Source organism: Alosa alosa, chromosome 20 (assembly GCF_017589495.1).
Source record: "Alosa alosa isolate M-15738 ecotype Scorff River chromosome 20, AALO_Geno_1.1, whole genome shotgun sequence".
Lineage (NCBI taxonomy): Eukaryota > Metazoa > Chordata > Actinopteri > Clupeiformes > Clupeidae > Alosa > Alosa alosa.
In genome coordinates, this window is record NC_063208.1 from 18,929,243 (window position 1) to 19,001,331 (window position 72,089).

General features: G+C 41.0%; 3 protein-coding genes, 1 long non-coding RNA gene and 1 pseudogene across 4 annotated transcripts in view; 3 read left to right on the forward strand and 2 right to left on the reverse strand.

The window, feature by feature from the left end:
• LOC125285683 (semaphorin-6D-like) overlaps positions 1–279 on the forward strand; it is a 90,999-nt gene extending 90,720 nt beyond the window's left edge. Inside the window, exon 21 of the mRNA XM_048230224.1 lies at positions 1–279. This exon is cut by the window's left edge and continues 1,989 nt beyond it. The gene's annotated coding sequence lies outside the window, so the exon portion shown is untranslated.
• Positions 280–3,821: 3,542 nt separating this feature from the next.
• LOC125284860 (extracellular matrix protein 1-like) lies at positions 3,822–6,929 on the reverse strand. Its single transcript, XM_048229000.1, has 4 exons — positions 6,741–6,929; positions 6,270–6,517; positions 4,637–4,876; positions 3,822–4,086 (listed from the first exon to the last, which is right to left on the reverse strand). Exons 1-3 carry the CDS (start codon positions 6,787–6,789, stop codon positions 4,673–4,675), a joined length of 501 nt encoding a protein of 166 aa, XP_048084957.1. The 5' UTR covers positions 6,790–6,929; the 3' UTR covers positions 3,822–4,086; positions 4,637–4,672.
• Positions 6,930–20,367: 13,438 nt separating this feature from the next.
• Positions 20,368–21,421, forward strand: LOC125284868. Its single transcript, XR_007191952.1, has 4 exons — positions 20,368–20,448; positions 20,629–20,802; positions 20,932–21,105; positions 21,275–21,421. It is a non-coding gene; the product is annotated as an uncharacterized LOC125284868 (long non-coding RNA).
• Positions 21,422–21,440: 19 nt separating this feature from the next.
• LOC125285684 (IgGFc-binding protein-like) lies at positions 21,441–22,226 on the forward strand. Its single transcript, XM_048230225.1, has 4 exons — positions 21,441–21,456; positions 21,492–21,658; positions 21,790–22,058; positions 22,160–22,226. The coding sequence occupies exons 1-4, from the start codon at positions 21,441–21,443 to the stop codon at positions 22,167–22,169; spliced, it is 462 nt and encodes a 153-aa protein (XP_048086182.1). The 3' UTR covers positions 22,170–22,226.
• A 31,667-nt stretch (positions 22,227–53,893) lies between these two features.
• Positions 53,894–66,648, reverse strand: LOC125285685 (annotated as a pseudogene).
• Positions 66,649–72,089: the final 5,441 nt, after the last annotated feature.

Genomic DNA, 72,089 nt, shown 5'->3' on the forward strand with positions numbered 1-72,089 from the left:
CAATGTAGGGGTATGATGTGAGCATTCAGGGCAGTGTTGGTCTGAGTCGGAATGCATGAGTTCAAGTATTGAGGTGTTCAACGAAGTGAAACCACAGTTCATTTTAAAGTTTCATTCTATACAGTGTTGTCCCCTTGTCTTATTCCCATTTAGTATTTTATGTTTATATTGTTTGTAAAAAAAATCCACTTAGTCACAAAGGAAACCAATAGCATGCACAGGGGTGTAGTCCACACTGGTATTGAAAAATGGTCATAAAGTCGTCATATTAAAAGAAAACCTTGTGTGTGTTCTCTTTAATGTTCTGTCATGTCTGGGGTTTTCAATTGAAAATGCTGTTCTGAATTGAACTGAAGGGCAACATCAGGGGTTGTGAAGCAAAAGAAAAAAATATTCCTACCGTGAAACATTATTGGATGCAAGGGCAGGGGACATCTGCAATACCATCACTGACCACCAGTGGGCCACAGTGAAAACCCCTGTTTTATGTTGACGTGTGGGAGTGCGGATTTCATTCTTGAGGTGAGACAAATGTGATTTAACCAAACAGCTGCAGTGTTGGCAGAAGAACTGTAGGTTGTTCTGGGACCACTGAATGTTGAATCTGGGGAAGCCAACATTGACTAAACTAATTCCATTAGATTTCTGGAAAAGGCAGATGTATGAAATGGCTGTCTGTGAGTGTGTTGTAAACTCAGAAAGATCAGAAAGCACTATTGATATTGATATATATTGATTCCATATACAGTAGTGCTTTCTGAACTTTCTGAGTTTACAACACACTCACAGACAGCCATTTCATACATGTATCTGCATTTTCCGGAAATCTAATGGAATTAGTTTAGTCAATGTTATATGTCAATAAAAAGTTTAGTGACTAGTTTAGTCAATGTTATATATACATGCCAATAAAAGAAACTCACACACACACAGTCAATTAGAGACTCAATATGCAGCATGGGTCAGTGGAAAATCACAAGTAGTTTTCCACAAGCTGATGTCATATTGTGTGTCACATAGATAACCGCAGACACCTCCACACTTCCTCTCGTCAGGAGACTTGGATGAGGATTTGTCATGCATGCTCCTGCTTTTCCCAAACATGCCGAGTCCGCATCCATGAGGCTCAGCCAGAGCTGTGTACCAGTGATGCCACACATAGGGAGTGGGAGTGTGTAGTCGTGTGGGACGAGAGGAACACGCTACTGGGAAAATCGAATAGTTTAATACACCGTTCCACCGAATACCATTTTAATGTTCTGTTTTAGTACAATTAGTCTTACTATGAAATATCTATTAATATTAGATGCATTCCGATACTGATCTTTATCTGGTTAATAGACCTATTAGTCAAGGAAATGTGTATAAAAACGTGCAGTTGGTTTAGTTAGTCAAATAGTCGAACAATGTTCCACCGGATATCATTTTAATGTTTTCTTTTTTTAGTGCAATTAGTCTTGCTATGAAATATATATTAATATTAAACATATTCTGATACTGTTTTTAATCTGGTTAATAGACCTATTACAGTAGTCAAGGAAATCTGTATGGAAACATGCAGTTGGTTTATTTAGTTTGGCTGATACCAATTGTTAAGAACATTGTATAAGTTGGCAATCAGACTCTGGTGAGTTTAAAGCATCACACAGCATTTTAAGAATTTACAATTGAAATGGGAAAAGTAACTGAGCAGCATAGCTTACAGAATTACACTTTAATTTGGAGTTAGCCCATTATGTTGATATTCTGTTGATGGTGATACCCCAAACATTCAGCAACTGACACAAAAATGCCCTTGTCTTTTTAGGAACATCTTTTATAATAAACATCACCATGTCATTAATGAATATAAAGACTTTAAATCAAAGTGATTGTGTGTGATCTACAGGAGGCTGACTGTCACACTTCAAACCTTCAGTAGCAACCTGGAGAATTTTATGGGCCTGAATATAGTCCTGCATCTGTGTCCCGTTCTCAAGTTCTCATGCTGTGACATTGATGCATTTCAAAATAGCCCTCTAGCCTATACAGTATACCATGAACCTGTATAAAAGCGCATTGGGTTCCTAAAGTTAAATGCCATCCAGCATCTGTGCATCAGTATAGTGTTCAGAATAATACAGTATAAGCAAACGGTCCAGCTCTGAGTTTGGGAGCTCTGGCTACTTATCTAAAGCCAGCTGTTAGAAATTTGGGGGTTACTTTTGATTGTAACATGAAATTTGACAAGCAAATCAGTAATGTGGTAAAAACAAGTTTTTTCCAGCTTCGTCTCCTGGCTAAAGTTAAGCACTTCCTTAACAAGCATGATGATTTAGAAAAGGCGGTTCATGCTTTTATTAGTTCAAGATTGGATTACTGTAACACCTTGTATGTTGGCTTGAGTCAAACGTCCATCTCACGTCTGCAACTTGTGCAAAATGCTGCTGCCCGCTTTTTAACAAACACACCTAGACGCGAACATGTTACTCCTGTTCTTTACACACACCATTGGCTCCCTGTGCGTTTTAAAATAGAGTTTAAAATTGTATTGTTTGCTTTTAAGGCCCTTAATGGCCTGGCCCCGGAATACTTATCCGAGATGTTGACCCTGCGTGAGCACAATCGGTCTTTGCGGTCTTCTAACCAATTGGTGTTAGAGGTCCCAAGGTCCAGGTATAAACGGTGGGGTGAGCAGGCTTTTGCGGTTGCTGCCCCGAAACGTTTAATTACGAACGTTGGTCTTTTCAAGTCTAAACTACAGACTCACTTGTTTATAATGGCTTTTAATACACAGTAGTGGTGTGACAATTCTATTTATTTTATTTAAGTCTACATGTCAATTTTTTTACTGCTTGATATGCTGTTTTTATCCTTAGCTTCTGATGTGAAGCACTTTGGACGCCTACTGGTTGTTGTAAAGTGCTATACAAATACATTTTGATTGATTGATTGATTGATTGATTGATAAGATTAAAGAAAAGCTGTGCAACACCCACAAATGTAATAACTTCCCAAAATGTCATAAACCACAATAGTAATAACACATTTTTACTTTTCACCTACATGTAGACACAACAATTATTACATTTGTAGGATGTTGTTTCTGGGCAGGCAAAAAGTCATTAGGCTACATTAACATCCCAAAAATAAATCTTTAATTTAGTGAAATTTGATCTATTTTATCAGTTGTAAGAGTAGTCTATGTCCTCTAAACAAATTTTGACTTTATGATCCCATCCCTCAGATTCATTAATTAGGAGCCAAACAGTAAAGCTTTGAAGACCCCCACTGTGTTTCTACCTTCACTTAATATCTATTAGTGGCCAAGCAGCAAAGTTGCATAAGCACCCATTATGTTTCTTTTTTACAATTGTATGATTATTATGTCTCACAATTGCATATTTAAGTTATTGTTTAGTTATTATATTATATTTAGTTGAAGTTATTGTATTTTCGGGAATTCAATGTTTGTGGGTGTTACAGAGCATAATAGTCTGCATAGTCTGCAAACAAAGGTTAATGTACAGTACATGATCTTGTGTGTATGAGACATTTATACTGGTGCAAAACAAAAAGAACCCAACACAAATTGCACTGATATGATTCACTGAGCTATTTGTGGTGTGCAGAGGAGGCTCATAATGGCTTTATAATTGTCCTTGTTATCTCATTGAGTGCAGAGATGGTCCTGCTTTTTCCCACGCAATGTATAATGCACTACATATAGAGATTTATTTGCAAATATTTGCATGTGTGTCTGTGCAGAAGTCAGAAAATGAAAGGGTAGTTAGTTTCAAAAGAAAACAGGTAATCCTCCAAATTCAGCACTATTCAACACATTGATTTACTGTAGATATTTATTTAGAATGGATGATAATGCCACAATTATTACTGAAATAGGTTTACAGCTTGATAGAGATGGAGGAATTTCTCTCAAAATCATTCAACCTATTTAAAAATGTGGAACAAATATAAATGGCAATACATAATCAGGTATATTATTTATTGGAAGTATGAATAAGTAGAGATTCTTGATTATAATTTGGATTATAATTTTTCTTATAGATGGACCCAGCCCAAGATAAGGTTCTGCTTTCTCAACTCCTGTGGAACAGAAATGACAGTTTCAGAGTCACATAAGAAACAAACCCTAACAGGTGTTTAGGTTTAATATTCTACATTTAGGGAGGTTTGACAGGGTTAATTACTTCCTCAAATTTAGTTATGATCTTACATTAGTCTCAAATCTAATGGTCTACTTGATTGTAACCCCTCACCTACAATCTGATCCAGGTGAAAGTGTAAAAACATGTGTCCACTTATCACAACTTAACAGCAAATTAAACTTGCCATTCTGACACACAAAGTCTATCAGGTTCAGCATTATATTTCTCCCATCTAATCTGCAATTGTGATATTTCTCAGGTCTTATCCATGCCATGGATCATGATATGTCAAGAAAAGATGGAATTAAGATGTCACGCAAAGTCATAATGGTGCTCGCTGATCAACTCCCCCATAGACCCAGGAATGTAAAACCACCACCATAGGCTCATGACAGCTAAGGTGAGGCTAAGGTACAGATTTAATCTACCAAGTGTAACAAGTTCAATGGAATATATGAAATTAAAATGACTGTGAATTGTAACTTTACCTATTTTTAAAGCTGCCACTGGGAACACTCTCACCCCTAGCAGGTACTGGGGTCCCAGGTGAATCTGAGGTTCACTGCAATGCTGGGGGCTGTGTAGCCAGGTGTGGGCAGGTAAGCAGGATTGGGGGCCTCACTCTGGAAACAGGTCAGTCTGCTCTCTTCCCACTGCTCACAGCACTTATGGGGCATGTCCTTCACCCCATACTCATCATTGCAGAACACGTTGAGTGCATACTCCCACTGTGCACAAATGAGACACAACTATTACAATTTGTAACATCATTACAAAAAACATAATTGCATAACTTTTACAATTGGTAACATTATAACAAATAACATAATTGCAACATAATTGTAACATTTCACATGCAATAATTTCTCTATTCTTCATTATTTTTGTTTCCTTTCATAACTCATAACATATTGTAGACATTGATCAAATGTAGAGCTACAGGTAATATAGGTAAAGTGCAAGTTTTGCTGGTCTAAATCATTTTTGTTTTGTTTCGAATTCAAATCTAATTGGGGACTGAGATAGAGGATCAGGCAAATACATTGTTGTATTTCCTTGTGCTCATAGTCTCTGTTCCATATGGAAAAGTTCAGCTTCAATGGCAAGTATACAAGTTCTATTTGGATGAACAACCATACCCATTTTGGTGAGGACACACATATATAAACATGGACTGTCTTACAAGCATCCACATACACAAATATGCCCTTTTTCATCCCACAAACACACACACACACACATAAGTAAATCCCGTGAGGGATTTGGTCTCTGCATTTATCCCAATCCGTGAACACACTCAGCACACAGTGAACACACAGTGGGGTGAAGCACACACTAATCCCAGCGCAGTGAGCTGCCTGCAACAACAGCGGCGCACGGGGAGCAGTGAGGTGTTAGGGCACTTCAGCCGTGTCCGTGTCGGGGTTCGAACCGGCAACCCTCCGGTTACAAGTCCGAAGCGCTAACCAGTAGGGCAGTAGGCTGCCCCAACATACACATGTTACACAACCCACAGTGGGGTGAAGCACACACTAATCCCAGCGCAGTGAGCTGCCTGCAACAACAGCGGCGCACGGGGAGCAGTGAGGTGTTAGGTGCCTTGCTCAAGGGCACTTCAGCCATGTCCGTGTCGGGGTTCGAACCGGCAACCCTCCGGTTACAAGTCCGAAGCGCTAACCAGTAGGCCACGGCTGCCCCAACATACACATGTTACACAACCATGTGCATATTCAAACAACCATTAGCCGTCTCCCTGCCTCTCTCTGTCTCTCTCTCTCTCTTTCATGCTCTCTCACACACACAGAGAAAGAGAATGAAACACAACTTATTTGTTATATACATGTACTGTATGTGTGTACATGTATATATGTGTACACAGACCTACACACGTACAAACACACACACACACACACACACACACACACTCAAATGCTATTATTTATTCTATGTTCACATGTTATACCCGCATTGTTGTATGTCTATTTTCTTTCTTTTGTTATTCTACTGTGTTATCTGTAACACTGGCTTTGGCAACACTGTATCCAAACAGTCATGCTAATAAAGCTCCTTTGAATTTGAATTTGAAAGAGAGAGAGAGAGAGAGAGAGAGAGACTGCTCACCGCCTGCGTGGCACAGCACAATGCCTGCTCTTGGGCTTGCCCCGGTGCACAGCACCTGCTGTACCAGGCCTCCACACGGTTCACTGCGGAGCCACGGCGACGTTGGTGGCCCGGTACCGACTTCGCGAAGACACTGCTTGTGTAGCGGGGGCGACCGCTCCCCTGTGTGCAGAGAGCATGCAGGTTGGCCAGAGAGGGCCTGGCTGGGGGAAAGGAGACATCAGGCTCCGAAATGTGACCAACAGAGCCTGCAAGAGAGCCAGACATGGAGAGAAACTCATGTAGTCTTTTATATGAAATAGCTGGATTAGAAATCTAAATAGTTAGATTTCAAATACTAAAAACGTCACATATCAACATAAAACACTAAATAATCTGAATGAATAAGAATTGAGTATTACTTTACAATTTAGGTTCAACAGTCTGAAGTGATCTCAGCATTGTAAATGCAGTAGACAACACCATGCTTACCTCTTATCTCCACTAAAGTCAACATCACCATCACACCGAGGGTAAACATATTTGCACAGATGTTTTGTCTCTCTACCACTCTTGTACTCTCTTGCCTTATCCTTCAACACATCCACTGCACAAGTGTAAAGCTGCAAATGCAATGAACCTGGAGCTCTGGTTTGATTTTTTTGTCTGATGGCTGCAGGCTGGGACGCTCTTTTTAAATCTCAGGGGTGATGGGACACAAGCTGTGGGAGTGTGTGGGGGTATGCCAGTGCGGTGCACCAAAAGATATCAGAAAAGGAAAAAAAACAGCTGACATTTTCCAACTGACTCAGTCAAAACAGGATTACTCAAAAAAAATAAGACCACAATACAAATGGTCTCCCACTGCATGTGGCAATACGTACAATCTAACTCCCTAATGGCTGAACTTGGTGTGTGGGGGTGACAGAAATGTTTCGGTTGAATAGAGTGATTTAATAATTCCAGTGTACAGGTGGATCAAGGCAATACTAGCTAGAAGATACATCACTAAGGAGATTTGAGAGCAGATGCAATGTGTCGATTTATTGTATTTATTTAACTATTATACTGGCAAAATGGGAATGACCCATAGAAAAAACATTGAAATACCATCTTCTGCTGAGAACATATAGGTCTATTAAGTGTTTATATTTAATTTGTTTGTTTTTAGGTATGTGTAAAGTGAATTTTGTAGACCTATTGTGATACTTCAAAGCATTATTTTATGGTGGTTCACAAACCTGTGTTACACCCCTTCACACCAATATTATTTGTGTGGTTAAAAAACACAGATTGCTGTCAAACTGACTCATTGCTTCTTCATGTGCTTTTTTTGGCTGGGAGACATACCAGATTGTGTTTCATCTAAGAATCGTTTCCAACAACAACTTTATCCTTATCTCTGTACACTTCCAGAATGTTCTGAAATGTCCACAAATAATTTGCGTCATTGAGTGGGAGCTGGCGGGCCTATAAGCTTCACTAGTCAAGGACAAGACAAGTGAAAATAGTATGTTGCCGGCAAACTAATGCAGGCAGTTATGATTATTACAAACAAACCAGATTGGTTTTAGCTATAATTTTACTATTTACTTGAATTTGCAAATTGAATTACTCATAGACACTTTCTGTTTTGTCATTCAGACAGCCTAATTTCTTAAATAGGCGGCATAAAGGAGCATTTTTCAAGTGAAAAGACTGACGGAATGGATCAAAGACAGGGCTTCATCCAAAGCTAGATGTTCCCACTGAATAGCCAAAAAGATGACATGAATTTGTGTCATGCTGAAAGAAGGGGAAATAGTGGGCACCCAGATGACTTTCCTGTGAACATGTTTTTTTCAGAGGGCACAGCGACCTACTCACCACAGCACAGCATGATCTGGTGCAAACAGCTGGTGAAAACAGGCTCCCTTTGGAGCCGGCTTTGTGGCACTCCATGATGTTCTAACCTACCCTGCTCAGTGTAAGGAACAAGCCCAGTAGTGCTCTAATACAAGTAAAGTGTTATAGTGACATTAAATGCTTGGTAAAGTACAACAGCCTTTCCTGCATGAAATTACTGGAAAATGTTAAATATACAGCGCCCTCCACATTCATTGGCACCCTTGGTAAAGATGAGTAAAAAAGAATAATAATGAAACCAAAAAACATTGTAATACTTCCTATGAACCCAGTTTTCATAAAGCATTATAAATACATTCATAAAGGGTTAAGCTAGTTTAGGCTTTTTTGACCTAAACTAAGACAAAATACCCTTTTAGCCTACTCATCTTTACCAGGGGTGCCAATACATGTGGAGGGTGCTGTAATAGCCTGTGTATTCACAAGAAGGAATTCAAATGTCCTGGTAATATGTGTGACATAAAAATAAGTATTACATTTGGTGTTTATGGTGTCTTGTTGTAGCTGCCTGCACAGTCCAACGGACATGTAATCTTTCAGCATCATTATGTGCAGAATTACATGGGGTAGCCCTCAAGAGAACAATACACAATGTCTCAGCGTCATTTCTGTCATCTCACTTTCCTATTAGTTATTGTTTGGTGTCAACCTGGTTGCATTAACACTGCTCTCTGTCATGTCCTTATAATAAATGCTTTACAAGTTGATTTCTTCCGACAGAGCTGTTGTGGTTGTGTTGATATTAAGGGTGGTGTCTGGCTATGTGAGAGAGCCATTCTAGTGGACACTAGCTTTCTATGATTCCAGTTGGCAGCTTTCATTCGGCATGTTGCTCTTATCAATAGCCAGCTTATCATATAAAAGGGCTTTGAATCACAGGGAACCTTTTAATAAACACTGTGTTACATAGTGCACTAGTGGTTGGTAGAAAATGATTTGCTGTTCTTTTGGAAAGTCAGATTGGAGTTGGCTTGTTTCCTGTCACGCTATTTCCTAGCTTTAATACAATGTTAGTAAATATACTGCCCCTCAAAAGATTAAGACTAACTGAGTTCAGCTGTTTGTGATGATTGGCTCATGGCTTCACTTAAGCATTCTTAAAAAAAATCTAGTTGCTTATTAAAAACCCAACAATGAATCATGTGTTTATGATGCTGAATTATAGTCATTGCAATGCAAAAGATTTTAGGCAAAATAAATATTAGGCTACTAAACACTATTCTGACAATAAGGCAGCTCTTCCCATGTCCACCAAATTCTGGGAAACTGAGAAGCTCTTCTGTTTTAATATGGCTTCTTGTTGCTTAAAATTATGCTTGTCTGAATTCTTCCTGGGTTTAAGGTTCCCCTTAAAATGGTCTATACTTGACGTTCCCTAAGTGTACCCTTCCATACATTGCACTACATGTGAGAAAACATAAAGAAGTGCCAACATAGGTGCTCCTGTAATGGATAAAATGTGATGCAGTGAAGTAAAGAGTGTCCCTGGGCAATTCCATGGAAAATTATGTTTTTTGTAACATCCATAATGCCAATAAAATGTGATGGTATGGTATGATGTGAATGATTACATGAAATTTGAGCATTTGCTATTTTTGGCTGAAGAATGTACATGAGAAAAAATGCACAAAAAATGAATGTTATCATTCACATCATACAAATGCCAAGGCATTTCACTGGCGTTATGGATGTGACAAAAAGTCAATTACCATGGAATTGCCCCCCTACATCCTAATGGATGCCTGTCCAGTTGAAAACATGTGATAGATCCCCTTACAATGGTGATGGAAGGAAACAAAGTCATGAAGTGCCCTCTTTTAGATAGCACTGCAGCACTGTACCATTCTGGTTATTGTCATGGAAACATGGGCATGAGTCACTCTTTGTCATGCTCATCAAGATCCATTTCACAGGGATCCATATTTTAGACCTACACTTTGAAGGAGGCAGTCTGTGAATGAGTGACTGCACAAGAGGCCCCTGGTCCATTCAGTTCTGCCATCTGATCTGACACAGAGATATATGGGTTTTGCTGTTGATAGTACCCACAAAATACTAAGATAATTTTTTATTTTATTTTACTAAATGCATACAGCGGGGAAAATAAGTATACTTCCAATGAGGCTATTCAAATGAAATTTTCACTGGACATTAGTATTAACTTAGGTAATCCACACATATATGAAAATCCAAACATTAATGTCTAAAAGTAGAGTTATGAGTAAAAAAGTGGAACGGCAGAGGGAAAAAGCAATGAACACGCTAACAAAAAGCTGTACACAAAGGCAAGGAATGGCAAGGAACAAACTGGAATCTATAAGTAGTTAGAGAAATTATCCCTCCTATCTGTGCAAATTGATATAAGCTGGGTTAGTACATACTGGTGGGCTATAAAAAGTGTTTTTGTCACCAAGGTGTCACACAAGAAACATTTTGTGATGGGTAAAAGCAAAGAGCTCTCCCAAGACCTTTGCAACCTTATTGTTGCAAAACATATCAATGGAACTGGTTACAGATGCACTTCAAAACTTCAGAATCATCCAGCAAGCAGTATTGGAGCCATTATCTGCATCATCAACTGGCCATGCACAGAATCTCCTTGCAAGATTTTTGACCAGGAAGTCAGAAGGATAGTCAGAAGAGTAGCCCAAGACAGTTGAAGGAATGATGAATGGAGTCATTTTGATCCGGGAGAATCTTTACATCCACCAGGAAGATGAGGATGAGACATGGCTAGACCTTACAGCAGGACAATGATCCAAACCATTCAGCAAAAGAAACTCTCAATTTGTTTCAGAGAAAGGATATCAAGGCCCTGACTTCAACCCAATTGAACAGTTTTGGAAGTTAACTATTGACATAAGAGTGACATGACACTGTCATGAACATATGACACTGTCATAACACATGAACCCTAACCCTAACTCTAACCCTAATTTGTTATGACAAAAACCGAATGTCACTTAATAACAGAAGTGTTATGTCATAAACATTTATGACTTGTTTATGACACATTCATGATAGTGTCATGTCACTCTTATGTCAATACTGTCAAGTAAAGTGTAACCAATACTTTTTCCCTGTCATTCCACTTTATTACACATAACTCTACCTATGGACTCTAATGTATGGATAAAGCATTCATGACTGTTTCATGAGACATGACTCAACATTCATACTAAACCTTTCATGAATGTAGAAGACAGAACGATGACAACTTGTCAAAATAAAAGTCCAACAATCGCAAAGCAGCATTGCCGTTCTTCTCTCCAGCCTTAATTGGAAATTGTAAATATTTCATGAATATCTTATGGAGTCTACATCGAATGTCACTTTACTATACAAGTTGGGAAGTATTCGTAATCATGGAGTTTAACACTGGGAGGTAAACTAGCCTATATTCAGCCGTATTTGTGTAACCAGTGGCAAAAGATGAGAAATCATCTGCAAAGGTTACATCATAAAACAAATACATTTTTATGAAACAAGAATTATTTGCTTGACCATGTTCTGTCTTTTTGGCACTGGAGCCCAGGAGCCCACTGACTCAGATGGGACGTGATCAGGTAAGAGGTTTGGAACAAAAACGGCAATGCCGCTTTGCGATTGTTGGACTTTTATTTTGACAAGTTGTCGTTGTTCTGTCTTCCACATTCATGAAAGGTTTGGTATGAATGTTGAGTCATGTCTCATGAAACAGTCATGAATGCCTTATGTGCAGTTTATGACAGGTGCTATGAATGTGTTATGAACTCACCCGTCAAGTAAAGTGTTACCATTAATACTAATGTCTGGTGAAAATTTCATGCAAATAGCCTCATTGAAAGTATACTTACTGAAAAAAATGTTGACGTGTTCAAAACTTATTTTCCCCGCTGTATATGCCTTTGATATATCAATTACTGAGTCGCACCGATTGGAACACCAGAAATCACGGCAGCGTCATCCTCACACAATTGGCATGTACAAGATAAGACCCAGGATGCCCATGCATGCCAGTGCCCTACCAATATCAATATTAGATCTGTAAACATGCCCTCAGGAGACATGCGTATGTGCCCCACCGCCAAGTTGACAAATTACTGCTGATTGGCTACCACAGCATCTCTCCCAGAGGATATAAGCCTGGCACACCAAGGCACCAATAAGCTGTTGAGCCTCTGGGACTATCACTCAGGTAAGGGGCAAATACACACCATGGAAAGTATATATATATATATATATATATATATACAGCACACACACACACATAATTATTTCACTTAAGTTTGTGAAAAATAATCATGTAATTCCAGTAATGATGTTTAGCATTGTAAATTGTGTGACAACTTTCTTACTAGAGATTTTACTTTATTAGATTTGCTTTCAACAGCCATGATGATGATGAGGAAACTATCATGCCTGGCAATTTTGCTGTTTTGTGGTAAGGCTTCCACTACAGAATCCTACACATCCTATGTAAAAGCATTGCCCATTGGTCTGTGGTTTATACATCTTTCACATTTCACACTTTTAGATCTGGTCAAGAATGACAAATATAAAACTTACATTTGTCAGGTGAAAGTCTCCACTCTGAGCTGCAACTACCTAACACAGTATATTTTTTAATGCTCTAAAAAAAATCACAAACAGGCCTGATATTGAACTGGGCTAGAACAGTTCAAATAGACCACGGTGAATTATCATAAATCGGCTCCTCATACATAACCACCTATGTTTGTGTTTCAAAATATTAACTTATTTCTGTTTTACTTTTTCCTTAAGCATTATCTGGGTCTCACAGTTGTGTTTCTTTCTCCCAGGGGTCTGTGCTGCTGAGGGAGAGCAGAAGAAGCTGACTTGGCTCCAAGAGAACATCTACAGCAATATGGGCATCTGCTGGATCATGGGCAACCCCCACTACCGCACCTTTGACAACCACTATTACAGCTTCATGGGTAACTGCACCTATGTCATGGCTTCCAGTAAATGCAGTGACAGCGGTAACACTCCTTTCTTTGAAGTGGAGGTCAAAAATGAGAACAGCCCAAAGTCAGAGATCCCTGATGTAGAAAAGGTTGTTGTCAAAGTCTATGACTACACCTTCACTATTTACCGGACAGAATATGGAATAGTGAGAGTAAGTGGAACATTTTTTGTGATCATGATTACTCTGCTTTATGTAACTTTTTATGTAAACTCTTCACTAAATTCAGACAATTGCAATGTTTATTGCTTTATATAAATAAAGTTTGTTTTTGGTTTAGAAAAAATCTAAAATGGCCATGTCTTTTTTATTGGTTTATTTCAGCTCAACGATAACCTGTGGAACCTCCCAATGTACCTTGATGATAGAGTGGCCGTGCTTCCCAGTGGCATGTCTGTCCTGCTGAAGACCGACTTCGGCCTATCGGTGCAGTATGACTGGCAGCAGTACCTGGTGGTCATGGTGCCTGATAGCTTTAAAGGCATGACCTGTGGCCTCTGTGGAAACTTCAACGACAAAGATAGCGATGACATGCTTCTGCCCAATGGCAGCCCCGCAGGCAGCACTGCGGCACTGGGCAAGGGCTGGAGAGTGCCAGGAGTGGTCGACGATGCCACCTGTCGGGATGAGTGTGACAACCAGTGCGAGAAGTGCGAGCACGGCTCCTTCCTCGAGCATGTGACTGGGAAGGTCTTCTGCAGTCTCATGACACAGGTGATGAACGGGCCACTGAGTGGGTGCAGTGCCGTCATCCCAAGGAACGTCTACAACGACTACTGCCAGTATGATGTGTGCATGGGAAAGAGCATGAAGAAATTCCTCTGTGACACCCTGCATGTGTACACTGACGCCTGCCAAAGAGCTGGAGTCAAGGTCCTCAACTGGAGAGGATTGGTTGGTTGCCGTAAGTAATAATATAAGCTACAAGTGAAAATAAAAAAGCATTATATCAGTAAATGAACGACATCTTACTGATGAATGATCTTCCATGAAAATGGTATGTTAAAGAGAACATAAGAGGACATTAAATATGTTTTAAGCATACTACCAATTTCCTGTTTTAGAATTTCTTCCAGTAAGCTTGCGCAAAAGTATGTCTGCAAAACTAATTACAACTCCACAACAATGTCCTGTCTTGAAGGACATTTGAAGGACATTTGAAGTAAAACTGTACTGCTACACCCACATGGCTTCGGTTTATAGAAAATCCTGGTAGCTTGTTTCATGACGGCAAACTAATGGGGATGTTGTTCTGCTCTTTACCATATCAGATGATCCCCAATGCCCTAAGAACAGCCACTATGAGCATTGTGGCAGTGCCTGCCCAGCCACATGTGACAACCCAAGGGCTCCATCAGAGTGTGGTGGGCGATGTGTTGAGGGTTGTATGTGCGATGACGGCTTTGTGCTCAGGGGCAACGAATGTATCCCCCAGTCCCATTGTGGATGCCTCTATGCAAAAACAGGAAGTTATGTGAAACCTGGAAAGTCCTTCTGGACAGACAACTGCCAGAAATTCTGTACCTGTGAGCCCAGTAATGGTCAATTGGTTTGCCAATCAGAGGGGTGTTCAGACGGACAACAGTGCAAAGTGGTGAAGGGAATCATAGGCTGCTATGCCTCATCTAACGGCATTTGCACCATCTCAGGAGACCCCCATTATAAAACATTCGACAACCACCTCTACTCTTTCCAAGGCAATTGCACATACACTGCTGCCAAGGCCACCCACATTGAGGGCACACACCTCCATCCCTTTACAGTGGTGGTAGAGAATGAGAAGTGGCAGAATACAGAGCTTACTGCTGCCAAAGCTGTTGCTGTGGAGGTTTATGGGCAAACATTGGTACTGAGGAAAAACCAAATTGGAGTAGTCATGGTAAGGTGGAAAGTTACTTTGGTTGTTTTCGAATGCTACAAGAAATTCAATTCTAAGGCAAACTGCAAGACATACTGTAGAAAAAGACATGCTACAAAATAGCATGTTGCAAAAAGTGTATTGCTGTTGTCTCTTCTTTATTATTCAATTTCCATGTTTATTCATGGTTTCATTTTTAGGTGGATGGTGTTCTTATGAATTTGCCAGTGAATCTAAATAATGGCCAAGTAGAAGTTTATCAAGATGGCAGCTATGATGTCATCAAAACCGATTTTGGCCTGATAGTGACATACGACCTGGTATACCGCGTCACTGTAACTGTTCCTGGCTCATATCATGGTAAGACCAGTGGCCTGTGTGGCAACTTCAACGGTAACAAGAATGACGAGTACCTGCTGCCTGACGGCAAGGAGACAAAAAGCATCAAGGACTTTGGTGCAGCCTGGAAGGAATCTGTGCAAGGTGTGGTGTGTGATGATGGCTGCACCGGTGATTTCTGCCCCAAGTGTGCTGAGGATAAGAAACGCATCTTTGAGGCTGACTGCAGCATCATCAAAAACGCCAATGGCCCCTTTGCTGCCTGTCTCAGCGTCATCGATCCAGAGTCATACTTTAGGGACTGTGTCTATGATGTCTGCATGGGCAATGGAGACCGCAACATGCTCTGCCACAGCATTGCTGCATATGTGTCTGACTGCCAGGACTTTGGTGTTGCCATAAAGGACTGGAGAACCCCAACCTTCTGTCGTAAGTGTCTCTTTTAGATTAGATGTATTTGATTAGTTCATAGTTACAATTATTTCTGTAACTGTCTTTACCATAAAAATAATAATCTTCACTCAACTCCGCCTCCTCTTTTCCAGCCCTGTCCTGCCCTGCCAACAGTCACTACCAGATCTGTGCGAGACCTGCAACTCACCCTGTCCTGGCCTCGCAAATATTGTCAGCTGCCCCAAAACCTGTGCAGAGGGCTGTGCCTGTGACTCTGAGTACTCTTTCAATGGGGTCAGCTGTGTTAAATCAGATGAGTGCAGCTGCTACTATGATGGACACACATACAAGGTGAGATTGAAAACAGATCGTTCTTAATCAATTGTGAACTTCAGCTGATGCAGATCCTGTAATCTGTCTAATCAGAAGAAGCAGAGGATAGAACTCAAGAAACTCTAAGGGCTCTAATTAGTTATGACACTCAATGCGAACCGCGCTACACAGCGCACAGACAAGGAAGTTCTTAGTACATTATTTAATTTAATAGTGACAGTTTCCTAGCCTAGAAATTTAGACGCACCCTAGTGGCAGCAAATGTAATTTGCAGCCAGGGTAGTCTAGCAACTCTCCGTTGGCTTGCGAGCTGGAAAAACCAAACTTCGGTCAGGCCAATCACATTGTGTATAGAGTCGGTGGACGGGCTTAACATAATGACGAGTTGCGATGATTCTGCGTGAATTCCCTGCTACTTGAAAACAAAGAAAATGGATGCTGCTGCTGGCGAACAGTGGTCTTTGAATGGCAACTCGAGTTAAGCTTTTTTTTTTTTTAAGTTGGCAAAAGTTTGAACAACTAGCCAATTAACTCCACTGGTGGGAAAACGCATGGGATTCCTGAGTTGTAGTGCTATCCTATTGCATGCAGAGGGAATTTGAAAGGAACTGTTTATCCCGCCCCTTGGATTGAGCACTGCCAATGGTGAGTTCCCAGACCCTACATCTTAGTGTGTGTCTGGCTCATCAGGCTAACAGTTTTCATGAAAGGTCTGAAAATCAAAGAAGACAAACTCTAATTTAAACTCAACCTCTATCATATACTCTAGATGTTGAATAAAACATGACAATTGACTCAACTGACTTCTGCCACACTGATTTACGAAAAGTGAATACATTTGAAAATATTGGTTTGACCGCCTGTTACCATTGCGTGGTTTCTGCTACTTGGTAGTGGTAGGGACAGTGCTCTGCGAGTTCAAATTAATGTCTTAAGTATTAATGGTATTCACCATACATACTCTACTACTTCTACAAAATCCTGATCATTACAGCCTGTAAGAGATTGCTGAATGGCTCTCTCACTTTTAGATTGGTGAGACTGCTATCAGCGACGACTGCACTGAGCGCATTACCTGCCAGTCTGCTGGTGTTGTGAAGCGAGAAAGCATCCACTGCAAGAGCGACGAAATCTGCAAAGTGAAGAATGGTGTCCGTGGTTGCTTTAACCCCAGCTGCGTCTATAATGGACACACATACAAGGTGAGATGATAATGTGCTTGTTGCAAAGTGTTGATCATCTTGTTGTTGCAAAGGTGACGCAAAAGTGTTGATCATCTTGTTGATCACCTTAAAACTGTTGACCATCTTGTTGGTGCAAAGGTGTTTCTTCATATTGTAGATCACCTAAACACTGGACAAAGCGTACACATTCTCAGCTGTTTTTTGTCTCTCTCCCTCAGAGTGGTGAGTCTGTGGTCAACGAGGACTGTACTGAGCGCATTACCTGTCAGGCCTCTGGTATACAGCACGAACGCATCCACTGCAAGAGTGGCGAAATCTGCATGATCAAATACGGCGCCCGTGGTTGCTTTTCCCCCATCAGCTGCGTCTATAATGGACACACATATAAGGTGAGATGATAATGTGCTTGTTACAAAGTGTTGATCGTCTTGTTGATGCAAAGGTGACAAAAGTGTTGATCATCTTGTTGATCACCTCAAAACTGTACGAGGCAAACACATTCTCAGCTGTTTCCTGTCTATCTCCCTCAGAGTGGTGAGTCTGTGGTCAACGAGGACTGTACCGAGCGCATTACCTGTCAGTCATCTGGCATTGTGCAGCACGAACGCATCCACTGCAATAGCGACGAAGTCTGCAAGGTGAAGGACGGTGTCCGCGGTTGCTTTACCCCCACCAGCTGCGTCTATAATGGACGCACATACAAGGTGAGATGATAATGTGCTTGTTGCAAAGTATTGATCATCTTGTTGTTGCAAAGGTGCCGCAAAAGCGTTGATCATCTTGTTCATCACCTCAAAACTGGACCAGGCAAACACATTCTCAGCTGTTTCCTGTCTCTCTCCTTCAGAGTGGTGAGTCTGTGGTCAACGAGGACTGTACCGAGCGCATTACCTGTCAGTCATCTGGCATTGTGCAGCACGAACGCATCCACTGCAATAGCGACGAAGTCTGCAAGGTGAAGGACGGTGTCCGCGGTTGCTTTACCCCCACCAGCTGCGTCTATGATGGACGCACATATAAGGTGAGATGATAATGTGCTTTTTGCAAAGTGTTGATCATCTTGTTGCTGTACAGGTGCTGCAATGGTGTTGATTATCTTGTTCATCACCTCAAAACTGGACCAGGTAAACACATTCTCAGCTGTTTCTTGTCTCTCTCCCTCAGAGTGGTGAGTCTGTGGTCAACGAGGACTGTACCGAGCGCATTACCTGTCAGCCATCTGGCATTTTGCAGCACAAACCCATCCACTGCAAGAGTGACGAAATCTGCATGATCAAATACGGTGTCCGCGGTTGCTTTTTGCTCCCCATCTGCATCTATAATGGACGCACATACACTGTAAGATGATAATGTATTTGTTGCAAAGTATTGATTATTTTGTTGCTGCAAAGGTGCCACAAAGGTGTTGATCATTTTGTTAATCACCTCAAAAAATGGACAAGGCAAACACATTCTCAGCTGTTTCCTGTCTCTCTCCCTCAGGTTGGTGAGTCTGTGGTCAATGAGGACTGTACCGAGCGCATTACCTGTCTGCCATCTGGCATTGTTCAGCACGAACCCATCTACTGCAATAGCGATGAAGTCTGCAAGGTGATGAATGGTGTCCGCGGTTGCTTTAGCCCCGCCCAGTGCTACTATAATGGACGCACATACAAGGTGAGATGAAATGTGCTTTTAGCAAAGTGTTGATCTTATTGTTGCTGCAAAGGTGCCGCAAAGGTGTTGATCATTGTGTTGATCTCTTCAAAACTGGACAAGGCAAACACATTCTCAGCTGTTTTCTGTCTCTGTTTCAGATGGGTGAGTCTGTGATAGAAGAGGACTGTACCGAGCGCATTACCTGTCAGTCCTCTGGAATTGTGCAGCGCGAACCCATCCACTGCAATAGCGACGAAGTCTGCAAGGTGAATGACGGTGTCCGCGGTTGCTTTAGCCCCAACAGCTGCTACTATGATGGACACAGATATAAGGTGAGATGAAATGTGCTTTTAGCAAAGTGTTGATCATATTCTTGCTGCAAAGGTGCCTCAACGTTGTTGATCATCTTGTTGATCATCTCAAAACTGGACCAGGCAAACACATTCTCAACTGTTTTCTGTCTCTCTTTCAGATGGGTGAGTCTGTGGTAAACGAGGACTGTACCGAGCGCATTACCTGTCAGTCCTCTGGAATTGTGCAGCACGAACCCATCCACTGCAATAGCGACGAAGTCTGCAAGGTGAATGACGGTGTCCGCGGTTGCTTTAGCCCCAACAGCTGCTACTATGATGGACACAGATATAAGGTGAGATGAAATGTGCTTTTAGCAAAGTGTTGATCATATTCTTGCTGCAAAGGTGCCTCAACGTTGTTGATCATCTTGTTGATCACCTCAAAACTGGACCAGGCAAACACATTCTCAGCTGAGTTCTGTTTCTCTCCCTCAGATTGGTGAGTCTGTGGTCAACAAGGACTGTACCGAGCGCATTACCTGTCAACCATCCGGCATTTTGCAGCCCGAAACCATGCACTGCAAGAATGACGAAATTTGCATGATCAAATATGGTGTCCGTGGTTGCTTTTCCCTCCCCATCTGCGTCTATAATGGACACGCATACAAGGTGAGATGATAATGTGCTTGTTGCAAACTGTTGATCATTATGTTGCTGCAAAAGTGTTGATCATCTTGTTGATCACCTCAAAACCGGACCCGGCAAACACATTATCAGCTCTTTCCGTCTCTCTCCCTCAGATTGGTGAGTCTGTGGTCAACGAGGACTGTACCGAGCGCATTACCTGTCAGCCATCTGGCATTGTGCAGCACGAACCCATCTACTGCAATAGCGACGAAGTCTGCAAGGTGAAGGACGGTGTCCGCGGTTGCTTTAGCCCCACCAGTTGCGTCTATGATGGACGCACATACAAGGTGAGATGATAATGTGTTTTTTGCAAAGTGTTGATCATCTTGTTGCTGTAAAGGTGCTGCAATGGTGTTGATCATTTTGTTGATCGCCTCAAAACTGGACCAGGCAAACACATTCTCAGCTGTTTCCTGTCTCTCTCCCTCAGAGTGGTGAGTCTGTGGTCAACGAGGACTGTACCGAGCGCATTACCTGTCAGCCATCTGGCATTATGCAGCACAAACACATCCACTGCAATAGCGACGAAGTCTGCACGATCAAATACGGTGTCCGTGATTGTTTTTCCCTCCCCAGCTGCCACTATGATGGACACACATACAAGGTGAGATGATAATGTGCTTGTGGTAAAGTGTTGTTCATCTTATTGTTGCAAAGGTGCCGCAAAAGTGTTGATCATCTTGTTGCTGCAAAGGTGCCGCAAAGGTGTTGAGCATTTTGTTGATCACCTCAAAACTGGACCAGGCAAACACATTCTCAGCTGCTTCCTGTCTCTCTTCCTCAGATTGGTGAGTCTGTGGTAAACGAGGACTGTACCGAGCGCATTACCTGTCAGTCATCTGGCATTTTGCAGCACGAACCCATCTACTGCAATAGCGACGAAGTCTGCAAGGTGAAGGACGGTGTCCGCGGTTGTTTTACCCCCACCAGTTGCGTCTATGATGGACGCACATACAAGGTGAGATGATAATTTGCTTGTTGCAAAGTTGTTGCAAAGGTGTCGCAAAAGTGTTGATCATCTTGTTGATTACCTCAAAACTGGACCAGGCAAACACATTCTCAGCTGCTTCCTGTCTCTCTTCCTCAGATTGGTGAGTCTGTGGTAAACGAGGACTGTACCGAGCGCATTACCTGTCAGCCATCTGGCAGTGTGCAGCACGAACGCATCCACTGCAATAGCGATGAAGTCTGCACGATCAAATACGGTGTCCGTGATTGTTTTTCCCTCCCCAGCTGCGACTATGATGGACACACATACAAGGTGAGATGATAATGTGCTTGTGGCAAAGTGTTGTTCATCTTATTGTTGCAAAGGTGCCGCAAAAGTGTTGATCATCTTGTTGCTGCAAAGGTGTTGAGCATTTTGTTGATCACCTCTGAACTGGACAAGGCAAACACTTTCTCAGTTGTCTCCTGTCTCTCCGCCTCAGATTGGTGAGTCTGTGGTCAACGAGGACTGTACCGAGCGCATTACCTGTCAGCCATCGGGCATTGTGCAGCACGAACGTATCCACTGCAATAGCGACGAAGTCTGCAAGGTGAAGGACGGTGTCCGCAACTGCTACCACCAAGTCCATCAATGCACAATAGCAACCAATGCAGCTCTCACCACGTTCAGTGGGAGTGGCGGCGACATTGATGTCTCAGGGGCCTTTGACATTGTGAAAGTGTGTGACGGGTCTGTGGTAAAGGAGTGGTTCCGTGTGGTCGTGAAGCTCCAGGAATGTGGACGTGCTGGCCTGAGGCGTGTTGAGGCTGTCTATGTCTTCTTTGATGCTCTGGCCATTACTGTTAATGCCAAGCACCAGACTTGGGTGGGTCATGTTTTTTTTGTGTTTACTGTGGACCTTTAGCCACACAAATACCAGTATATCCCAAATATATCACCAGGAGATTTCACTACTCATATTGTCTTGTCATAAACAAGTTTTATTTTATCTTATAGGTTAATGGCAGGAGAGTCAACCTGCCTAGTCTGCTTAAGAACGAGATCTCAGTGAAAATCTCCGAGAAGACAGTGGTCATTGAGAAGATTTCAGCCCTGCGTGTGACCTACAGCATGACACAGGATATCAGCGTGACTGTCAGTGACCACTTTGCTGACAAGGTGTGCGGAGCTTGTGGGAAAATGACTGGAGATGTCAGCATCACAGTTGACAGCAAGTCTGTCAAAAAGTGGATGGACTCCTGGAGAGCACCTGACTTCCCAACCTGGTGAGTTTGCTGGATGTTGAAGATGCCTTCTTCACTGAATTAAACTGAATATTGAAATGACTCTGTGGTAATTCTTGTCTCTCTCTTTCTCTCTTTTTTAGTGAGCAGTAAATCAATGGGATCCAGTCCGGTAGTCATCGACAGTACTGACATTTTCATCCACTTTTTCGCCCATCGACAATGAATTGAATCAGTTCACTTCTATTGTAAATGTAATTGTAGTAGTTACCTCCTCTTTAAAAGCTATTTCACTGTAAAATATGTGCCACTGTCTCAACTGCTTTCATCTCAGCCACTTGTAGTTTAAACATGTAAAATATGATATAATAAAATATACCAGCAAATAATACTTTGTTCTGCAAGTGTTTCTTTATAACAAATACATGAACTCTTCTTCATAACTCAATATACATAACTCAAATACATTTTGATAACTCAAATACATGAACTATTCTTCCACAAAATAATATCACAGTAAACTGTAATGTAGCCTAGTCTAACATATTTTAGATCAACCAAACATTATGTAAATCACATCCAAACTTTCAACCACTCAAAATACCACACCATTAACCAGCAAAAAAATTAATAATAATAGTGCTGTCAGTTAAACGCGATTAACGGTGTTAATGTAAACCTATTTTAACGGCGTCAATTTCTTTTTATCGCGAGATTAACGTTCTTTTTGGTGTAAAAAACTTTGTAGATTTTTCACATGCTGTTGCAACAACTAGTAACGTTAGAACAACTACAACACCACACCGGATCTAGCTAAACCGGAAACTAAACAATACACACTGATGAATGGAATGGAACGTTGTATGTGCTGCACGTACACGCCCCATTTAAGGGGAAAGATGACTGATATAATGGAACCCTACGCTGCATCGAAGTGGGGAGCGAAAAGGGCTTATACTTACTAAATCTTGAAACAAATGTGAATAAAAGGCACAAAATAAGGTTGGTGTAAGAGTTATCTGTGTGTTTATGGGATTAATGCAGTGGTTCTCAAACCTTTTCTTTCATTCCCCACTTTGATCAAGGGGGCATTCTCGAGCCCCACCTGTCCCTCATCGCTCTAAGAAAGTGGTAGGTCAAGCTTAAAATTGTCAAATTTATTGAAATAATGACAAGTTCTAAATATATCCTCTTCAACAGAGTTAAGATCAGCTGGTGCTGCAGATATAATAATAAATAAATACATAACACACATATTTCTGTTTTCCAGCAACATATTAGGAAGCATAGGCCATTTTACAGCATTGTACAATATTATTCAATGAAATACTGTACCAACATGCTGCATTAAATGGATCCAGTCATACTGAGCACTGCTGGTTGGGAAATATTTTTTAAATAAACTTTGCAGGCATGTGATGTAGGCCTACTGTTTAATAAATGGGATCACAAGACTGGCTCCCAATCAGACGTTTCAGCGATTTCGCTCAGAAATCTCAAACGCATCGAGGCGCCTGTCCCATACTCAAGTTTTTTTGGTGAATGCAGTAATCTTATTTGCTAAGTGAGGTAGGTGCTTGTCTTTGCCTTGTAACTGGACATTTAACTGAAATGTATCGCTAAGATATATCAAATATATCGATATGCCAGCTTCGTCAAGAAATATTCATTAGTGAACTGCAGATTCAAACATGCGCTCTTCCTCCAGAAGAGGAGACTCGGAGCTCAAACACACGCGACAGCACTTTACATCGGGAAAGCCACCTTGCCTCGCTGTGAAACAGTACAGCCTTTTGGTCAGCTACCATCTCTTCGCCAAAGTCACGGAGAATAGACGCTTTTAAGGGCGGGTTTTGATGAAATTCACCACTCTCACAACAACGTTCAAAATCTCATGTAGGTCGGGACTAACTAAGCTGCCTTGACACGAGCGCTTCCCTGTGAATAACGGTACCGATCCACTTGCACGACACTTCATTTTGTCGTGTCGCATTCCACTCTAGTCCTATGGGTGACGTCAAGCGACTTTAACGCGCCCGCAAAGCATTCCGGGAAGGCAGCGCTGCATTTGAAAATATGTTGTGCGTCAAAAAGCTGGGCGAAGCCCATCTTTATGCAAATGAATCCGTTGAACGCGAGGCGACTCTCCGAAAGGACGAGGTTGTAGGTCCTTTGTTGTACCACAACGGTGCCTGTGAAACTTTGGTTCCGCTTACAAGACAAATAATGTTTTAACGATCTCTTCCACAACCACCTAGTAGTCCATAAAACAAACGAAACTAGGATTTGGATGAATATATTGACTGTTGGTATTTCTGGTGAGGATTTGAGATTGCATTGAGTAGTTTAAATAAAACAAGATTTCCAAATGGTTTGTTTAGGCTATTAATGTGTTGTATAGGCTACTGTTAAGTACATGCCTAAAATTGTGGTCCATTTGTGGAAAAAACTAAAGATACGTTAAAACGAACTGAGTATGAGCTGGTAACTGACATTTTAAACAAAACGTCCACACACGACTGAAAGTGGTGAGGCAGCGCGACATCTATGTGACACGACAAAATGAAGTGTTGTGCAAGTGGATCGGTACCGTAACACAGTACGTCCATTGCGCATTGGGTGCTACCTGGGCCCAGGCTACAGAAAAATTCCTGTTTTTCACGTCAGTTCGCGCCCCACCTGGCATGTCTCCGCGACCCAGTAGTGGGTCGCGACCCACGGTTTGAGAAACGCTGGATTAATGAGACCATATGTTTTTTTTGCTCTTTCCAGTTTACTAACAGGAGTGTCACGAATAGGCACAGTCAAACTGCCCGTGGCTGACTATAGCTAAGTTCGGCAAGCTAAACTTTACATGTCATAACATCAACATAAGTCACACATTCATTCTATCACTTGTAATAGGAACATAGCCTATTTCCTACAACTAGGTAAGATAATTGGCTATGTTATACTGAAGTTCCACAGTTAGCTAGCTAGCAAGCTAACCGTTTTGCATGGGATATTATGGTAAGTATAGCTACGTGCTAAATTTGTTCTCAACATTGGGGCATTGCAAATGAATTAGGTTAGTAATGTACATCGTTTTGACATAAGTTACATACACATAATTCTTCATAACTGCCGTGTTAGTATATGATTGAATGTCCTCTGAATTAATAACTAGATGTAACGTCAACGTGTGATTACTAGCTGTCTTTCCCATTGGAATCAATGATACAATGTTTACTTGTTTTCCACTAAAATGAGTGTGATGCAGAATAAATGTATCTTTATGATGATGCGCTGTTAGCAGGCTACGTAAAGGCATGCTGCACATACTTGTTTGGGCTTAGGAGCATAGACAGTAAAATATATGGACAGAGTCATCACATAGACGTCAGTTGAGACGGGTGAAGCAAATTTCAACCGTTTTCTGTTGGTCGACGAGGCTTTCTGCGCTGGCTCAGGGGACGTAGTAACGTAGGCACGTAGTCCGACTCATGTAACTCTTGTGATAGCTGCACCGAGAGATTGGGTATGTAGCCCCTTACTTTGTTACCACCACGTCTACATTTACTTTTCTTAAAGTGATGGTTCGGAGTAATTTCCTTGTGTCCTTTGCACCATGACCCCAAGCCAAACACCCTCCCAGAACCTGTTTTCCCTTGGTCGAACCCTGGTCGAGTAGCGCTGTCAGAAACTAATGAGTTTCTGCAGTCGTAATGGTACCAACTTTTATCTCGTAAATTACCCCACTAATAATGCCCTAAATGGTACGAAACTTCTACAGTAGTACAACTATGTTCTTTACTCATAAAACGAGGCATTGAAAAGTTTGTAAATACACCAGGAGTTTATTTAAAGGAAAATTCCGGTTTTTAGCACTTTAAGGCCCTTTTCTGGTTTGTTTTGGATGAACTAGAGTGGTGGACACCAAAATTTTGACGATTGGTCCTGTCTCGAATTTTCTGACTCGTTTTGAATCGCCTTTTCACTTCTCAGGGTGGCTGGCAATGGACATACTGTAGTAGGCTATACTAAGATAATGAATATAGTATGAATATAGTGTAACAAACTGCACAGTTGTCTTAGAATGGGTTTTATTGGTTACGCATCAAAACACACGAAACACATAATGCCGGGCCAGACCTGGCCCTTATGCTCCAGCACTAAACATCTATGTGAGGCTGTATCTACAACACACACTAGTTAGACCCGGTTATGAACACTGTAATCAACTATAAACATAAACACGACAGTCAGGACGCACAACATTGGTAACTTGCATGGTTAACATTAACATTCAACATAACACATCAACTGAACAGCATCATGGGAGCACAGTCATGAACAGCTAGGCTCAGATCATTACAATAGTATTTTCTGTTTGTTATGCCCTTTATAATGTGTGTAGGCCTGCATTTTGTGCATGCACTTCTGCGGTAGCATTGATTTCAGTTTATGAGCTATATTTCTGAAGAATATATTGTGTTGCCTCAGGTCTGCTGCACATCTTTTGAAGTTTGATTTGAAATAATCAAATAGACCTACGTCTTAAAGTTCAGTTACCGGTAATACAGTAACTTGCTTTGCTTTCATTTGAATCCCAATCAAGATACACAAAAAATGCTTTATATTGTTAATATGGACTCGTGGAAAGTTCAGAAATGCAAAATAATAGAATTTTAATCATATGATAAAATATGTGATTAATCGTGATTAACTATATAACTAAATTGTAATCGTTTGACAGCACTAATGACTACCCTTTATTACAGTTTTTCCTCAATTGCTTAGATGCACTTAATGAAACTGGGATCCCCTTGATTTCACCTCCCCTTAGACTTCAACTTCTTAGCACAGCGTAATCTCTTATGTGTTACAGTTTTTCTCAGTGCATTTCTTGAATCATGAACATGTGCACAACAAGTACATTTCTCAAAATAATTAATGCAAACTGCATAGTGGATAACCTGCAAAAGCTGTATTTTGTTTATGCCTCAAAACCAAATATGTAACGAAACGGTCAGTAATCTAAACAAACATAACGTGCACACATCCAAAAACAGGTGCTGGATAAAAAAGTAATGCCATAGAAAATTGCAAGGAATATCCACACACTAGCCCCCCCTTTTTACTTGTTTATTAGAAATACACCAGAGGTAACATTTTGAGGCTCACGCTCTTCATGAAGCTAATAGATATTGCTTGCAAAATTATGAACTTGTAATGTCAATGTGTAAATCAGCTTTGCAGAATTTTTAAATCAGCAATCATTCATTATCCATTAGAGATATCATGACTGTTCTGTGTTGCTATTTGCAAGTATGGATCTTGGGCACTGTATTGCCTATTTGGTGAAGAAAATAGTAGCCTACAAAAGCTGACGGGTCCAGGTGATTACTTTAGATCCATTTAAATGAAAAACAACAAGCTGTAGCTGGTCTTGTGTAGGTGCTTACTGTAGGTCTTACACGTGTCATGTCACAGTCTAGGGGTTTGTGGAACATGAACAAAACATTTCGGAGATGGCATGAATGGAAAAATGACCATGTAAAATATTTACTTACTGGTAGGATGATCCATCTCCGCACTAGTGTAACATCGAGGAAGGGAAATCTTCTCCAGGCTGCTCAGTTCTGCCTCCCACACACGCCAGGATTAAAGTAGCTCTTCGGGTAAGTGGGGGTCATCCCAGTCACGTTTCTTGTCCCACAGCTGCTGTACAAGGACCTTGGCTCTGGTTTGTTTAGGGCACAATATACCCAAGTAGGTCATATTGACTTGCAAGGACTTTATAGATGTTGCGCATCGTGATGGTGGGACAGTCTGAGCTTGTAGTGCAGCGTGTCAGATTGGCAGTGCCAGTGTAGGCCTAATGCAGACTCGAGGGCGTTCTGCTCACCATAACTGAGCCACAATTCACAGCTGGTGGATCTTGCTTCTGAGGGGAGGTGGCTGATAACTGATGGCTCGTTACCCACTGCCGTAAGTCAACGGAGTTAAGTTCATTTACTAAATCTTTTGACTGCAGCCACTGAGGTCTGACTGTAGGCAGTTGTCTACATAGAATGACATTTCCACCACTTTCTGTACCTTATCGCCGGCTTTGCTGTTGTCCATCACATGCCTCTGCAGGGCGTAGGTCGCGCAGCAAGGACTGCACGTTGTACCGAATGGCAGTACCTGCCACTGGTACACATCAGGTGGACGGTCAACCTTCATATCCCGCCAGAGATACCTCAGTAGGGGATATTCTGAGAGCAGCCTCACTTGGTGGAACATCCCACGTATGGACCCTTTCAAGAGAGTTCCATTATCAGCATCATAGTTGGCCCCACAAGACTTCCTTTTTAACATTCCATATGTTATCTTAATGCAGAGGAAGTAGATTGGGGCCCAAATAGAACGTTCAAGCATTGTTTTTGTTTTTATTGTTGAAAGGGTCTATATCACTACTGAAGGCGATGGTATGCTCTCGAAAGCGTAACAGGACAGCCAACAGTGATGGGCCAGGGAGAAAGAGCTCGTTCAGGTTGTGGCCAGCATGCATGGAGGAGCAGTTGTATACAATTCTGTTCTTATCATAATGCTGAACCATATGATGTGGTATATACCACGACTCCTCTGACTGTTCCACCTCATCTGGTTGTAGCCTCTCTGAATATCTAGCCTGTAGTAGCCTCTCCATTTCAGCTTGGTATGCAGCAGCCTGTTCAGGATTTTTGGCTAACTTCCGCTCAGTACTTCTTAGTTGGGATAACACAGCCTCTCTCCATGCGTGCAGGAGCGGCATGTCCTTCACACGCAACAATGGTGTTGCATAGCGCATTACCCCATCAACAGCCACCCTCAGAGTTTTCTCTTTCAGCAACTGGACTGCCTCCTGATCCTGTTTCGACCTCGTAGCTGTCTTCTTGCTGCAATATGGCAGTATATCCATCTGCCACAGGCGTTCAACCTGGACGAACAGGTCAGCATTGGAGGACGTGGTGGTGAAGAGACAGTGTTGCTGATTCAACCCTCGTCTGAGTTCATGAGCTGGACCTTGCAGTGTCCACCCCAGGCAGGTCTTCACCGCTGCTGGTCCACCAGGGGGACCCAAATGGACAGGTTCTATGGGAGTAATGAGATGTGGGCAGTCGGATCCAATTAAGAGAACTGGTCGTACCTTGTTAAGTGGCTGCATAGGCAGTCCTGCCAGATGTTTGTACTTCTGCTGCAGTGTGCTGGTATTGTGGGTGTGCTCTGCCAGGCTAAGTAGTTCTGCTGTGAAAGCACCACTAATGCTGAACTCCTTCTGAGGCTCTGTGACTGAAGCTACTGTGAAGGACACCGCCGCCCCATGAAGTGCCTGTTGATCCTGTCTCACTGTCCTGAGAATTAAGTCCTCTGGCTCTCCCGTGAGGCCTAAACATTGTGCAGCGTCATGAAGGATAATGGTCCTCTCTGACCCATCATCCAAAACTGCATACGCCTCCAGTGCCTTGTCTCCATTTCTTAGTAGGACTTTGCTGACTTTCAGTAAGACTTTACGACTGCACACAGGTCGATCTGCATAAAGCACCTCATTTGTTGTGCTCACCAGACAGTTCTCTGCTGGGCTGGCCTCAGCCTCCTTCACTTTCCCTCGGTCATTCACATCATGGAGGATGAGCAGGTGTTTCCTGTTGCAGGTCTTGCACAGGGCTTTCAGTGTACACTTGGATGCATGATGGTTACAGCCACACCGCCAGCATCTGTTGTTCTGCTTGATCCATGACTCTTTCTGCTCCTTAGTGAACTCCTTGAATTTGTTACACCCATTGAGAAAGTGTTTATCGTTATCACAGTAAGGGCAGTAGGTTTTGAATTTACCTTTCTGTGGAGAAGGACAAGCTGATATCTCTGGTGTGGGTGTATAACTGCTGTCCACCTTCTCTGTGCTCAGCAGAATGGTAGTGGATCTACCTGCAGGCCTTGTGTCTTTACGGTTCTCTTTCTTCTTTGCTGAAGAATCCTGCTTTGAAGACCTGGGCAGCTTCATGCTGTCTTCATGCACTTGCAGCTCATATTCCAGCCAAGTCGAGAACTCACAAAGTGTGGGTATGACTACTCTCATGGGATGGAGGAATCTCTTAAAACTGATCTTCAGATCATGTGGTAGTTTATACATGTGACCCACAATCTAGCTCTGCACGTCCCTCTGCTCCCAGTTGCTCCAGCATACTGACCAGCGAGCGGACACGAAGAGCAAACAGGTGGAAGTTCTTCTCATCATCATTGCTGATGTTCGGGCCATCCATTACCTCAGCGATGTGGCGGAGGACCAGCTTATGAGGTTGCCCATACATCCTTGTCAGGGCGTGCATGGTGTCTGTGTAGGGGTGCCTTGAGTTGCAGTAAGAATCTGCAATTAACTGTGCTTCATCTAGCTTTAAGTGATTACAGAGAATCTGAAATTTGAACAGTTCAGTGGCATCCTCAAGGAGCAGATTCTCCAGCGCCATCCTCAGCCTGTAGAACTCTGGTGGATCTGGGGAGGAGAAGCAAGGGAATGCTTGGCTTCGGACCTCTATACACCCGCTCTTGTGTACTAGTAGGTGAAACTTGTGGTGGCATAACTGGTCTGTGAGGTGGTCTGGAGCTCCCATTGTCAGAGTATAAGTATCCACTGGGGCCATATGATGGAGAATACCGCCCACATTGACCACTCTCCCATTCCTCACCTTGACGCGCGCTCTGATGACTACTGACAGGGTGCAGTGGTTGAAACCTGCTGCTCTCTTCATAGAGGGCCACTTTGCAGGTGATGAGCTGCTGATGACTGGAGCCTCGGTTCAGTATACTGCTGACTGGTCCTCTGCCCTGTCTGGAAGCCGGAACGTGATGAACTATTTGGTGGCTCATCTGACAAACTGAGGCCCCTCAATTGTCCTGCCAACTGTGTGTTGGGCATTACTGGATACTGGCGCTGTGGAACAGGCGACACTGGATACTGTTGGGACGACAGCAGGATACTGGTGATGTGCATACAGCGATTCTGGTCTGGTTGGAACATGAGGGGAATAGCCAGGCGCTCCTTGTGACTGTGAGGCATAGGCTGGAAGAGACTGTGTCACTGGCTGTGTTGGCAATGTCGGTCGCTGTGCTGCCAGCTGCTGGAATTCTCCTGTGACAGGCTCTTCAGCATCGCCATGATCTCTGGAACGTGACGCACGTGGTTACGCAGCTCCTCATTCTTCCTTTTTCATATCCCTCCAGAAGGATGTCAGCTCAGGCAACTGACCAATATGCTCGTGAAGCTCATCATTTTCTTGCTGTAATTCATCCATAGTGAGCTGCCACTCTTCCCTCAACAATTCACTCCTTCCTGATACCTGGCTTATTGGAGTAGGATTTCTCGATACTTGCTCTGATGCCTGTGCTGCGTCGTCTACTTCAGGATCTTCACATGGAAAAGATGATGGATGCTCCTTTGCCGGGCCTAATCCTTGGACAACAAAATCTTGCAGATACGCAGGCTGCTTCACCTCGGGCTTGGGACGGGCGTCTCTCTCTGGATTAAGTTCGGGCATCAGTCCGACAACACTGAATCCGGCTCGAAGGACCATAATGAAATGGAGGAATACTAATTTAAAGGACTGTACAAATATTCTGTTCCGGAGGTAATTTGAAGTGCTACAGCCAGTCGGTCAGGATTGCTAAACTAATCTTGAATGAGACGAGCACCACCTATTCCAAGTAATCTTTATTGAAGCTGAGTTGAGATACTTTGTTGTGTGGTTCTGAAATAAACCAATACAAAAGGGGAAAGGAAAGTATAAGTAAATGAAATACAATACGTTCTGACATGCAAATGTATCAGTAGGCTAATGTGTACAACGTGTATTACGCTAGTATGACTGCACATGCAGAGCCCTCATGGCCATTAACGTCTTATACACACACACACAGTGTCACCCTTTGCAGCTCGCTAACAGCTTGCTAAATTAACAGAAGGGCGCCACAGCCACTTTGATAATTAACGCATAACGTTATGCATTATAAAATACAGACATATTACTGTCTCTTCCAAAGAGACAGTACTTGACAGGAAGCTACTGTAGGCTACATATGTTCAAGAACCTATCCACATGCTAAGTGGAGAATTAGCATCTTCACTTAATAGTGCTGAGAACAACTTACAATGCTAAAGTACAGGTTCCTATAAAGTTGTCACTTACTTTGATTCATTACACACACATGCAACTTCCAGAAAGGTGATCTGTAACTTGTAACAGGCACATGAATGTCACGTTTACACACATTACTCGGAGGCAACAAACTCCTCACAGTTAACGATGAACTCTCAGTCCCCAAGACCCCAGACTGCGCGAGGCTGCTGGAATTTCCCTAACTACGTGAATCCCGCCCTCTGATTGGTCCATTTTCTGAACATGTAGGATATCTCACCCATTACAAATTCACTCTTATGAGTATTCAGTTCAGCTAAGTTGTTCACAATAGAACTGAAATCCAACTTCCTATCAAAAGGTTAGATGAACACCCAAGCACTAGCCAAGCAATCATATAGGAACGTCACCTTTAGGCGTGGTTTGGGTAGGACTGTATAGTTTCAATAGTGGGATAATGTTCGCCACGGTTTGCCGGTCAGAGCATAACAGGAGTCAGTCTGAGGTTACTTCACTTTACTCAGTATTCAACTTACACAGGGGTGTCAGTTCACTCCAATAGTATTAATCAAATATGTGCATATGTGCAGGGTGTTGGTGTGGATGTATGTGTGTGTGTGTGTGGTTCTGTAATGAACAGATATGGAAACACAATGAGCAACATTCACTACAATACAATTTCCCAATACAAATAACAAATACTTGGTGGGATATTGGCAATTGCAAAGCATAAACATATACATTCAGCTACCTATTGGAACTCCCCCTATTACCGTCGGTCCGTTTTCCGCTGTCCTGCGTGTATGTGTCACTTAATATCCATTTCTATACAAACCAAGACAGCGGATTCCTAAAGAAACGCAAGCACCCACACCATAGGTGTATCTAAATTAGCTATGTATGTTGTAAGGCTGCGTGTACACATCCGCTTGGAGCTGCAGTGGAATTTTAATTTCTTGACGAGAATTCTCGGTCTAACCGTTCATGTGCCATTGAAACGGCGTAAATAGGCGACCCATCAGGCCAGCACTATAACTCCGAGCGTGGTAAACAAAATCGGATATTTCAGGCAGTAAATGCTCCCGTTAAGAACCAAACCAGATTTTGTTCAAATCTACACACCTATGGCTACTGAAAAATGTAAGGTTCATTTAGCAAATGTAATTTTGAAGTGTTAAAAAACATTGTTGTTTTAGAATTTCCGAACAAACGTGGTGATAAATGGGGGTGTTACGACCAGTAGGCTACACAAATCACATGTAGCCCTTGTGGCTATGAGAGGAATGACACCGCAAGCTACCATATTAGCCAGATATGCTGACTAATTTCTCATTAATGTCTAATAGCTCAATATGCTACATAGTTCTTCACATCTTTACATGAAATTATAACACTATGAAATATTAACAGTGAACTATACACTATATTAAACAAATTACATTATGTGCAGTGCAGGAAGAAAGGCTCCCCGAGCGCCGCTGTTGTAGCAGGCAGCTCACTGCGCCGGGATTAGTGTGTGCTTCACCTCACTGTGTACTTAGTGTGTTTCACTAATTCATGGATTGGGATAAATGCAGAGACCAAATTTCCCTCACGGGATCAAAAGAGTATACATACTATACACTTATACTTTGCATCCTAGTGAGTAGCCTATGAAGCAATGATACGTTGTTGGTTGATGTTGGTTGGTTGGTCTAAGCTGTAGGTTATAACCTTGCCATGTTGCAATGATAAAGATAATCTTCTAGTTAACTCTCTGCTATGCATCCGTTACCTATGCTGGTGCTTTGCAGATTGTTTAATGATTATTGTTCAAAATGGCAACGAATGCCAAGTTGCCAACATCACAACAACGTTACCCCACCAGTCAAAATAGCGTTGGCCCAAAGTCAGTAAACGTCATGCCAACGGCTGCTATACCGTTGGGCCAACGTGGTGCCAACCAGGGTTGTGCAAAATTCGAATTGCAATTCTGCTTCCTGTTTCTCAATTGAAATGCAAGTGAAATTCAAGAATTGAATTGGAATTTAAGAGCCAGTGTCAATTCAATTCTGAAATTTTGCACAACCCTGTTGCCAATGTGTGCTTGCAATAACAGAGTTACTTGAAATGTTTCTGTAAAAAAACACATTTTTATTATTATTTCACATTGCTGTCCATGTTCTTTCCCGACTTGTTGTGTAGTGATGCCCACAAAGACAAATGGGAACGCTATAAGTGCTAACAAGCCAGGAAACTCGGGCGGATGGTGTACAATGCATCTGGAATGCGGCATAATGGTGCCTTCATGCCACATTGAATATTCGTAAATTCCGACCTCCGACAGAGGAAAAATGACTTGAATGCAAAGTCGGGTTGGATTTTTTGCTCGGAGACCAGTGCAGAAGTCTTGTGCCCTGCCCCCGAGGTAGGCTACCCGACTTGACGTCATATTCTTGACATCATATTCTCCAACCATGGCGGCCTCCCTTGCAACAACACGAGAGGAATCTCACTGTCATTACAAATAGGCAAGGTAATTTGGGACAAATTCTCCCATTCGCATGTATATCGCGCGTAAGCCTCTTTTTACACACTTCATTCACACTTTTCATTTAGGCTACGTGTTTTCTCTCATTCCTGCTACTGTCATGTCACACCCACAGTGCGGAAGTTCGAAATCAAGGCGGCCTTATGAAAGAGGTGTGATTTATTTAACATAGAACCAGACTGATTCACCACCTCGTTAATTTAAATTGATATAAAAACGCAGAATATAGACTTTCTCATTGACCCTCTGAATGTCATTTAAATCCAGAAAGAACACAAACCAATCTTTGATTTTGAAAACGTAAGCATGGTGAACTGAATAGCGAACGGCCTACAGTGAAATGGTGCCATCACATAGCCTAACAAAGAACCGACTAAACAAAATTTCACTTTTGCTTTGAGGTTTGTTGTCAAGACGGACGTTGAGATTCATAATTTAAAAATGCCAATTTATCAATGCCAACGAAGCTGTAGACTGACACATGCAGTGTCGAATACAGTAGAGAGACAGGCTTAAAGGACAATTCCGGCGCAAAATGAAGCTAGAGGTTAATAACACATGTTATTATATGTTTTCATGCTAATCGAACATGACCAGTTTTACCACAACATATAAAAACAATGACATGGTAAGACTACATTAAGGAAAATATCAATAATAAACAATAATGACAAACCATAATGGAAATAAAACAATAATACAAACCATAGCAGCTTTAAAGAACTTGTATGTTGAACAGGAATGTCTTTAGACCCCTCTTAAACGACCCAAAGCTACCACAGGAAGAGCACTGGGCAACTCATTCCACCAACATGGAACCACTGAGGAAAATAGTCTTGAATTAGACCTACAGTAGTGTACAGTATGTACGTCTTGATTATTGAATTAAAATAACTAGGACCAGATCCAGTCAGTGTCCTAGAGGCCAAAGTGAGAGATTGGCTGTATTTTGGGCACCAGCGCATGGCGAAAGTTCGTTTTCCATCAGTGCAAAGTTTATTTCTGTATTTTGCACGTTTATTTTTTAAACATTGCGCCCAGGGCTGTGGCAATTAACAACCTAGGGAGGGGCCTGGCGCGTTGTCTAAAAATCGCTATCGTACACCACCTAAACCTGGTCAGAAGTCAATGGCGAGTTGTTCATATGCTATTTTAAGAGCGCATGTCAACAGTCATATTGGCAGGTGCACGCACCATCCTTCTATCGTTCATGAACGCACACCAGCGCATGTCCATGCAAAGCATTATAAATTCCATGATTACAATGGGAAACATAATTAGAACTAGAAAATGCAATTCCAGGGAATTACCAGTGCATGAAAATGCAAAACATATGGTGTGAAATATATTGTTAAAACAGATGATGTGCTAATTGGCAACCAACATGATGAGGTTTAATATAGTTGAAATGACTGAACTAGGTAGATGAGGTTTAATATAGTTGGAATGACTGAACTAGGTAGATGAGGTTCAATATAGTTTGAATGACTGAACAGATAGGTGGACAGTTTAAAAGGTTAAATTATTTGCTAGGTAGACGAGGTTTAATATAGTTGGAATGACTGGACAGTTAAATAGGTGGATAGTTTAAATGGTTAAATTATTTGCTAGGTAGATGAGATTTAATATAGTTGGAATGACTGAACTAGGTAGATGAGGTTTAATATAGTTGGAATGACTGAACAGTTACGTAAATAGGTGGATAGTGTAAAAGGTTAAATTATTTGCTAGGTAGATGAGGTTTAATATAGTTGGAATGACTGAACTAGGTAGATAAGGTTTAATATAGTTGGAATGACTGAACAGTTAAATAGGTGGATAGTTTAAAAGGTTAAATTATCTGCTAGGTAGATGAGGTTTAATAGTTGGAATGACTGAACTAGGTAGATGAGGTTTAATATAGCCTGGCCACCTGGCCTAGGATTCCCTAATTATTTAACGGCAGTCTTAATAGAGCCATATTGTATGCTTAAAGCCTGAGACAGAGTATATAGTTTAAAAAATGTAGATAGTGTAATGGATGTTGATAGACAGAAAGTTGAATGGATGTTGATAGGCAGATTGTTTAATGGATGTTGATGGATAGTTTAATGGGTGGATGAGTGAATGGTTTGAAGAGGATGAATGGATAGAAAGTTGGATGAAATGTGCCTTATATCCTTGTAGAATGGAGAGACACAGAGAGAGTTGGCCTAGTTCAGCAGAAAGCAGTTAATACAGGTGCAATCAGTTGAACTGATTCTTTGATGGGGCCTAAATGAGCAGCTGGAAGTTGATACAGGTGCAAATCAAGTTAATTAGTCCATTGTGAATGTGATGTCATCAGCCTAATGTTAAGTCTATGGGGAAATTTTGAGTAGTTTTTAATAAATAGTTTAAAAAGTATAAAAGTTACAAAGATGAAAAATACAAAGCCCAGATGTCCTAAGTAAGACCTACATAACATAGTTTGAATGAAGTTTCTACGTTAAGCGGTTGAAGCTGCATTAATTAGTTGGAACACTGAACAGTTAAATAGGTGGATATTTTAAATGTTAGAAGAAGAACTAGAAAAGCATTTCCTGAAGGAAATACAGTGCATGAAAATGCAAATATATGATGTAAAATATCATACAGAGTAAAAACAAAGTATATTGGTTGCTAGGTAGATGAGGTTTAATATAGTTGGAATGACTGAACAGTTAAATAGGTGGATAGTTTAAATGGTTAAATTATTTAGGTAGATAGTTGACGATAACTGACAGTTGGAATGGCTCTAATGTTTTGCTAGCAGTTATGCTAACTATGTTAACAAAGATAACTAAAGCATTTTCTGAAGGAAAAACAAAATTTTGACTAAATTAATAGTTTAAAAGTATAAAAAAAAGTTGAAAAATATGTCAAATATCATACAGGTAAAATAAACTATAAAGGTTTCTAGGTTAAATGGTTTAATATTAACTGGGCGTTAGAATGAAGAAGAAAATAGAAGAAATAGTTTATATGGTAAATAATTTACTTTTTCAGTTTAATTTAGCTGATTGAATGTTTTTCCAACAGTTTTTTTTTTAAATGTTAATAATGTTAATGTTGTTAACTATGTTAACAATGTTAACTATGTGACTTAGCTAACTTAGCTGATAATTTATAGCAGTTATGCTAAAATATTAAGAATGCTAACCATGTGACTTAGCTAACTTAGCTTATAATTTTTTGTAGTTATGCTAACTAGCATGCTAACTATGTGACTTAGCTAACCTAACTAATCATTTTTAGCAGTTCTGCTAACTATGCTAACTAGCATGCTAATAATGTTAACATTTTAACTATGCTAACCATGTTACTTAGCTAACTTAGCTAATCATTTTTAGCAGATTTGTTAACAATGCTAGCTATGCTAACCATGCTAACCATGCTAATTAGCTAATCATTTTTAGCAGTTTTGCTAAAAATGCTAGCAATGCTAACATGCTAACTATAGTAACCATGCTAACTAGCTACAGTGGGTAGGAGTCATAGTTGATGACAAGTAACAGTTACAATGGCTGTACAATGAACAGTTAAAAAGTTCAGTAGTTTAAAGGGTTAAATTGTTTAACAGTGAAATATTGTAGTGAGGACTTTTATTTTGAAACAGTTTTTGGCAGAGGAAGCAGTTGAACAGGGTGTGTAGTCTTAATAGAGCCAGTTTGTATGCGTAAAGCCTGAGACTGGCAGTTAAGCCAGGTGGCCTGACCACCTGGCATAGGATTCTAATTGCTTAACGGCTCTATTGTGATGTCATCAGCCCATGTTAAGTCTATGGGGAAATTTTGAACAGTTTTTAATTAATAGTTTAAAAAGTATAAAAGTTACAAAGATGAAAAATACATTGCCCGGGTGTCCTAAGTAAGATCTACGTGACAAAGTTTGAATGAAGTTTCTACGTTAAACGGTTGAAGCTGCATTAACTGCGTTAGAAGGAAGAATAAGAAGCCTAGGAAGAACAGTACAGTGCATTTTCATGCACTGTAATAAAGATATTACAAAATACTGTACATCTCATGATGAGTAGTTATTCACCATCATTTGCAAATTGGTAATGACGGTTAAAAGTGATTAGGGGAGAGGTGAGAGACACGTATGGAGCACAGCTGAAGAAGCACGGTCACGAGATATAAGCAACTCCTGCAGGATAAATGTTTTATTTAGTCATTTGAGCAATATTAGGGTAAGTGTTGCTTTTTCCAGCCTATGTTTTCGATGGTAACCCATTGTCAGTCAATAGTGAAAGTAACTGCATATTACTGTCTTGTCGTTGACTGACTCCTTGGTGAAGTTAGTTTCACTTTGCCAATGAGTTCAAATAATAGACAGTTGCAAATGTGTGAAGGCTATGCTAGGTTTTAGTAAAGCATGTGGAATTTAGTGGAATGCTTATCCCATAGGGTCTCGCAAGCAGCCTCCTTCAAATGTGTCGTTGAATGCCAAAATTCCGATGCATTTATTTGACATATCGCGCTTTGCGCCGTTAAAGGGAATGACAGATGTCATTCTCATTGGTTTAAATGATGTTACGCCCCAAACACACCCATATGACTGATTAAAAACCTAGGAACACCTTGTTAACCATGACTCCTCGTTTGATACTGGAACTGGACATCCTACTAAATTTGAATAGACTTTTGACGAGTGACGATGCACTTTAGAATGTCATGATAGGGCCCTTAAATTTAATTCTGGCTACTAAATGGAGCCAATGGAGAGTAACTAGGAGAGGAGTTACATGTCTTTGGCTGATTGAAGACCAGGTGTGCTCCAGCATTCTGAATCAGCTGTAATGATCTTATTACACAAGCGGGTAAGCCAGCTAATAGTGAATTACAATAGTCTAGCTTGGAGATGGCCATAGTCTGAACAAGAAGTTGTTTATACGCCCAGATTTTGGGGTTCCTCCCCAAAATGCATATTTATGCGTTTCCTGTACTTGCTTTCCGAGCTGATCTCATGAACACACTTTTTTCGGAGGTCGGGATTTTTAAAGTTGGGTCCTCCGAGTTTAAAGCCGACATGAAGGCACTATCACTACCGCCTCTTACATCATGCTAAATTCAGTAGATATTGTAACTTTGATTGGTGCTACATACAAGTTAGCTCAATGCTCGCTTATTGGGGAAGCGGAGGACACAGAGACCATTACAGATAACACACAAGGGTAGCCACTCACACAATCCATGAAAAGGGTAATTACATACACACACCAACAAGAGGATAACACAGGAGGTACAACAAAAGAAGGAATACAACCTACTACCTGTGCCTGTTGAGGTGTCCATGACTAGTGCAACCTTGACAGGGACAAGGATTTGAACATTTTGCCCCTCAACAGCCCCCTCCCCCTAGACAATTACTTTTACTTTTACAATTACTTTTTCTGCTGTTAGTGAATGTGTGTGTGTTGTCAATCTATCTATTTATCTATCTATCTATCTATCTATTTATCTATCTATCTATCTATCTATCTATCAATTGCACTATCCCACCCATAGTGTTCTATTAAGATTAAATGTACATATAATTACACTTATACAAAGCCATATTCTACTGCTTTTGTGCTATTCATCCTGCACATGCACTTATTTTATTACTCTTATAATATTACTGTTACTACACTGCACATAATTGTACATCTCTCTATACGGTTCATACTAAATATCCATATTTATTCAGTTTTTCTGATAATATATTACTGTTAATACACTGCATATATCTGTATTAATTTACTACTCTTATAATGTTACTGCTACTACACTGCACATTGTAGCCTACATGTTGTTCATACATTGTTCATACTGCATACCCATATCTATTCTGCTTTTATAAGGTTACTACTAATACACTGCACATATTTATAGTTAATTTATATTACTGTAAACCATTCCACCTCCTTAACTGTATACTATTGTATACACTGCACTATATATCTATATAGTTTATGCACCACCTGCCTATACTGTGTATATTACACTGCACTTTTCTGGTTAGATACAAACTGCATTTCGTGGTCTCTGTACTTGTACTCTGCACAATGACAATAAAGTTGACACATTAGGCCAGTGGTCCCCAAACTACGGCCCGCCGACTCATGTCCATGGTATATAGCATCTGGCCCGCACTGGAGTACGACATTGTCAAACTATGACCTCCGTAATTTCCCCCATTCATTCTCTATGGCGAGTCTTAACAATACATGTGAAATACTCTTTTTGTCCACTGGTGGTTGTTTTGGCGCTGTTTCACGTTTGCCATTGAAAACGGAATGAAATGTAGGCCTACCTGCAAACAATGTAAGGAGGCCTATGCTGACTGCATCAATGCTCAAAGTATTCTAAAAGTTTATTAATTTATTGTTAATAACTAACTAACCTCTATTCAAGTCATATTTCTGGGACTTTCTGGGATAATTATTTCTATTTTTTATCCACTCGTTCAAATGTTCATAGAGTTCACAAAGTTCTCATTAGGTGATTTCAGATGTTTTTGCCAGCACTTCATAAAACTCTCATAGTTTGAGAACTTTGAATTATTTGTAGAATATTGCTTGTTCACAACTTGAGCTGTGTATGCAGACATAGAGTTCACACATTTTGAATAAAATACTTTTGGGACTCCCTGCTAATACTTTTGGGAATGCTAAAGTCTTTTTAGTAGTATTATTTCATTTGAGCTACATTTTACACTGATATGATATGATGGCAACATAAACACAGCTAACAATGGTATTAAATTGCAGTAGCCTATGATTAAATGTAATGGAATATTCAACTAAGGTAGACTGCTGTTGTTCACAGCACTAAGCTATTTATGGTTACTGATACTCAGAGTCTCTGGCCCTCGCTTAGAGCCAGGCATAGTGAGCTGGCCCTCGGAAGAAAAAGTTTGGGGACCACTGTATTAGGCCATGCTGTAACCCGACCGACAAATGCAATAAAATAATATTAATCATATTTTAGTAAGTATTGTGAATATAAATTGGCTACAAACAAACATGGGTTACGTTCTTTCTTTTAAATAAAAACCTGTGGCATCATCTATGATTAAACCATTGGTTTACGCATGTCACACTACTATGGCCTACATTCGCTTTGTTTCGACTCTCGTATGTCACTGCCTTTTATCCTGTTAGTAGGCTGTTTGTCTGCTCCAGTGGAAAAGTTCAGACATGCCCCGGATCTATGCGTGCTTAAAGGAGAATTCCGGTGTGATATTGACCTAAAGTGTATTGAAACATGATACCGAGTGTGAACGTATGTCTCATAGCCCATCTCGGCTTGTCCCCTGCACTCCAAAATCTGGCACTAGTTAGCCGATGCTACCAACAGCTTTTTCAATAGTGGTGCTTCGGCATTGGGCTAGCCATGCAAATAAATCACTGTTTTACACCCATTTACGAGGCTCAATGTATCTCCACACTTCATTAGTAGACTTCCGAGGGCCCTGACATTTAAAACGAGACATTGAGAACTTTGAAAAAGCACTGGTAGTTTACTTACAAGACGATTTATACAGACAGTATCTTCACGAAGTTTAGCGTTTGCAGCCATCTTGAATTTAGTCACGATAAGTCGAGCAACTAGTAAGAATGAACAGGTATGATAGGGATCAGATTCCAAAAATAATTCAGTGGAAATGCATGGATTCCAGTTTCTTCCAGTAGCAGCAACTGGAATCCATGCATTTCCACTGAATTATTTTTGGAATCTGATCCCTTTATCATACCTGTTCATTCTTATCCCCTCCCCCCTGCCAGTCAGGGGGGAGGGGATAAACCGCTCTACAGTAATTTGAAAGTGATTGCAGTACCAGTTTTGGTCACAATCTTACGGTTCCTTTAAAGGCTACTTCCCGTAGCCTTACACACACACGCAGCTTTTAACCTGCAGCTGTGTGCCGTGCCATGTTAAGTTGATTTGCTGACTTGCACCTCTCAACTTTGTGTTGAGAGGCCTACCTAGGCTATGGAATTTAGTTAATTTAGGCCTAGTATTGGGTTTAATGACATTTCCGAAATAAGCTACACAACCGATTGGCAAACTTTTACATCTTGAGAGAGTTCCTTCTAGTTAATCCTATCCTGCTAGCTCACGAGTCATGTCTATCATGAATGTAGTGCTCACCAAAATCATAGAAGTTAACATTGCAAGACACGCATCTCTTCTGTGATCCCGGAAAGGGGTCTATAATGACATAAAAAACGAATTGCATCGGTAAATATAAGCCTACTTTCACGTTTTTCTTAAAGTGACAGGCACTCAATTAGACCTAAACACCACCACTGTAATGACATTAATATAAGTTTTAAAAAAGTATTCAAATTACTAAATATTTTTAGTTATTAGTATTTATGCAGATCATAAAATACTATAAATTATTAACAAAATATATAGTTTATGAATTCCAAAATATGAAATAGAAACATATGACAAGCCAGCATTTTCCGTGTATGTGTGGAGGGTGGAGCAGAGACTTGGATCGCCACTGATCACACAATTACTGATGCCGTCAAGGTGGTGGGTGCCCCAAATCAAATCATTCCCATTCCATGCTCTTACAACAGCTCAGAAATTAAATGTATTGGGTGCACCTATATTTTGTTCTGGTGCACCTAAATAAAAAGGTTAGGCGCACCAGTGCAACCAATGCAAAAAGTTAGTCTGGAGCCCTGCCTCTCTAACGGTGACCGTGTCGACTGACCTCAAGAAGACCACTAAAGTTTTGGTGGAGGAAACTCAAACAATTGAGGACATGCTACAGTTTGACCGTGGTGGCAAGGGTTGAAGACCCAGTCTGTGATGTCACGATATGCAAATTTGTTTAAATTCATACCTACGTAATCACCATTACCAAAATTTTACTTTTTTTTCTTTTAATCTTGAAAAAATATATAGACCTACCTACTGACCCATTTTTTTCTTTTTTTGGCTGTTACTGCAAACAAAAGGATGGCCTTATGAAAGTTTGCAGTCAAGTTCTGTACTTTATTGCGGCCATGCTAGAGCTGAAACATATTTACACATAGATATTTGATCTAGCGTGCTAACAGACATCCATACCAAAGATTGCAATGCAACTCTATTGTCTTTATTATTTGGCCAGTATTTTACATACAATGTGTCATTTAAAACATATTTCTACAGAATTTACAAATAAAAATCAAAACAATTGGCAGTCTGATTGCTTCATACAGACAACATATACTGTAGAAATTGTAGACTTCTCTCCATATGCCAAAGTCCAATTTCTTGTACCAGAGTACCTTTACAACACACTGGAGAATGGAAAAAGGACATTTATCATATTGTTATGAAGAATTTAAGAATATCAGTCAAATATGGTTTTCAGCATCAAACTCACCAGCTTGGGAAGTCAGGTGCTCTCCAGGAGTCCATCCACTTCCTGATGGACTTGTTGTCAATGGTGATGCTGACATCTCCAGTCATTTTCCCACAAGCTCCGCACACCTTGTCAGAAAAGTGGTCATTGACAGTCACGGTGATCTCCTGTGTCACGCTGTAGATCACCCGCAGGGCTGACACCTTCTCAACGACCACCATCTTCTCAGATATTTTCACTGAGATCTCGTCCTGAAGCAGACTGGGCAGGTTGACCATCCTGCCATTGACCTACAAGATAGAATGATAAAAAGCTTACATGGGTGTCCGAGCACTGAGAACAAGGAAACAAGCCTCAGTAAGCTGAATTGTTTCATAGAGAAAGAGAGAGAGAGAGAGATCAAAGACAAATAGTAGTCACCCAGGTCTCATGCTTTCTGTTTATGACGATGACCAGATCCTCAAAGAAGATGTTGATTGCTTCAATGCGTCTGAGGCCAGAGTGTCCACACTCCTCTAGCTGCACCACCACGCGGAACCACTCCTCCACTACAGCATCATCACACACTTCCACAATCTCAAAGGCCCCCGAGACGTCAATGGTGCCCTCCATTCCACCGAACATGGTGAGGGCTCCACTGGTTGCGATTGAGCATTGATTGACTTGGGGGTAGCAGTTGCGGATACTATTCTTCACCTTGCAGACTTCGTTGCTCTTGCAGTGGAAGCTTTCTCGCTTCACAACACCAGAAGACTGGCAGGTAATGCGCTCAGTGCAGTCCTTGCTGATATCAGACTCACCAATCTGAGAGTGAGAGAACCATTCAGCAATCTTTTACCAACTGTAATCATCAGGATGTTGAAGTAGTAAAGCATGTATGGTGAATATCTTACTTAAGGCATTAATTTCAACTCGCAGGGCACTGTCCGTGCCTCTACCAAGTAGCAGAAACCATGCAATGGTAACGGGCAATCATACCAATATTTTTGAATTTATTCACTTTGCATAAAGGAGTGTGGCAGAACTCAATTGAGTAATTTGTCATGTTTTATTCAACATTAAAGTAACATGAGTTGAGCTTAAATGAGAGTTTGTCGTCTCAACAACAACATTATCATCTTATCATCTTCATAGACGCTGGTGGGGGTAAAGCAACCCTGACACCGCCCTTCACCTTGCAGACTTCCATCATTGCAGTAGATGGGTTTGTGCTGCACAATTCCAGATGGCTGACAGGTAATGCGCTCGGTACAGTCCTCGTTGACCACAGACTCACCCATCTGAAAGAGAGACAGAAAACAGCTGAGAATGCGTTTGCCTTGTCCAGTTTTGAGGTGATCACCGATCCACCTTTGCACCTTGCAGCAACAATAAGATCAACACTTTGCTAAAAGCACATTTCATTGCAGTGGATGGGTTCCTTCACCTTGCAGACTTCTGCATTGCAATGGGTTCCAGATGACTGACAGGTAATGCGCTCGGTACAGTCCTCGTTAACCACAGACTCACCACTCTGAGGGAGAGAGACAGGAAACAGCTGAGAATGTGTTTGCCTCGTACAGTTTTGAGGTGATCAACAAAACGATCAACACCTTTGCAGTAACAAGATGATCAACACTTTGCAACAAGCACATTATCATCTCACCTTGTATGTGCGTCCATTATAGACACAGCTGGTGGGGGTAAAGCAACCACGGGCACCGTATTTGATCATGCAGATTTCGCCACTCTTGCAGTGGATGCGTTCGTGCTGTATACCAGAGGCCTGACAGGTAATGCGCTCGGTACAGTCCTCGTTGACCACAGACTCACCACTCTGAGGGAGAGAGACAGAAAACAGCTGAGAATGTGTACGCTTTGTCCAGTGTTTAGGTGATCTACAATATGAAGAACCACCTGTGTGACACCTTTGCAGCAACAAGATGGTCAACACTTTGCAACAAACACAGTTCGCCTTATTCATCCGGGTGCCAGAAAGAGGGTACAGGGTACACTCGCCATTACACCTCAGTCCAGCAGATGGTGGTAATACACTCCATTTGCAAACTGCCCTAAAAAAAACTCACTGAAGAAGAAGATGAAGGTTACTCTAGCAGGCCAGCGAACCCTTCTTTTTCTGTGAGCTTTTTTTTTTGGCAGTTTGTGGAGTGCATTACCACCATCTGCTGGTGTAATGGCAAGTGTATAGTGAATAAGGCAAATATCCTCTCACCTTGTATGTGTGTCCATTATAGACGCAGCTGGGGTTAAAGCAACCACGGACACCATTCTTCACTTTGCAGATTTCGTCGCTCTTGCAGTGGATGCTTTCTCGTTTCACAACACCAGAAGACTGGCAGGTAATGCGCTCAGTGCAGTCATTGCTGATGGCAGTCTCACCAATCTAAAAGTGAGAGAACCATTCAGCAATCTCTTACAGGCTGTAATGATCAGGATTTTAAAGTAGTAGAGCATGTATGTGGAATATCACTAATACTTAGAGTTAAGGTATTAATTTGAACTCACAGAGAATTGTCCCTACAGCTACCAAGTAACAGAAACCTGGTAACAGGCGGTCATACCAATATTTTCAGATTTATTTACTTTTCATAAATCAGTGTGGCAGAAATCAGTTGAGTAATTTGTCATGTTTTATTCAACATCTAGAGTAACATGACGGAGGTTGAGTTTAAATTAGAGTTCTAAATTAGAGTTTGTCTCTGATTTTCAGATGTTTCATGGAAACTGTGTCACTATTAAATTAAATAATGTACTAAGAACTTCATGTCTGTGCACTGACCCACCGGTGCTCGTGTGTGGCACGGTGTACACTTGAGTACTATCTTGAGTTCTATCCTCTGCTTCTTCTGATTAGACAGATTACTGGATCTGCATCAGCTAAAGTTCACAATTGATTAAGAACGATCTGTTTTCAATCTCACTTTGTATGTGCGTCCATCATAGTAGCAGCTGCACTCATCTGATTTAACACAGCCGACCCCATTGAAAGAGTACTCGGAGTCACAGGCACAGCCCTCTGCACAGGTTTTGGGACAGCTGACAATATTTGTGAGGCCAGGACAGGGAGAGTTGCAGGTCTGGGCACAGATCTGGTAGTGACTGTTGGCAGGGCAGGACAGGGCTGGAAAAGAGGAGGTGGAGTTGAGTGAAGATTATGAACTAATCAAATACATCTAATCTAAAAGAGACACTTACGACAGAAGGTTGGGGTTCTCCAGTCCTTTATGGCAACACCAAAGTCCTGGCAGTCAGACACATATGCAGCAATGCTGTGGCAGAGCATGTTGCGGTCTCCATTGCCCATGCAGACATCATAGACACAGTCCCTGAAGTATGACTCTGGATCGATGACACTGAGACAGGCAGCAAAGGGGCCATTGGCGTTTTTGATGATGCTGCAGTCAGCCTCAAAGATGCGTTTCTTATCCTCAGCACACTTGGGGCAGAAATCACCGGTGCAGCCATCATCACACACCACACCTTGCACAGATTCCTTCCAGGCTGCACCAAAGTCCTTGATGCTTTTTGTCTCCTTGCCGTCAGGCAGCAGGTACTCGTCATTCTTGTTACCGTTGAAGTTGCCACACAGGCCACTGGTCTTACCATGATATGAGCCAGGAACAGTTACAGTGACGGGTATACCAGGTCATATGTCACTATCAGGCCAAAATCGGTTTTGATGACATCATAGCTGCCATCTTGATAAACTTCCACTTGGCCATTATTTAGATTCACTGGCAAATTCATAAGAACACCATCCACCTAAAAATGAAACCATGAATAAACATGGAAATTCAATAATAAAGAAGAGACAACAGCAATACACTTTTTGCAACATGCTATTTTGTAGCATGTCTTTTTCTACAGTATGTCTTGCAGTTTGCCTTAGAATTGAATTTCTTGTAGCATTCGAAAACAACCAAAGTAACTTTCCACCTTACCATGACTACTCCAATTTGGTTTTTCCTCAGTACCAATGTTTGCCCATAAACCTCCACAGCAACAGCTTTGGCAGCAGTAAGCTCTGTATTCTGCCACTTCTCATTCTCTACCACCACTGTAAAGGGATGGAGGTGTGTGCCCTCAATGTGGGTGGCCTTGGCAGCAGTGTATGTGCAATTGCCTTGGAAAGAGTAGAGGTGGTTGTCAAATGTTTTATAATGGGGGTCTCCTGAGATGGTGCAAATGCCGTTAGATGAGGCATAGCAGCCTATGATTCCCTTCACCACTTTGCACTGTTGTCCGTCTGAACACCCCTCTGATTGGCAAACCAATTGACCATTACTGGGCTCACAGGTACAGAATTTCTGGCAGTTGTCTGTCCAGAAGGACTTTCCAGGTTTCACATAACTTCCTGTCTTTTCATAGAGGCATCCACACTGGGACTGGGGGATACATTCGTTGCCCCTGAGGACAAAGCCGTCATCGCACACACAGCTCTCAACACATGGGCTCTTGCATTTGGATGGAGCCTGAAGATTGTCGCAGGTTGCAGGGCATGAGATTCCACACTCCTCATAGTGGCTGTTCTTAGGGCATGTCGGAGCAGCTAGATATGGAATAAATACCACAAGAACAATTTATTATCTTTTTTTGTGGCATAGCATCATAACATAACATGCAGTAAACAAAGTAACATTGTAATATAGTACATGTCTTAAATACACACTAAATGAGATGTGAAGTGTTTTCCTATCTTTTGTGCATGTTGAATCACCTCTGGCAGTACGTGGCACTGATTGGCATGCCAAGACACATTTAATTTTAAATTGAGATTTTCAGTAAACTTACCACAGCCAATGACACCTCTCCAGTTCTGCACCTTAAAGCCGGCTCTCTGGCAGGCTTCTGTGAACACCTTCAGGGTGTCACACAAGAAGCTCTTCAGGTCTTTCTTCATGCACACGTCATACAGGCAGTTCTCTGTGTACACCTTGGGCGCGATCAAAGCTGCACAATCATTGAGCGGTCCTTCCATCAGGGTTGTGAGCCCCTGACAGAATTCCTTCCCGGAGACGTTGTTGTGGAAGAACAGGGAGCCTGTTTCTGAGGTTTTTTTTGGCACTGCCCACACTCGCCATCACACTCATCCCGACAGGTGGAGTCGCCAGCCACGCCTGGCACTCTCCAGCTCTTGCCCAGTGCTGTGGTGCTGCCTGCGGGGCTGCCATTGGGCAGAAGCAGGTCATCGCTATCTTCGCTGTTGAAGTTTCCGCAGAGGCCACAGGTCTTGCCTTTGAAGCTATCGGGCACCATGACCACCAGGTACTGCTCCCAGTCATACTGCACTGTCACACCAAAGTCGGTCTTCAGCAGGACAGACATGCCACTGGGAAGCACGGCCACTCTACCATCATCAAGGTGCATTGGGAGGTTCCACAGGTTATCGTAGAGCTGAAGTAAACCAAGAAAAAATACATGGCCATTTTAGATTTTTTCTAAACCAAAAGCAACAAAAACAAACTTTTATTTATGTTTAGCAACATAAATTGTAATTGTCTGAGTTTTCAGTTAATAGTGATTGAAAATTACATAAAGGAAAGTAATTATAATCAACAACAAAAAAAAAATCCCACTTACTCTCACTACTCCATATTCTGTCCGGTAAATAGTGAAGGTGTAGTCATAGACTTTGATAACAACCATTTCTATATTAGGGATCTCTGACTTTGGGTTGTTCTCATTTTTGACCTCCACTTCAAAGAAAGGAGTGTTACCGCTGTCACTGCATTTACTGGAAGCCATGACATAGGTGCAGTTGCCCATGAAGTTGTAATAGTGGTTGTCAAAGGTGCGGTAGTGGGGGTTGCCCATGATCCAGCAGATGCCCATATTGCTGTAGATGTTCTTGTGTTTTTGCAATATGGACTGAGGCAGTTGATTGCCTCCCACATTGGCTGCATAGAGCCCTAGGAGAAAGAAACACAAGGCTGTATTTTAGGATGATATCTGAGGTCTATTGACTCTTTAATTGACGTTATCCATTGAGCCATTATTTCTGAAGACCCAGCCTAATTTCCCTTCCCTTTTTCTTAAACCTAAAGCTAAGTAGCCATCAGGGGAGACTCACCCCAGGTTAGCAGGGTTACAGTGCAGACCACTCTCACCCACATCATCATGGTCTCTGAAAAGGTGCATAAAGCTCAGTCAATTTCCTCTTTCTATTGTCCCACAGTGAACAGTGTAAGCATTAGGCAATGAACAGCTGAAGAGCAGATCTGCAAAAACATTCATGTCCTGGATAACACTTAGGCAAGGATTTGGAAAATTAAGATCATACTGGAATTCAAGGGCTTTTTACCTGAATCAGCAATACAAGTTGTTTGAAAGTGACCAGGTACAGCAACCTTAAATTGGTTAGTCAGTGATGTCACAACCAATCAGCTTGTTTCTTTGCCATCACGTTACACCCTCTCATGATAAATCCTTTCCCAAGATGTTTGCTGATCTCATGGTTAGGTGGTCATCCCAAGTACACCCAATCTTATCTGCATTTATATGTTCCTGTGTTTTTGTGATGGAGATTTGATGGGGCATTTTATAAAATATATTTAAATGTTATCTGGGCATGGTTAGATGAAAAATGACAATCTTATGTCGGTGGTGCCCACTTTGTCACTCCAGTTTTAGCTTAACTAATGATTCAACTTCTTAGAATGTCACATAATTTAATTACTGAAATCACTATGCCGAAAACACTATTATTTGTTTCTCTCTCCCTGTGTAAAAGCTTCAGGGTGTGTTCCTCAGTATGCCTAGGGTTAGTGAAGAGGCAACCTATTTTAGAAGATTACTACTGATACAATAGAAATATATTTAGTTAAAAAGCATGACATTCAAACAGTGGTCAAATACTGTAATTTATTCAGTCTATGTACACTTGTGTGCGTGGTTGCATGTATGGAGAAAGTAGCATTCATTTATTTATTCAGAAATTAACCAACCAGAGTTTATCCTATCCAGTGACACTGACTAGGCTACGTTTCCATGCACACTATATTCTGATTAATGTCCATATTCTAGTTATGGCAATATTCAGAATAATATGTTTCCGTGTGCATCAGAAACCAGATATTCCCGTTTACATGCTTATCTGTATATTCTGAATAAACCAGCGACGTAAAGCAGAAGTATTTTCTGCGTCATGACGTCTCAACGGTATCTCCCTGAATTTCACTCATGGCCAGATTACAGTTGCTATTGTTTTGCATGTCTCGTCTCCCTCAATTTCATTCATGGCCAGATTAAAGCTGCCTTACAATAGGCCACTTTTAGTTTAGAGTGTCCACCGATTATTCATCTGTCAACAGTGCGCGCAAAACATGCTTCTTTGAGCATTACGATGCCCATCGATAAATTCCATCATGATATTTATGCTTCAGGTTTTAATGGGATACATACATTGACCTCACCTTCCCTCTAGAAGTGCAAACTTTCTGCCACACTTTTCGCTATGTTTGCGAAGTGTCAGAGCATCAAACCAAGATACCAAAATCCCTTGCATGAACGTGCGCAGACGGAATTTAACATTCTAATAATTCGACGACAGGGCCAGAGTGGGGCAACTTTTCAGCCCGGGAGTTTCAGGCCCAAGACCGGCCCACTTTTTTAGTGGTGGTGGAAATTGGATAAATAAGGCAACATTTCAGCTCTTACTATCTTGTAGTTTTTATTATAGGCTAATATTCCACTATTCCACAAGAATATGTTGATAAGTTAACAAAAACAGGAAGGAAGACATAAAGCATTTGAAATGTATCCCACAATTCCACTAAGAGGCATATTGAACTACTGTATTGTTTACATGTTTTTTTTTCTGCATGGGTCAGCTATCATGTTGTTGTTTGGTGATTTGCTCCTTTACTACATCCACTTCTGAGCAAACAAGCCATATAGGTTGATCATGTAGCCTACTGCTGTCATAGCCTACTGTTCTTTCTTACATAAAGGAACTTTAATTCATATGGTTAACTCTATTATCCTTTCTACTTGTCCCTATAGTCATAGTTAATTTCGGGCTCATCATTTTCAGCGGGGGACTGGCTGATCTGCTGCTCAGAGGCTACTTTTGTTTTTAGGCCTAGGCTACTGCATACACAGATCAAGCTTGAGTTTTGTTATCAATATTTGCATAATATTTGCAAAGTCTATGAATAGCCATATTGGATGATACCAAAATGCTAATATTTTAATTAATTTAATATGTTACTTGCGAATAGGTGACAACGCTATAACGTCTAGTAGGTTGTTAGCCCAATTACGCCACTATAATCATGGCTATCTCTCTTTACCAGTTGCCACTTATGTCTGTCCTCTTCAAAAAAAGCATGGAAGCATGGCACATTTGGCAGCATTTCCCTCCAATACTTTTAGTCTTTTTTACCTGGCCTTTTCAGTCCCTCATGGCATATTTCTACTATCCATCCTCCCTGACGCTTATCAATACGGTAGGGCCGGCCCGGCTGGTATCTGAGAAAACTTTTTAGGAAAGACGGGCTATATGGACCCATATAGGGGAGGGGAGAACAACCCATGCAGAGGTTGCGGTGTTAGGCATAGAATGCGAACGTGTGTAGCCAACATTAAGAGAAGATAGATTAACGTGACAAATGCCAATATTTTCCCCTCGACCGGCCCTAAAGTGAAGCGGCCCACCAGGAATTCTCCTATTCTCCCGATTACCCACTCCGGGCCTGTTCGACGATGTGTTTGCATGCCACAATATTCCGGTTATAAGAGACAGTGTTAGGGGTGTTATTTCAGGTTTTTAGTATTCAGATAGTCACATATTACCTTAATCGTTTTATGGCAGCTGGACTAAGGTGTTTACGTGACTCATGCTTAATCGGAATATTGCCAATATTCCGAATAAAAGCGGAATATGGTGGGCATGGAAACGCACGTCGGAAATTATATCTGCGCATATTCGTTCAATGAATTTTGGTAGCTTGTTTTGATGCCATGACACTTGTGTGGCAAAAATGTTGCACTTCTAGAATGAAGATGAGGTTAATGTATGTGTAGGAACTTAAAGTTTTAATGTCAAGATGTAATGTATCGGTGGATGGAAGTATAGTAATGCTCAAATACGCAGGTTTTGCGCGCACTACCAACAGATGAAGAATCGGTGAAAACACCTCAAAGCGGCCTATTAGGCTAAAATACAAATTAATATCGGCTCTAATCTAGTCAATACACTTATTTCACAGTCATGAATGAAATTCAGGGACAGAGACTGTGGAGACGTCATGACGCAGATACTACTTCTACTGTACGTCGCTGCTTCATTCAGCATGCTGATTAACATGTAAACGGGAAGTTTGTGTGTGTAGAGTATGTCACTCCCAGGACATGAATAACAGGTTTTCACCAGGCAATGTATCACCAGGTTTTGAAGTTAAGGAGTCACGTTTCTCCAAGACTGCTGTACTCAAGTAAGTCAAACTGATGTAGAGGAATTCAATTCAATTAAATTCTCTTTTGATAGAATTGAACACTGCATTTCCCATTTTGGCATCTTGGTCTGTGGTATAAAGACAATTTAACATTTTCAAGCCGGGGTAGGGACTACATAAAGTTAAGAGACAGAAGTAAACTTGTTCTTGATCTGTATAACAACATGTCAGCTGCCAAGATCTGATAACTGTTCAAACACACAAACTCCCTTGCGTGCCACAAAAAGAAATATTTTCTGAGGTTGATGTTTACTCAGGAACCTAATGAGTTTCATTTTAATCAATTACTGACTGAGTGTACACAAAGCTCCCACTGTTTAAATGGCCATTGGATGTGCCATTCAGTTGGAAACAATAGAAAAGCACAAATTATTTCACATATTTCATCACCATTTTCATGTCCTTTATTAACATCCAGGTGGGCTTAAATGCAAATAATATTATACAATACATTGCACCACACATCATGAATACAGCCATAACTTGCTGTATGCACATATCCTGTAATAAGTAATAAGTTAAAAACGTTGCATTAAGAAAATCTAAAATGCTGCCCAACTGGAATGTCCTCTGGATTTTGTATGTACAACAAGGTCACTGTAAAAAGTACTTAACTTGATGTCAACCTGTACAATTGTCATTATAATGTATTGCAATTCTATGGCATGCACCATGAGGTATTTACAGAAAACTTTCATAGAAGTTCAGGTAAGAAATAATTAGCTACATACTGTATTTACTTATGGTTGTAATATACACAATAATATTTTATCTTGTATTTTGTCACCGGTGTTTAGTTGTAGCTGAAGGAGCTGCAGTTGCCACTGGAGGTCAGGAGCAGGAGAGGCCACTGTCACTGTCTGCCTCTATTCCATTCGAGGAGAACTGGATGAAGCCTGGTCGGTCTAGGCGGATGTGGGACTGGATCCAAGCCTGGTATTGAGACACCCGGGTGTACAGTACACGCCAGGATAATTGGGGCGAGCACAGCCGTAGCCAAAACTGACAATCCCAGACTGGATCCATACAGAGTCCTGTTGGCTGACCATTAGACCACCCGAGTCTCCCTGGATTGAAGAATGCAGACCACAGCATAATAATCAAACAAAGAGGGTATTCATTTAATTTAATTCATTTAATTAATGAAAATGCATAAGATTCTTTACACAATTGCACAATCATGACACTGAACTAATAGGAAATCAGAATTTAATCTCTCTCTTTACAATCAATGATCTGCATTATTATTATTAGGAATTCAGATTTGTTTGTAGTAAGGTTCATGTTGGGCTTTACATCACCTGACACGCGTCTTTGCCTCCTTCTTTTACACCTGCACAGATCATTTTATCAGTGACTAAACGAGCTCCGTAGACGCACTGACACTGTCTGTTCCCAGGCACCTCAACTTCCTGCAGGGTCCCAGGATTTGGAAGGCTCTCTAAGAGTGGCCAGATAAAAAAAAGACACAAATACTTTACTCTTCTTCATCATAGATATCTGCGTGAATTTTGCATACCAAACCCAAAGTTGATGCACTCTTCCACTTTTCATAAGACACATAAACAACCAAATAAAGAATATATTTTTTGGACCCACACATATATATTTTTTTATATTAAAACAGTTTATGTACACTGCCATTCAAAAGTGTGGAGTCACTTAGAAAATGTCCTTGTTTTCATCATTAATGTTGTAAATTATTGTTGTAGAAAGAAATGGCTGATCTTTAATGCAATATCTACATTGCCCATTATCAGCAACCATTCATCCAATGTTCCAAAGGCACATTCTATTTACTAATCTGATATCATTTTTAAAAGACTAATTGAGAAAACATTAGAGAACCCTTTTGCAATTATGTAAGCACATAATGTAATCTGAAAACTGTTGCCCTGATTAAAAAGCTCAGCTAGTATTCTGCCTATAATGGAGTGGAATGGACATTTCTAAGTGACCCCAAACTTTTGATCGGCAGAGTACATATCTGTTTTAACATAAACATAATATAATATAATATATATATATATATATATATATATATATATATATATATATATATATAGGTCCAAAAAATATATTCTTTATTTTTCTGTTGAAGACTTGTTGCATACCTCGTTCACTTATCTTTCCCCAGCCAGTGACCCAGCTCGGAGTACCATTAGGGAAAACACTCTCACTGGCAGGCAGACAGACAGGCCTTATGTAGTCACTGAAACAAACCGGAGAGCTAAGACGAAGCAAGGCAATGTCGTTGTGAACTCCACTGGATTTATAGCCTGGATGCTTGATAGCCTTCCTCACTCCCCTTGTTACTCGTTTGGGATTGCGGGTGTCCAGGTCTTGAAGACCAAGGACCACAGTTAACCTTGACAGACTGTTTGAACCTGGAAACAATGCAGGGAAAGATATTGTGTGAATATCCAAATGTAAAAGGGCATACTAAACTACAATCCACATAAAATAAATCCAAGCTGACCCAAAAAAGCAGTGTGCAGCTGTTAAGACCCATTCCTTGTTGATGAGGGAGCCTCCACAGAAATGGTTGCCAGAAATCTGTAAGCTTGCCTGCCAGGGCCAGTTTCCTGGAAGGCTGTCTTGTCCTCCAACTATTCGGTCATTGAGGGGAGGCCTACCACAAACTGAGAGAAGAGAATAAGCATTGGTGGGAAAGTTCATCCAAAAATATGAAACAGAGTAATTTATCATTTCATTTTAATACCAGGAGAACACTACTGTTGTGGAATGACTGAATGATGGTTGGTTGTTTCTGATGACTGATAATTTTGTGACAGACAATACAACTCCCCTTTGGGAGGCCTATACCTTCAAAAAGTAGCATGCCAAATATATGATGGGAGATGTGCTTCAAAAGAGATTATGTAAAATAATGTTACTTACCATCAGCAGAGCCTCTCTTTAAGTAAGCTGGGGCTGTAACTTCAAAGACTATGAAAATGGAAATTGTGTGTGATAATTATGTTTTTCTTTAAATAACACATTTGCCTATAAAATAGATATTTCTGGTGTTTCATCATAAATGACAGTCACCATTGTAAAAGACTCTACTGAAACTGCATTAGGGTAAGGCTACTCCATATAGTATTAGCACTATTACATAGAATATTACTCATAATATCATTGATAATTTGATGTTGATAAAACAACAAATGATATGGTTGGTTATTATGTATTTTAGTTAATATGACACATTTTACGCTAGAACAGTGTATAGTTAAGTGTTCGTTATGGGGAACTTACTTTTGGGAGCTTCCATGTCAGCCCTCTCTGAGGATGCAGATGTGGGTGCTATGTTACTATTTGTATATAGTGGTGGAAGGACAAGAGACGCTATCATCATCACCAACTCCAACAGAGGAGAACTGGACAAACCCTGGTTGGTCACTGTTGATGTGGGACTGGATCCAAGCCTGGTACTGAGACACCCTTGAGTAGACTCCAGGATAATTGGGTCGAGCACAGCCATAACCAAAACTGACAACAACAGACTGGATCCACACAGAGTTCTGTTGGATCACCATCAGACCACCATAGTCTCCCTGGAATGAAATGAAAATGAAATGTGCTTAGATCTTTACCATTTGTTGTATTGCTTTAAAAGTGCAAACTGAAGTTTGAGATAGCACAGGAACTGCCATGCCCAGTCACCATTAAATCTCTCCAATGTTATTAAGGTTACCATATTTGGGCAGACATTTTTGTTTACAGTAGGCCTACCTGTATATGAACACTACATTAGTTAAATTGAGCAAAATAATAATACCAACAATATCAATAATGATATCAAATATCAACAATGAACATAATGAGTTTTTATATCAACAAAAACATAAACAAGATAATTAGTTAATCAAGTGTAAGATAAACCGAGATGAAAATGAGTTCTTGAAATGAGTTCACTTCTTGAAAGTCCCAAAACGTTCACAAGAACACCGAACACTACAGTGGGCAGTGCTTCGACTTGGCCAGCTTCACTCGCGGTCCGTGCGTGGGATCACACGGTATCACGCGACTTTAATTTGTATTTTTCCAGTGAGACGCTGCAACAACCCAAACAACCGGTAGACGGCTCAAGTGAGCAGGGTGTCTCGTAAAAAGAAATGGAGCCTGGAAAACCCTACACAGATTTCACTTTACAGACTTTAGCAGACCAGAAATATGCCTGCCCTGCCCTAATAAAGAAATATTTGGTTAATATGTGAATTCCGTGAATCCCGTTTGCAGCCGTAGAAAAAACGCAGGACAAATTAAACATTCTGGTTTTCTCCGAGTGCAACTATGATAGACAGACATCATTTGGACAAAATATAGAGCATATTAACCTCCGTTGCTCAGCCAAATGCCTTCCTGTTACGTCCTGTTATCAGGAGTTACAGATGATAAACGATTTTTGATGGTCACAAGTTTACTTCATTAGCGGTTTTTTTTTTTTTTTGATTATTAAAGAGTGTTTTTCATTTAAAGGTTTGACTTCGTGCTTATTCAGTAGAGCATTTAGTGCTCTCCCCAATCCCAGACGTTCACATTGCATGTTTGTTTGTAATGGGTGCAACCTCGAGATAGGCTATGCGTTTGACGGCAATGAGTTGTTAACAGATAATGAACCAAGACATATAGCCCAGCAGCAATCTAGGGACTGTTCGTTATTTATTGAAGGGGCCACCGGAGGAATTTTGAGTGCTTCAGTTGCAAGTTGCATGACCCTCTCTTGCCTGCTAGAAATTGTTCAATGACCCTCCGACAGAATTGTTAAAAAGACATGACCCTCCTGCCAATTGTCGCTGTCTTCCGCCCGGCGCCACAGCCACACACTATGATAACGTTCTTAAATCAATCTTTCCCGTGAGCTTGCATGCTACCAGTCCTTCCTTTTCAAATGTGTTGCGCCTGTTTGCACAATTTCACAAATAATCATATGTGATTAACAATATGACAAATAATCCCTGTGCACGGGGACTGAAACAATGCATGCCGTTTTTTTCACAACTTTTTCTGTGTTTATCACGTATTTTAACTTTCCCCCGCTGTCTTGCCGTTTTAATGTTTTCCCGTAGAACATCCCATATTTTCATACTCTCATAACAGCCCTGCCATAGGGCCTGTCTCTGTGTTGCCCTGTTGCTACCCCTTGCCCTTCCAACGAAACAGATGTCTTCAAATCATCGTTTTCCTTGCTTGAAGGCGAACTTAGAGTGATGTTAACCTATTTAAGTTTAACGGCGTGATTGTCGGGAGAGCACGATTCATTGGCGCTTGCATGTTCGGCCTTACGTCTACGTGCGCACCTGAGGCTACTCAGCTACAGTGGCGGTTCTAGGATTTTTCTGAGACAGGGGCCACAAAGGGGCCACATCATACACTGAGGGGCCAAGAACCGGTCAACATCCATGCACAGAAAATCCCTTGTTCAGTAGGTCAGTGGTGTAGTCTATGTGATATGCAAGACTATGCAGTATACCCACTTAAAAAGCATCACCATCTCAGTATACCCACTTAAAATAGGCAAGGAAAGGTATTAACATTTGGGGTTGATCACAGTATACCCACTACAGCTAACTAGACTACACCACAGCAGTAAGGTGCATATATTTCACCAGTCTCACCTTGTTCAAATACTTTTGCTAAAAAACTAAAAAGCCAATATAAATCTTTTTCCCATTTATTTATAATGTGCATTGAAAACACAATATATAAAACTAAAATATAATAGACACTTCAGCGGAAATGCATTGATATTTTAAACAGAAATCATACATCATATTTGTACACTCATATTCATTTTTGTTCAATTGGATAAGTTTTACTTCAACTCTTTTCCCTTTTGTTGATAAGAGAAACCACCTTCACTGCCAGTTTGCATACAATTAAACAAACAAACAAACAAACAAACAAACAAACACACACACACACACACACACACACACAGCATGTGAGCAACAACTACATCATATTTACACTATTTTTTTTTTCAACAATTATTTTTACAATGGTCTGATTTGGAATGGTCTTTGAATCACCGTCTTGCTTCCAGTTACAAAAGTCTGATTCTGATTTGAAGACAGACGATGGGGAATTTGGAAGCTAAAAAATTATGGAAGGGGTAGCAAAACACTAAATATGGAATACTCCTACCATTTGAAGTCTTTGTACTATAGAAGTCATTTAGTGGCCTCTTCCTATTTCCATGCTGTATCTTGCGGAATACCTTTGGTTGCACAGAACCAGCTGCTCTATAATGGGAAATGTCTGGAGAGAAAGAAAATGAAACAAGTTTGAGTAACTTAATTGTTATTAACTTTCATAACCCACTGTCAACCTTTTTACTTTTTTAACACCTACCATGATTACATTATATTAGTGGTGTGTAAGTCTAGGTGCCTTTCACTTTAAGAAGGAGAGTAACTTGTGTCCTTGTCTGTAGTAGGCTATTATTTGGAAATGAGATGTGCATGAGGATGTAAGTCAGGATGTTTGCTGTTTGATTAATTAAAATAAATATTGAAAAAACAAACAACTTGAAGAGAACCTGTTTTGGATCCAGGGTAGGTATTTCACGGCGGCCCCTTGCGTTGGCCGTGACGCCCCTTTGAAAATCAGAGGTTTACAGGCCACGGTGGCCTTGGTGCCCCCTTCTTTAAATATTCTGCTTTGCGTCCTACTAATAGCGATACATATTTAGCCTATGGCCTGTCAATAATGTTAGCATTCACAGCGCAAATTACTCAGTGGAGAAAGTGACAGCGCAAGAAAGAAAGTGCGTCCAAATTAACCCATTCTTCTCAGTTGAACTACTCGCGAAGTAGCCTACTCATCACACAGACATCACAAGTATCACATGAACGAGCTTTTTCTCAGCTTTTAAACGATGTTAGCCGCTAATTGCTGTGGTGAACGGTTCGCGAGAAAAGTAAATATCATTCAATTTAATCATAAATTCTACTGAAGGTTTTAAGGCCCATCTCCCTACCCATTCATCTCGGTGGAATACTTCACGAACCCTTCGTTTAACATATGACAAACCATATATCAGAATAAACAGCAGACCTTACCGAACAGAAAGGTGTAAAACAGTCCCCTGTACAGTTAGCCGTTCCAGACCAATCCCGTTTTGAATTTGCCGTACATTTCAACATACATGGATGTCTCCAAATTTACACTGTGTTTAAATTGTTCCACATCATTTCATAACGGGCCAAATACAAAATAAATATGACAAATGTCGCCTAGATATCGGTAAATCAGAGGACAGCTGACAATAAGAGTTTGTGAAAGTAGCCTTAATGATCACAAAATGCTAAGCATGTATCTAGGCTATTTGAGTTTCTTAAAGCTGAGCTGTGCTTAAATTGTTCAATACATGATTTCATAACAGGCCAAATACAAAATAAATGTATATAGCCTAGATATCTGAAAATATTAGATGATCAAATGATTTACAGTTATATGTAATATGTCATGTTTTATGTTTTTGTAATGTTTCATACAGTGATGCAGGTCTACTGCAGTAAATACAACTTTGATCATTTTTATAGCATACTACTGTATAGTTAACTTTGGCCTTGGTGCCCTGACATGTGGCCTTTGTGCCCCCCACCAAATATGCCAAACTGAAGGCCAAGTGGCCTTGCCCCTACAATGGTGAAATTCCAAGCCTGCTTGGATCGCAGGAGTGTCATGCAATGTTAATTTAATTAATTGGTGAGCACTTGACAAGCAAACATGACGTGAGCTTACTGATGGCTAGAAGCAGGGGTGGCGCCAGCAGTTGAAAACATTCAGGACTTAGACAGCACTGTCAACATTTCTAAAATAAATGACAAAATATGCTCACTGTAGTGGCAACAGGAAATAGCATCGTACCATTAGGAGCAGCTATGCTTGGTGACTCTGGTGGTTCTGAAGACTGTGGGTTAAAGTCACCATCTCCAATCTGAGCCTACGCCATCCCAGTCTGTAGGTGAAACACAAATGTGTGTCACAAAATCCATACTTGTATTCAGCATGTCGTCTAGCAACTTTAAAACCAGTTAACAATAAAAACAATCATATAAAGCTTGAGTGAATAGGGTAGAACATTTAACCAATTTATCTCAATGAAACTCTACTTTGAGACAGAATTCATGCGAAGTCCATGAATCAAATAAACTCAGAATAGTGGTTAATAACTTTGCAATGATAGCTCACATTAACTCCACAAAAACGTAGTGTTAGCTAACATTACCCCTCAATTAGGCTTGCATTCTCATGAGATTTAACGTTAATGTTAGCAGCTGCTAAACCTTTTCCTCAAGCGAAAAATCAAACGCACTGGCGCATGTAATGTTGGACCCCAAACAAACAGGATGTCCATTTATCTGCAGTGCCATTTCATATAAGGCCATTCAAAAATGTCATACATTAATGTTAACCTGACTCTCATTAATGTTACCTTACCATGCATAAAATCTATCAGCATGCCAACAATGAATTCAAACCTGAACTCAGGTAATCTAACGTTAAGTTAATATCAACAGTTCACTGACTAAGTTACATTAGCTGCTTCATAATTTAATTGACAAACCTAACAGCAACACATAAACGTCCTTTTCACATATTAATGATAACTCACATAGCCTAGATTTGTGACTCACCAAGAAACTTATGTGGAGGATGAAACGCTGCCATTGATCGGTTCTTCACGCTAGCTGATACTTTCTTTAGCCAAATGTATCAGTTCTTCACATTAGCCGAGAGTTCTCTGGTTAGCCAAATGTATTCTTTCTTTCGTGCACAGACCTAAGCAGTTCTTTGTGTGCTTTAGCTTTCAAGCTTCAAAAGGTGCATTACTGCCACCAGTTGTTTGGGAATGGAATTGCATCTCTGATCATCATTCTCAACAAGGGACCAGGGGCCATTCAGGGGCCAATGAAATTTCAGGTGGGGCCAGGGCCCCTGTGGCCCCGCCCCTAAAACCGCCCCTGCTCAGCTACAAGAGAAAGAATTTCCCCTTTTTGTATGTTCACTGCAAGTTGGCCTACCATAACTTACCAACTCTGCACTGTAGACCCTAACTGGCTATTTATATTTTTCTGTGAAATAAGCAAATGTATTTGTTCAACTTTCAAGCAGAATTACGCATAGGCTACTTGGAACATAATACATTTAACAAAGGACAGATGTATGTTGCTAGTGACAAAATATTAACTTTCAGTGTTTTACGATGTCTTTGTCATGGGGAAGTGTTTTTCCCCATGCATTTATTCTAGGTTACTGTCAGTGACTGACGCCAGAGAAGCTGGGTCTGTGTTGTGTTGCGTTATAATAATTTATTTTCATTGGGCATACCGTGCGTCATTCCATAGCTCTTCAGTTCTGACAAAGCCAAAATTACTCCTTTTGAAACAATGAGTGCAGGAAGCGCTTGTATGGTTATATTGCTTGACGGTGGGGATCCCAAGCAGCTTTCAGCCATCTACTTATATATATATAATATATAATAATAATAATATATAATATATAATATATAATATATAATATATAATAATATTTAACATGTTAAAAATTATTTCGGCATAGCCTATAAGCCAGTGGTTCTCAAACTTTTATTTCATTCCCCACTTTGATCAAGCGGCATGATAACCTGGCTAGCGCCACCACTTCTCAATGAGACGTGGTCTGGGAACCAAACGTTCATTTTCTCGTATTTGAAAAAAAATGCCCAGATCTGTTTATTGGGTGCCACGGATGTCTATCAAATGCGTCTGTGCATAGCTCATCATCGCCTTGCTTTCCCCTGTTCTGTGATTGGTTCCTATCTCAGGCTAAAAATTTGCTCTATGGTCTCCAGGCTGCCTTAGCAGAGTGAATCAAATCGCGCGCAAGGCAGCATGGGAACACCCAGGCTAGCGGCATGACTGATGATAGTGGAGATAACGTGTTATCCCGAGGCTTTTGCAAGTCAGCATCTTCGACAGTAGTCTATTAAAAATATAAGTTTTCGATGTCCCAAACGGAGAGCCATACTTTATTGTTTTTAACAATCTCTATGCTACTCACAAAAATGTAGGCATGGGGACATGATGAAGTAGGCTATCCAACTGTCGTGGTTTAAATTATTGTGATTACGAGCCAGTGGTTTTCAAACATTATCGCGACTCGGACATAACTAAATGCAACAGGCTCATATCGTCCTCGCATTCGCAAAATGAGGACCAGTGTTTTGTCAAATTGCAAATAGCTATTCGTTTTAACGATTTTTTTTATGATAGTATGAAGTGCTTTTTGTATAGGCTACTATCTTAATCTTGGAATATGGGGAGGAAGTGGCGGCGGCCTGCAGTCAGCCAAATATGAATGTAATTCTGCGGCATAAAGCAGATGTATTTGTTTATTGTACAGAAAAATAAAAATGACATGTCAAGCAGTCAATTGACTACATTGCAGTCAAGAAGTAGGGCAAATTAAGACACTGTTTTGATTTGCGTAGTTGCGTTACCCCCAACACTGACAATAACATAGACAGCAAATTAAGATATTTTTTCGTTTTGTGGAGCGGCACCGGTAGGCTATCAAAAGCAGATTTCGATTTTCGCTATCACCGTGTAGGCAAGCCTTAAGCCATACCCAAATAGCCTTAATCGAGGTAATATTTAATTACGATTTATTTTGTTATTGAATTCGTAGGCTGGGATTCCTCTCGGTAACAATTACGTTTAAAGGTAGCCTCCTGCTTTTTCAGAAGGGGTGGCAGTCAGGCTACTGACAGAGCGATGTACAGTGGCAGAGCGACGCACAGTGGCTGAAAGTGGTACTAAAGCTTCACGCAGCTTCACGCCTCGTAATGCGCGAATGAAGTGGCCATTTGAAAGCGATGCCCACTGTAGGTAACTCATTCTACCAACGATAAATTAAAATGTTTATTTTGTATTGAAACAAGTATGTGAATATTGTAGGATCTCAGTAGACTCTTAATGAAAGCTTGATTTTATTACCTGACAGGAGTCTTTGCCTCCTGATAGCACGCCTGCACAGATCATGTTATCTGTAATGAGATTCACGCCGTAGATACATTTACACTTTCGGTTCCCAATCACAGGCATCTCAACTTCCTGTAGGCGGCCAGGATATGGAAGGTATTCTTCAACAAACCAAAAAGAACACAAACATACTTAGGCAAAGAAAGCATATCAGTTTTTTTGTCAAATAACCTAGACTTGTTGCTGCTCACCATTTAAAAATGGTGGGCCTTGGGCATACATTTTGCTTCACTGACAAACACAGAACACATTCCTTAATAACTCATGAATCATCAGGAATTCACATGAGTTCATAGTTCTTCATTCATGACCTCATACATGAACAGCACATCGCCTAAAGCATTAGGTACGGTGGGCACATCATTATGAATTATGATTTATTAAGCATGATCATGATTATCATTATTAAGCATGATACAAGGAAGTTTATTGTCACATGCATATAGTTACTGGAAGTAAGAAATGCAGTGAAATTATGTCTGGTGTCAGCCTATTTGTGCATTTATGGGGGGGGGGGCAACAAGGAGCACCCAAGAGCAACAGGGGCAAGGAAAAACTCCCTTACCAAGGAAGAAACCTTGGGCAGATCCATGGCTCAAGGGGCTAACCCAACTGCCAGGGGTCTTGGTGTGTGTGTTGGGGGGATGAGAAGGGAGATGGAATAGTGTGCTGTGTATGTGGGGAGAGGGCAGTGTGCAATATGTGTGTTGGAGAAGCTTCCTCATGAGACAATGTGCTGTGTATTGGGGGTGGGGGTGGGCAGGCAGTGTGTGCTGTAAGCATGTTGGGGATGTGTGTTGAGAAGCTTCCTGATGAAATAATGTGCTGTGTATGTAGGGGAGGGGTACTGCAAGCTACGTGAAGGGACTTACTATTGCAAGCAGAATACTGTATGTATGATGTATGTGAGTGATGACAGTGAAGATGTGTGTGTTGGCCGATGAAGTGGAGCAGTGACTGTGTGTGTGTGTGTGTGTGTAGTGTGTGTGTGGGTAAAGGGGGCAGTGTGCTGTAAGTATGTAGAGGATGTGTGTTGGAGAAGATCCTGAAGACAATGTGCTGTGTATGTAGGGAGGGGGGGCAGTGTGCAGCAAGTATGTAGAGGAGGCTTACTGTAGCAAGCAGTGTGCTGTATGTATGTGAGGTGGTGATGATGGAAGTGTGTGTGTTTTTTGTGTGTGTGTTGGGGATGGGGGTGGGGGTGATCATGTTATTATTCAACACTTTAGTTGAAAATCATAATGGTGTACCTATGTACCCATTGTACCCAATGTCTTAATTGATGTGTTGTTCATGCATGAGGTCATGAATGAGAGACTATGAACTCATGTCAATTCCTGATGATTCATGAGATATAAAGGAATAAATCATGGATTAATTCATGCATGAATTAATTCAACGTGTGTGAGCATAGTTTTACTGTGATTTCATCACTGAGACAGAATACCCAAATGACTTCCTTTGCATACTGAAAATGTACCTCCTTGTGCTATGTCTCCCCAGCCAGTGACCCAGCTATTGGTGCCATTATGAAAAACACTGTTACTCTCTGGCAAACAGACAGGCAGGATGTAGTCACTGAATGTAACTGGAGAGCTTAGATGAAGCAGAGCGATGTCATTGTCTCCTTCTGAATTATAACCTGGATGCTGGATTTACAGGCATCCTTACAGCAGTAGGGCTGTTAATGTCCAGGTAGTGAAGACCAATGACAACAGACAGCTTTGATCATACCTGGAAACAATAATGGGAACGTGTGTGAGCATTTTCATGTCAAAAGGATCAGTGTGAACAGACACACTACAATCCACAGAAAACAAATTCAAGCTGACCCTTTAGTGCAGTGTGCGGCAGTTAGCACCCATTCCTTGTTAATGAGAGATCCTCCACAGAAAATGTAGCCACTGTACTGTTGGCTTGCCTGCTAAGGCCAGTTTCCTGGAGAGCTGCCCTGTCCGCCAACTATTCGGTTATTGAGGGGAGGCCTACCACACAGAGACAGAGACCGTGGTGAGCAATTGACATCTTTAGTGTGTAACAGATAGTGTAATGCAGCAAAATGGGAAGATGGTGCAACTTCGAAGGATACCCACCCTTAGGAGAACGAATCTCCATTGACTCCATTGTTTCTGTTGGGGTAGTGATGTCTAGAATCGTGATGATGGACTTTAATGTAGATTAATGATTTATGTCCACAAGTAATAGTTTGCAAATTTTGCTGGTTGTGAAATTTCCCATTACAGGAGTAGTTTTGTGCTCTAAAACCATTATATTTGCACACATTCACTGTAAAAAAATGTTTGTGAAATTTACGTTAAATTACTGGCAATTAAGTTGCCAGCTAATACCAGTAGAATTACAGTAATGTCCAGTAATACTGAATTACAATACATTGCTGTAAAATAAAAACAGTACCTTAGTTGTAACTGTAGTTGTGTTGCGATTTATTGACGTTATTTTACAGTGTTTAACTGAATAAATAATGTATAATACTGTAGTTGTGTTGCGAATTTTTGACGTTATTTTACAGTGTTTAACTGAATAAATCATGTATAATACTGTTTATTATTTACAGCAACAACCTGTGACTGATTTGCTTTACAATACTTTATTGTAAGTTACTGTAAAAAAACTGCATGCTAAAAGTACTGTAAAATTACTGTAAAATGAATGCTAACATGCCTAATCTTGTTTCTCATTAAATGCTTTTCAACTAAACTAATCCCCTGGAGTTAGGCTAATTCATAATGATGACTGAGAAGGTTCAGAGTTAAACTTCAACTTTATTTCGAATGTAGCAAAAGAATGCCATTCATTCAACTCAAACTCAGCATAATTTCACCATTATTCGATCAATAGCCTGGAAATTGAAAGACATTGAAAAACATTTAGAAAATGAGAGAATGGCTTTGCGAAAGTGCCTAAAACCAAGCCAGTCAAAGTCCATGAGCTTGCGTAAAAGAGTGCAGACATTTACATTGATTGTGTGGCGTTTTTTTTTCCACTTGAAGCCTTGGAGCCGGTGTCTGGGTTGATTCCCACAAAGCACCTTCAAAAAAAAAAGGGGGGGGGAAGAGTGGTGGTGAGAGGGTTGGACAAGTAGATAAAATATGCTAAAAGATGAATGATGGAGTGGTGAGCAGTCTCCAGATCCAGATGGTATTTACTCACATACACAGTACATGTAGGGGCAAGCTACGGGCCTTACTATGCTGAACATGAATTTGAATGTTAAAGGAGAATTCTGGTGTGATATTGATCTAAAGTGTGTTGAAACATGAAACCAAGCTCATCTCGGCTTGTCCCCTGCACTCTGAAAGTAATTCAGTGGAAATGCATGGATTCCAGTTGCTGCTACTGGAAGTTACTTTTGAATCTGATCCTTATCATACCTGTTCATTCATACTCGTCACTCGACTTATCATGACTAAATTCAAGATGGCGGCGAACGGTAAACTTACTGAAGGTACTGTCTGTATAAATAGTCTTGTAAATAAACTACCAGTGCTTATTCAAAGTTCTCAATGTCTCGTTTTAAATGTCAGGGCCCTCGGAAGTCTACCAATGAAGTGTGGAAGCTACTTTGAGCCTCGTAAATGGTGTAAAACAGTGATTTATTTGCATGGCTAGGCCGATGCCGAGGCCCCCTTTGAAAACCTGTTGGTAGCATCGGCTAACTAAGCCAGATTTCGGTGCAGGGGACAAGCCGAGATGAGCTATGAGACATACGTTCACACTTGGTATCATGTTTCAACACACTTTAGGTCAATATCACACCAGAATTCTCCTTTAACATTGAACATTTTCGGTTGCAGTACCTGTTTCAGCCCCATTAATAGATTTACATGTACATTGGAAATGTATTATAGGAACATGACAGTCCATGACATTGACATAGGGGAAGGTGTGACATCTGTCTTTGCATGTTTCATCACATGTAGAGGGCATAAGCTTTCAGAAAATGTATAGTTCGAGTGGTTTAATTGGCTTTTCCTAAAACAATAGAGACCAAAATAGTCTTTCTACTTGATTTGCCTGGTGACTCTTGTGAGAAGCTTATACATTTTGGTCTCTATTATTTACATATCTATCTTGTGACTAAACATGCAAAGACAGATGTCACACCTTCCTCTATGCCATGGACAGTGATGTTCTTCTAATGTATTAACAATGTATTAAAATAGATTGATTTTCAATGTAAATCTATTCATGGGGCTGAAACAGGTAGTTCAACCCAAAATGTTCAATGTTAACATTCAAATTCATGTTCAGCATGGTCAGACCTTCAAAAATAAAGTTGGTTCCCTTGGGAGGTGAGGGGGTGATTGTAAGGCCCCGTAGCTCATGGCCTAATTAAAATTCTAAGAAAAGACTTTAAAACAAACACTAGGCTATCACTCAAGAAGCTGTGTCATCATATTTTTCATATTATAATTACCTTTGGATGAATTCAAGGACACATGAAGCCTCCTCTTGGTACTCCAAATTGAAGGTATAGAAGGTTGCAAACACACATATTGCACACTGCCCTCTCCCCACATACACATCACACTATCCCATCTCCCCTGTCATCCCCCCAACACACACACCAAGAACCCTGGCAGTTGGGTTAGCCCCTTGAGCCGTGGATCTGCCCAAGGTTTCTTCCTTGGTAAGGGAGTTTTCCTTGCCCCTGTTGCTCTTAGGTGCTCCTTGTTGGTGCCCCCCACCCCACCCCAATTCCAATCCCCCCCCCACCTTTCTTATGCAGCCCTTGCCACTTAATCTACTAAACCCCTTCTTCTGCTTTTTTACTACCCCACACACACTTTGCACAAATAGGCTGACACCAGACATAATTTCACTGCATTTCTTACTTCCAGTAACTATATGCATGTGACAATAAACTTCCTTGTATCCTTGCATCCTTGTTAGGATGAGAAGAGTCCTTCAGAATCTTTTGGGCTCTTAGGAGTACTCTTCTGGAATAGATATCTTGTAGAGCAGGGAGTTGAGTTCTTATAGTACGTTCAGCTGAGCGCACTACTCTCTGCAGAGTACTACAATCTCTAACTGTGGAGTTCCCATACCAGGTGATGATGCTACCAGTTAGAACACTCTCAACCGCTGACGTGTAGAAGGCCTTCATGATGGATGTAGAAACTTTGAATTTCCTTAGCTGATGAAGGAAGTAGAGTCGTTGTCTGGACTTCTTCAGAACATATTGAGTGTTAACAGTCCATGTTAGATCTTCAGTAATGTGGACACCAAGGTATTTAAAACTTGTGACTCTCTCTACAGGTTGCCCGCTGATCATTAGTGGGGTGTAACTGTAGTTCTGCTGCTGCCTTCTGTAATCCACTACCATTTCCTTGGTTTTATTGATATTCAGTGTCAAGCTGTTAGAATTTATTTTGTCAGTCATCATGCTCATTTTAATGAGTAGGAATGAAAGTTCTGCTGTATTTATTGCAAACAAAATTCCGCGATATCTCCCGCGAGTCACGTCAGGCACACTGTAGTCTGTTGGTGCATTCAGGCAGAGAATGTCTAATAAGGGGAGAACTGCCACTCTCGGGAAACTTCCGGTTTCTGAACTGGTTGCAGTTCCTTTTCTGGTTCCACATGAGGGTGCTCACGAATAAGTGCAGAATTAATGGAGGTCTATGGAGCTGTACCCCTCAAATCCACTTTTCTCGGGATATAATTTTTTGCCCAGAAATTTGAATGTTGCACGCGAAAGAGGGGACAAAGAAAATACACACCGCTGAGTATTATATTTTTTGAGTCACTTATTTGTTGTCAAAAGCCTTTAAAATGCGTCAATGAAGTCATTCATTAGCAGAAAGCGTGTGTGGTGGGCAACAACGACCCAACCTGTAAGAAATCGAAAGGACGTAAGTACCCGTTCATTCAACTTTTGACCTATAATCCATAGTGAGCTTGCAGAAACCACAATCAAATCTTTGATTTGTCAACGACAACCAGGTGAAAGAGACAAATTTAGCCGTCTAGCTCCATAGACCCCCATTGTTTTTGCACTTATTCGTGATCGCCCCTAGCGGAACTGCAACAGATTGCAGGTACAATGGAGTTAGTAGGGAGTGATCCGGCTCTCCGTTCCGATTGATAATCCATATCCATTTTGCGAAAAATTAAATAAAATCTGAGGGTTTCAGTTGTTAAATAGGTGGAAACAATAAATGTAGCCATGTAGCTCCATAGGACCCCATGTATTTTGGACTCGCCTGCGATCGCCATCTAGGTGAACTCTGGTGAACTGCAGCCAAATTCGGTTTGTATGGGATTAATAGAGAGTGGGGAGGCTCTCCGTAGACGGGCTCTGGACATTCTCTGGCCAAATGTATTCTTTCTTTTACAGTTCACTGTGTGCTTTAGCTTTCAAGCTTCATAGGTACATTACTGCCACCAGTTGTTTGGGAATGGAATTGCATTGCTGATCATCGTTCTCATCAAGTTTGACACTTATTGATGATTGACGGTACAGGGGCCAGTCAGGGGCCAATGAGATTTCAGATGGGGCCTGGGCCCCTGTGGCTCCGCCCCTAGAACCGCCCCTGATGACATGTCAGAAGTAGGAGTGCTTATTGGGGGTAATGTTGTCACAGGTGTTGCAGTTACAGCAGGCAATTTTGTGGTTATCTTTGGGGCATCGGTCACTGGTCTGTATGACCCTTCCGGTATTTCTGGGAATCCCCAAAACTCCCAAAAGTGACCAAAGTGGTCTGCAGTGGGTAGTTCCAATTCGTTATCAGTGAGGAAGGGTTTGATTTCCTGTGTTGGAGATGGAGTAATGGGCCAGTATGCATCTTCTGGAATTTCTTGATATTCCCAAAAAATGTCATTGATGGACCTTGCAGAGCGTGATGAATGCTTCTTACTACAAGACACCCTCACTTTTTTGAGTCTTCCATTTAGGTCAGCATAAATCAACATTAATGTTTGATCATTCTGGGGAGGAGAACAGAGGATAAAAATGAGTGAAAGTTTTGACATGAGCTGTGACAGGGCCATGCAGAGACCTTTTGAGGGGCAGGGGCTCAAATTCAAAAAGGGCACATGGAACAAGATTTGTTAACAATATATGTCATCTTTATTTTCCTTGTTCAAACTAAATGTTGAGGAGAGTTGAGCTTTGGAGAAGTAACATTTTTTTAGCCTTCTTATCTTCATAGGATGTCCAGAATGAAACTTACATGTGTATGAGAACTTCTGGTTTTATTTAATTTGATACCCTGGTTGCCATCCAAGCCTTATATGTATCTCAATACAGAGGATACAGCAGAGTAATCTAAATAGCGGAGTAACGGCAACAATTGCATTTTTGCGACAATTGCAATGACGTCACCTACCGGCAGCAGCGCAGGTATACGAGGCTACCAACTTTAGCCTACATATTATTACTTTTAAACATTTTTCATTCTCGAATAATTGATTCACACGTTAATTTTTAAATGTTCATGTGTAATTTTACGAAGCATTGATAATTTAAATGGCCACTCAAAAGGGCACTTTGGCCATAGACCCCCCCCCCATAGTTGCAAAATGCAAGGGAACATGAATCA

Coding starts and splice junctions, on each gene's coding strand:
- LOC125284860 (XM_048229000.1), bottom strand. CDS start 6,789: ATGTTTACCCTCGGTGTGATGGTGATGTTGACTTTAGTGGAGATAAGA. Junction 6,518..6,740: donor GACTTTAGTGGAGATAAGAG/GTAAGCATGGTG, acceptor GCTCTCTTGCAG/GCTCTGTTGGTCACATTTCG. Junction 4,877..6,269: donor TGTGCTGTGCCACGCAGGCG/GTGAGCAGTCTC, acceptor ATTTGTGCACAG/TGGGAGTATGCACTCAACGT.
- LOC125285684 (XM_048230225.1), top strand. Junction 21,659..21,789: donor ATGCCAAGCACCAGACTTGG/GTGGGTCATGTT, acceptor TTTATCTTATAG/GTTAATGGCAGGAGAGTCAA.